Below are 72,089 nucleotides of genomic sequence, written 5' to 3' on the forward strand. Positions count from 1 at the left end.
TCTACAACACCCCGATTCCTCGAAAGAAATAAAATGAGAGAGTCTTATCGGTGAAAACCTTCACAGGCACCGAGAGGCGATGTAAGATGAGGGATATGAAATGAGAGAGTCTTATTGGTGAAAACCTTCACAGGCACCATAAGGCGCCGGGAGATGAGAGAAAAGAGAGAGTCTCATTAGTGAAAACCCCTCGAAGGGCACTATGAGGCGACAAGACAGATCAGCAAAAGCTACCACATTCGAAACGAAATGGACACTCCTTTATCATCCCCAGCAAATCAGACCATCGGGCAAATCGATTGATACAAATAGACTAAGTCGGGAATCTGTGGTGCACGTCATGATCACGGGGACCAGTCGTGTCCTCCAGATAAGTTCTTTTGAGTTTCTTCTCCCACCAAATATTCGTTCAGAACTTTCTCCTTTTTCTATCTTTTATTTCTTTTCCTAAAATTTGTCTTGAAAGGATTTTTCAAAGCTTACTACCAGAAACCGGAGGGGAATTCATCCAATGCAGGATAATACAAATAGTCTTAAAAGCCGATCCCAGGCAATGCAGTGATCGTGCCCGGCAACTTTGGAGGAAGTAAGCTCCTAAAGGGAGTGGTTTCGGGAGTTAAAAGCTGATTCCCACAGCTCGTGCTTAAAGAGAAAGCAGAAAAGGGAACAAATCGAAAACCAGGCCCAGCAGGCTAGAGACCCCCAGCAGGCAATTTTGTCCACTAACCAATTATGGGGACATAGAGCAAGAAAAAGAGAAGAAAGGAAAAATCAGCTGCCGGAAAGGCACCCTCTACCACCACGATGAAAACTAATTAAATCCTTTTGTCTGCTGCAGGAAAACAAAGGATTGATGATGGCAGCAAGATGCAACGCCAGGGAAGTCACCAAAAACCGGGGCAGAAAATTTTCTGCCGATTGTCAAAAATTTTCTCGGAAGAACGGGGAAACAATTTCGAATACATTTAAGTTCTAGGTCGCCCACCAGTATAATGCGGGAATACTTTTAAGTTCTAGGTCGCCCACCAGTATAATGCGGGAATACTTTTAAGTTCTAAGTCGCCCACCAGTATAATGCGGGAATACTTTTAAGTTCTAGGTCGCCCACCAGTATAATGCGGGAATACATTTAAGTTCTAGGTCGCCCACCAGTATAATGCGGGAATACTTTTAAGTTCTAGGTCGCCCACCAATATAATGCGGGAATACATTTAAGTTCTAGGTCGCCCACCAGTATAATGCGGGAATACATTTAAGTTCTAGGTCGCCCACCAGTATAATGCGGGAATACTTTTAAGTTCTAGGTCGCCCACTAGTATAATGCGGGAATACATTTAAGTTCTAGGTCGCCCACCAGTATAATGCGGGAATACATTTAAGTTCTAGGTCACCCACCAGTATAATGCGGGAATACATTTTAAGTTCTAGGTCGCCCACCAGTATAATGCGGGAATACATTTAAGTTCTAGGTCACCCACCAGTATAATGCGGGAATACATTTAAGTTCTAGGTCGCCCACCAGTATAATGCGGGAATACATTTTAAGTTCTAGGTCGCCCACCAGTATAATGCGGGAATACTTTTAAGTTCTAGGTCGCCCACCAGTATAATGCGGGAATACATTTAAGTTCTAGGTCGCCCACCAGTATAATGCGGGAATACATTTAAGTTCTAGGTCGCCCACCAGTATAATGCGGGAATACTTTTAAGTTCTAGGTCGCCCACCAGTATAATGCGGGAATACTTTTAAGTTCTAGGTCGCCCACCAGTATAATGCGGGAATACTTTTAAGTTCTAGGTCGCCCACCAGTATAATGTGGGAATACATTTAAGTTCTAGGTCGCCCACCAGTATAATGCGGGAATACTTTTAAGTTCTAGGTCGCCCACCAGTATAATGCGGGAATACATTTAAGTTCTAGGTCGCCCACCCAGTATAATGCGGGAATACATTTAAGTTCTAGGTCGCCCACCAGTATAATGCGGGAATACTTTTAAGTTCTAGGTCACCCACCAGTATAATGCGGGAATACATTTAAGTTCTAGGTCGCCCACCAGTATAATGCGGGAATACATTTAAGTTCTAGGTCGCCCACCAGTATAATGCGAGAATACATTTAAGTTCTAGGTCGCCCACCAGTAAAATGCGGGAATACATTTAAGTTCTAGGTCGCCCACCAGTATAATGCGGGAATACTTTTTAGCTCTAGATTTTGGAATCAGTAACCCCACCTGAAGACGGAAGGTTACAACGGAGATCCCCAAGCAGGAAACAATAAAATCCCCAGCGCCAAGAAGCAGAAGGCTGCAAAAGCAAGCGCGCATTCAAAAGGAAGAAGGAACGCATCTCAGAAGAAGCAGTTTGGAAACGTTGTAGCATGCCCGATATAACAATTTTGATGAAGAAAGCCATACCACTGAAGAAACCATTGAAAGATTTAAAGAAGAAAGCCATGTTCCCAGCAAATCAAGCAAAGTGATGAAAACTGGCATTCAGAAAAGGCGAAGGACCAGCATCATCTCCCAAGTTCACAAAATAAGGGCATCAGAGGAAAGCGTTAGCCGACAAGAAAGCAAGGCAACAAGAACAAGTTGAAGATGGATGAGATCTCATGATCCATAGTCTAGCTTAGCTTCTTGTTTTTCCTTTTAGAACAATGTAACAAGGAGATCGGTGAGCGGTAGCATCCTACAGCAGCATGCAACAGCGCACAACAGCAGCGAGCACTACAATCACACGGTAGTCCCAGCTACCAAAATTTCCCGAACTACATTGACCTGATTCCTGTTCAGCCCAGGATATGTAGGAAACCTCTGAAGCAAAGGTTCGGTCAAATCTTTTTCAAAAAATGCTTCACACGGAGTACTCAGACGAGCAAAAATTGTTCGCTTTATCTTTGCGCGAAAACCCTTCGTGTCTTCGGGCAAAGAGGGGCAGCTGTAAGCACGTGATTTTTGCTTCACGAACAATCACTCCAAAAGAAATCAAAATAATTGCAAATGGCCTCGTCGTACAAATTTTCAATTTTTGTGTGACATGTGCTGGTGGTCCTTAGTGTTTATATCCATTTTTCATTGAATATTATCAAACAAAAATACAATAAGTATGCCGTGTGTAATCGGGCCGTAATTCGGTTTTTAAAAGGAAATTCACCAAAATATGCAGCTTTTACTCTAGGCTGTGATTTAACCATTTTTAAAATTCTAATATGTGTGTGTTAATTGTTGTAGGTGTCACCCAATATGTGTGTAAGTTTATTTTAATTTTTACATTATTTTAGGAATTTTTGTTTAATTTGTTGAATTAAAAAAAAGGAAAGGAAAATCTGATTGGGCCCCAAAACGAGGCCCAAAACCAAGCATTGATCCAGTCCAAGACGAGCCTGCCCAAGCACGGACTCAAACGACGCCGTATCGGCGTCCCTATTGAAGCCGTTGATCTGATTCAAACGAACGGTCCAGATCAGGCTGTTCAACTCACCTCAACGACGCCGTTTCAGGAAAGTTGATCTGAGCCATCCAACCCCATTGATCCAACGGTCCCTGGCTTCCCTCATGACCCGACCTATTTAGCCGGTTCAACCCAATCCATCACTTAAACCCAAACGACACCGTTTTAATACCAAACGGCTCCGTCTCACCCCTCACCATTAGATCCAAGCCGTTGAGATCATCTGATCCAACGGCTCAGATCTAAACCCCTAGACCATATATAAGCCTTCCCTCACACCCCACGCCCCCTATCTGAACCCCCCTTCACTCATCTCCTTCCCCTAGCTTGAACCCCCAAACCCTAGCAAGCCGCCCTGATATCCCTTTCACCAGAACCCGGCGGCATGAACGCCGATGACCACCCCCTTCACACCCCTGAAGCATTTAACCACCCTGAACACGAATCCACTAACCATGTACCTCGAATCACCTCCTATCGTCTCGAATCTGGATTTGAAGATTCGAGACAAAACTCGATCTATACCAAACCTCACCATCTTTGTATCAGACACTCCCATGACTTCCCTCGTGACCAAACCAAGCTTGGTTTGGTCCGAATCTACCCACAACTTCTAAAAAACCAGATCTGAAAATCCAGACCCTAGAACACATGAACCTGTGGAATCCGGCCAGTCTTGACAGGGGTCTGAGGTCTAATAGACCTTAATCAAGGTGTTCTCGTGTGAGAACACCCTGATTAAAGTTTGTTCGGCCTCAAATGGTCAAAGTTGAGTCAGTTTTGGTTCAGTTTGGTTTAAACATTTTTTCGGTAAGTTTTTCTTTCCCTTTTGTTTTATTCAACTGCTAATTAAGTCGTTAGCATGCCTTGTTGTGATTGTTTGTTATTTTCTGATAGTTTTCTTAATTTCTTCCATCTCTGTCAAAGACCTTTTATTTGGTCGATTGTTTTCTGTGTATGATTTGAATGTATCCTATGATAAGCATGTCCGATTAGGATAGTCGTCGCATGAATAATTTATATAGGTTCCCAGTGATTGACCAAAGTTGTCCGAAGCCCTTTAGGTCCATGTACGTATTGTTTATATGAGCGACTGATTGTTACCTGTTATAATTAGTATAGTCGACTTGATAAATGTCGTCGATTAACTTCCTACGACTGAATGTTCAAATACTCTAATACGTACAACCTCACTTGACTGAATGGACCTGTATTGGGATTTGAATGTTGGAGATTATCTATGAATGCTAGTTTGTAACTGCATTGTAAACAATTAAAAGGACCAGGCTAGGGCAATTCTGAAATGGAACTTTCAGAAGTTCAAAATGTCCTGAGGCTGCAGTGATGCAGGACAGTAATAATCAAGGGCTAACAGGGGTGGTCTGGGGTTTGAAAAGAACAAAAAGGATTAGTTTAAATGAGCTGACAAGTAGGGTACTAATTTGGGATTAAACTAATACCAATGGGGAACAAGACACAAGAGTATGGGGTTTAAAATGAATACTTAAATGAACCAATAACTCTTGATTAAAGAAAAGCCAGGCGTGGGGAACAAAAAGGGCTGGCATCAAAAGATGCTTAAGCATGGGTTTAAAGGGTATGGGCAGTCTGCAAGTAGGAGGATCCAGGCAGCTTAGCTGCACTGGGTCGTTTGGCTTATAAATAGGCCATTTCAGAACTTAAAAGGGGCTGGAAATTTTAGTCTTGAGAGAGGTCTTGTGAGTTTAAAGAAAACTGAAAACATAAGGAAATTTCCAGTAAACACTGTAACCAAACACTGTCTGAAAGCTACATAAGAGTTCATATTGGTCAAGCTGTCTTGGCCAAGTTCTGTTGTTTGCACTGATTGAGCTGCTTGTGATTGTTGAACTGCTGGTGTTGCTGCATTGAACACTCTGTTACTTCTGTTGTTTCATTACTCTTTTCTGGGATTACTTGTTTGGTGCTCGACCATCTGCTGGTTTTCTTTGTTCTGGGAATTGTTGCTGGTTGTCTGTGGACTGTGGAAAACACTTGTGATTGTTGGTTTGTTGCTGTGTTGTTGCTGTGTATCTACTGTTGCTGTGTATCTACTGTTGCTGTGTTTACTGCATACTGCCCAGCTGATCAGTCCTTTCTTCTTTGTCCTCTATACCAGGTACACAACCAATGCACTATCAAATGTAATTGGAACATTGAGCATGAATGCAAAAAGAAAAGACCTGAAGTTGATTTTCATACATAGATTGTTATATTAGATATCATGTACTGTATGATAATTTTCATTCCTGTGTTGACAATAGAAGCAGCCTGTATGCCCAGTGTATATCAATATAGATTAGCTAAATGGTAGTTTACATATGTATGCTGATAGGTGAAAATTTCTCAATGAAATAGGTTGCATCTCAGACTTAGTTTACTTTGTAATATGTGCTGTAATGTATGCCAAGCATGAAAACTGTACATCATTGGCTAAGTTCTTCCTTTTCTGATTAATGGTCTCATATAACTAGTAAACCACCTGTTAAGACAAAGAACACAAAACTTGCAATCTCAACCTCATGAAGGTCGAGCCCAGGTCAAAACAGACCAAGCAGGCCCGCATCGAACAAGCAGTGGCCCAGGTCTGGCCCATCACGCATGGGCTGGATTTGGGCCCGTGATTATTTGTTCGGCTGACTGTGCACGCAGCCTCGTTTCTGATTTTTAAGCATTTCTGAGTGTTGTTATAGATAACTTGCAAGCACGTAATTAATTAGGACTATCTACTGTTTTCAATTAGTAGAGACAAGCGCGACAAGAAACGTAGTTGCTATAGGATATCCTTTTAAAATAAGAACGAGACGAGCCTCGACAAAAATAAATAAAAACGCACGAGTTGCGGGGCCCTCGTTAAATGTATATTATCGAAGCATTCAGTTTCCAGGATGGGTCGTTTAGCAAATCTCACGGCCCTCCCAGAATAATAACGCGATAGTCTCTTTAAGCGCGTACTTAATAATGTTATCTCCTTAAACTCGGGTGCACATTTATGTGACCCAAATCCCAATCTCAACGGAATCGAAATGTGTCTCTAACCACGGGTACATTGATTGTGGCGTGGTCTGAGATGCATTTCCATGACGTTGCAAATTCCTTTCATAAGGAATGAGACGAGCCTCGACAAACAAAAATGTACAAAGTGCGGGGCCCTCTAAATGTATATATATAAAATACTTAGAATTCGGGACATGCCGTTTAAGCGAATTTCATGGCTTTCCCCAAAATAACAACACGCTAGTTGCTTTAAGCGCGCCTTTAATAATTTATTTTCCTTAACTCGGGTGCACATTTATGTGACCCAAATCCAAATCTCAACCGAGTCGAGATATGTCAATAATCACGTGTACATTGATGTAACGTGATTCGAGGTATGTTTTCGCGACGTTGCAATTCCTTGTAAAAATAATAATAATGATAAAAGCGGTTAAAAGATAAAATTGGCACATAAGTTCATATTTGTATAAAATCAGATAATCAAGCCGAATATAACAGTTGAGCGACCGTGCTAGAACCACGGAACTCGGGAATGCCTAACACCTTCTCCCGGGTTAACAGAATTCCTTATCCGGATTTCTGGTACGCAGACTGTAATATGGAGTCATTCATTTCCTCGATTCGGGATCAAAATTGGTGACTTGGGACACCCTAAACCTCCCAAGTGGCGACTCTGAAATAAATAAACAAATCTCGTTTCGATTGTCCTTTAATTGGAAAAAACTCCCGTGGAATTTCAAAAAGGGATGAGATGCCTCTCAATACCATTCTTGAAGTGGATATCTTTGATGTTTGGGGCATCGATTTCATGGGTCCATTTGTTAGCTCTTGTGGGAATACTTACATTCTCGTGGCGGTTGACTATGTCTCAAAATGGGTTGAAGTCGTGGATTTGCCTAACAATGAAGCCTAGAGTGTTGTTGCATTTCTTAAGAAGAGCATTTTCACAAGGTTTGGCACTCATCGTGCGATTATTAGTGATGGGGGATCTCATTTTTTGCAATAAAGCTTTCGACACATTGCTTTCTAAGTACGGCGTCATTCACAAAGTTTCTACCCCTATAACCCTCAAGCAAGTGGTCAAGTGGAAATCTCCAACCAGGAAATCAAAAGCATATTGTCAAAGACGGTCAATGCAAATAGGACCGATTGGTCGAAGAAGTTGGATGACGCTCTATGGGCTTGTAGGACGGCTTTCAAGACTCCTATTGGTATGTCTCCGTATTGGTTGGTGTTTGGGAAAGCTTGCCATCTACCGGTTGAATTAGAGCACAAGGTCATGTGGGCTTTGAGGAAGTTGAATTTGGAATGGGATGTTGCAGCCAATCTTCATGTGGAGCAGCTCAATGAACTTGATGAATTTAGATTCCATGCCTACTCCAGTTGGTCCTTGTATAAGGACAAGATGCAGTACCTTCATAATAAATATGCTCTTGGGAAGGAGTTCAAAGTAGGTGATTTGGTTCTTTTGTTCAACTCCCAGTTACGTCTGTTTCCAGGAAAGCTCAAATCCAAATAGAGTGGACCATTTGAAGTTGTGTTTGTGACCCCTTTTGGTGCTCTTGATTTAAAGAACAAAAATGGTGAAGTTTTCAAAGTTAATGGGCACCAGGTCAAGCATTATATTGGGAAAATTGATGACAGCCACGTGGTAGCACTTCTTCATTTCAAATGATGTGATGGTAACCTGCGTCGTGCCGCGACGTTAAATCAGGCGCTTCTTGGGAGGCAACCCATGTATTTTTCTTCTTGCTTTCTTTGATTTCTTTGAAGTATAGGATTGGTTTTTGGGCTAACTGGTTGTGACATGTTACAAGGTTGTATTGATGCAGTGCAAGACATAGTGGAAAAAAATAATGCACAGGTCTCTGAAGTTGCCAGTGCGACCGTAGTACATTTTGTGCGGACCGCACTAGTGTGGGTAAAATGAAGCCTCTCTGAATTTTGCCACCGAGGCGAGGCCGCATTTTGTGCGGTCTGTGGTGGACCTTTGTGGTAGCAGTCCATTTTGTGCGGACCGCAGAGTGTTGCCTTCTCAAACTTGAACAAAACAGTTCAGTGCGGACTGCGATCCGTTTTGTGCGGTCCGTACTGGTAGGTAAGACTGGGCCCCAGGGATTTTTCTATAAATAGACCTTGAGGGTCTCCTGTTACCCCTTTTCGAAATTTTAACTCTCAGAGCATACTAATACTGTTCATCCCATGCATTTGATCGTAATTACTTGCTTGGCATTAATTAGTTTCAGTTCATCTCATAATCTGGTAACAAAATTTTCCTTTTCCTTGTTTAATTTTGTAATTTTCTTTAATTTTTGTTTTTCTTAGCTTCTATTCTTCTTCCTCCCGTATTTATTTCAATTGTCTAGGCTAGAGTAGTTAAATTTTGAATTCATGAGGACTTTGTTAGTTTAATGAACTGGGAAATGACTTAGGGGCACTCATTAGGTGAAAATTTGAACTTAAAAGCAAAAATCCCATGAACCCTAACTCAGTGCCAAAACTGGGCACTTAGTGCGGATCACGGTCGTTTTTGTGCGGTTCGCAGTGCCTTAGTGCGGTCCGCAGTACCATTTTGTGTGGACCGCACTGATGAACTTTTGGAAAGCAGAACCTTGGGCAGTGCGGCCGCACTACATTTTGTGCGGACCGCACTGGCCCTTGTGCGGACCGCATTGGCCCTTGTGCGGCCGCACTGTCCCTTGTGCGGCCGCACTACCATTTTGTGTGGTCTGCACTGGTTAGATACAGAGGATGGGTAGTCTGAACCCCATTCATGTGCGAACCACACTACCATTTTGTGCGGACTGCACTGGCTCATGTGCAGCCTCACTCCATTTTGTGCGGTCCGCACTGGGGACTTCTACAACTATGTTCCTATGTTCTGCAACACTAAATTTTCACTGCTTCTCTAATGCTGCAACTGATACTAACAATGTCATGTGATTGTGATTGCAGGCAATGGTGAAACAACAAGGGAAAAGCTCTAAACAATCAGGCCGAGGTGAATATTCCCGGGAAGGGAAGCAAAAAATGATAAGACTCATCCCCCAAGTTAGGCAAAGCATCAAGAATATGCGGAAGGCAATAAAAGCTGCTGATAGAGCATGTGATCAGTCGGGGAGTGAGTACGAGCCTTCCCGGGAAATCTCTTCAGATTTTGTACCTGAATATATCCCTGACTAGTCGGAGAGGCGTAGATTGAGAGACACTCCTCCACCATCACCTACTGCCTAAGCACCAACACATGTTTCTTCTGGGTCGTCTAAGGGCTCAGTAGCCGGTAGTGGGGAATACTCCACCTCCCCCACAGCTTCATTATCTGGGGAGGGTACAGGAGGAGGTGAGGAGGATATACAGGGAGATGAGGAAGTAGAAGAAGGGGGTGGGAGGCATTGCTAGAAATAGGAAACCCGAAGCTTGGGAGGATAGTTTTGTAAGTGAGGTAGCATACCATAAGTTTCGGGAGTGGTGGCCGGTGAGAAAATTGATTCCGGAGAGGAGCTTCAAAGATAGAGACCTACTACCCCACAACCCCGATATGCAGAGACAGTTTAGGACTAGAGTGGGCTGGGAGCACTTCATGGATGACTATGTGGACGCCAACGAACACTTGGTCAAGGAGTTTTATTGCAATGTAGCCCACATCAAAAAGGGCTCCAAAGTGACCAAGGTTCGGAATTTAAAAGTGTTGTTTGATGGGAAGTCGATAAATGAATATCTGGTTGTTTGATGGGAAGTCGATAAATGAGGAGGATGATATATTGTACATGACTAAGATGGAGATAGGCGAGGAGGTCCATCCATGGCTAGCACAGTACCTGGCAATCCCAGGTACCGTCCCCGACTGGTTGACTGCTGGAGTCAAAATACTCAGAAGGAGCTTGAACTTTGAAGCAAGGGGATGGGAGACTTTTGTTTGCAGTCGGCTGGACCCCACCACTCATGAAAATATCCTTCCTCTCCACCGGGCTGTGTTGGTTGCTTCTATTATGATGGGGTACCCCATAAATATGGGGAATGTTATGTCTAGAATCATTACAGTTGTGGGCGCGAAGCATGACCGAAACTATCTTTTCCCTAGTTTCTTCACAATGTACTTCCGGGACCTGAATGTGGACAAGAGGCCCTATGACATCAAGGTCAAGGCGCGGGCCCCATTTTCTTGGTATAGTATGCAGGGGGTTGACAATCCCAAAAGCAAGAATTTCAAAGCTGCTGCTACTGCCCCAACTGGCCAGTCTGAAGAGGTGGTAGTGACCCCTGTCGAGCCTCCTTCCACATCAACAGCAACTCCTACTGGTCTATCCACATCAATAGGCCTGAAAATCCCATCTTCGCGGGCCCATCCTATTACTGCCCACCATCTGAGCCAGTAACTTTTGAGTATCAACAACTGGATGTAGACTGCCTCATCCAAGTTGTGCATTTTGACTACCACTGTAGAGGTTTAGTCGGTTCCCCCAGCTCCACAAGTGCCACAGTCGATAGAGGATACGCTCAAGGAGATACTTGATAACCAGAAGAAGATCCTCGATACTCAGGCTATGCTCTCAAAGGTAGTCGATTCACATAACAAGGCTCTAAAGGAGCTTGCTAAGGAGCATAAGAAGCTTCAGAAGACATAGGCCTCCAAGGAGTCTGTGAAGGGGCTGCGGGAAGATGTTGATAGATTGAAGGCAGACCAACTGCCTTTATACTTGTTGCTTGATGACCCAGTGCCAGCAGCTCACCCATAGCCGGAGCAGACATAGAGGCCTCTGAAAAGGAAGTTGATGATTCCTAGAGCCGATGATGCTATCATCCAGTTGGCGGACCCTCCGAAGACTTCCTCCAGTCAGCCACAGGATGTACCAGTTCTTGAGCCCGTCCAGGTCCAGGCCCAGGCCCCAGTAGCAGAAGAGCAGACCATCGGGAACCATTCTGAGGTTCCCGAGCACATAGAGGACCCAGGGACCACCCATGATCCTATGCAGACAGACAGGGCTTAGAGAGTCTTTTATATCCCTTTTCTCTATCTTTTTGGTGCTTATTTAGACTAGTTGGCATTGGGGACAATGCCAGTTTTCATTTGAGGGGGTAGTCCCTACTATTCATTTGATGGATGACTGTATATATATTGATATATTTTTTTGCTTTCTTGATTTTTCATCTTTGGTCTGTATATAATTTGATATTTAGTTACATTTATCGCACTTTTATTTTGCTTTGGGTCTGTATATAAAGTTATATCACATTATACATATTCATCCCCGTCTATTGTATATTCGACAATTCCCCTCTTGTATATATTCATTTTATTTTTTTTGCAAAAAATTTTCGTTTTCAGCTTTTTATTTGTGATTCATAGCTTTTTGTTTTCGAAGTTTGCAATAAGTCTTTGGTTTTCTTAATGCCACGGTTCTTTCCAAAGGTGGAGTTTTGTATGAACCGGGTGGCTCTTCCCAATGATGGATGGCGTGACAACCTTTTTAAGGGTTTGAGTCTGTTTTTCTTTTTGTTTTTAGTTGTTAGTAGTTAGTAGTTAAGGGTGCCTCAAGCAAAGTTTCACTTGGTCCTAACACATTTGCCTTTGATCTCATGGTCAAAAACAAATTGTTGTGTTTAGGATGGTGAAAGTCGTGACCTTGAGACTCCTGTGTTGACCGATAATCATCAAGTGGTTTTTCGGGACCATTGTATGCTCAAATCGTATCTAAGGTCGTTGTGGGCCCCCGACTCTATGTCTTTAGCGATCCCTTAGCTTGTGTGGTGAGTAATTGAATTGCAAATCCAAGTCCCTAGCCATTGGTCTAGAACTTGCCCTGAATATTTGTTGAGGCGAAATCCTAAGTGAATTTGACTTAAGTCATGATTATAGGCTCTCCTTGATCCAAATGATAGTTGAACAATTCCACAGCCTACCAATGATAAGATCCCTAATAAACCCTTTTGATCCTTAGACCTATTTCTTTCAAGAACCATGATATAAGCCTATACCCGTTCTAAAAGATACCCTCTCTTGTCACCCGATCTTTCTTTAGCACATGGCAAAAATATAAGTTTGGGGGGAGAGATGAGGATTGCAACAAAGTGGTAAAAGGGCACAAAATGAAGAAAAGGAAAGGCAATGAAAAAGAAATAAAAGCAAAAAGGCAAAAAGAATGTTCAAAGTGAAAAGGAATAAAAAAGGATTCAAGAAAAACAAAGAATAAAAGGTATGGAAAGTTGAAAGAGGAGAAAAAGGTTTGAAATGCATAAGAAAGAGTGATAGTGTGTCTCTCTAACCCCTTAGAAAGAAGTGAAAATGACTCAAAGAGTCAAGTGAATGGATGCCAAATGATTCAAAAGAAGTGCTTAAGGGAAGATGAAACCTACTTAGACCAAAACATTTCCTACCCTGAACCAAAAGCCTTCACAATGTCTCCACAAAAGTCCTATATGATCTTTAGTTGAATGAAGCTTACATTAGTGGATACTCACATAAGGGGCAAGCATATGGTACTTAAAGCCGGACTTGTGACTTTTCTTGAGAGAGATGAGTGAATTTCCATTAACCTCGTTTTATGTGCCACTATTCTAAAGGTGAGGTTTGCTTAGGGAGAGTTGAGGATGTGTGAGTTTGGGTCCCACAATGACCAAAGTAATTGAAAGAGTTCCTTGATGTGTTGAGTCAACTCTTGATGCTCTTGTGTCGCACTTAATCCATGATGTTTCAAAGGTTAAATGTTGTTAATAACTCATGTGTGTTGAGGGCAATTGTTAGTCCCAATTGATACTAGTTGAGGTTGTTTTAGGACAGCTGAAAATTTCTTGGATTTTCCTTAAGGGGTGGGTCTTATTTTGTTTTCTTGAGGACAAGCAAAAGCTTAAGTTTGGGGGAGTTGATAATTAGGGATTTTGACGTATTTTATACTCCTTCTTGCTTACGCTTTGATTATAAATTCATACAAAATAGTCCACAAAGGCTCATAAGTTGTGCTTGATTGTAGGTTTGATCAACAAAGTGATAAGATGTCAAAGATCAGCTCAAAAGGAGTGAAACTTGCACAAGTACCAAAGCCAAGACAAACTCAGCAAAAACAGGCCTAGTGCGGCCATACTACACTTTGTGCGGTCCGCGCTAGGGAGATTTAGAGAGCTAGTATTTTAGGCATTAAGGAAGTGCGGCCGCAGAAGGTTTTGTGCGGTCCGTACTAAAGGCAATGCGGCCACACTACCATTTTGTGCGGTCCGCAGATCCAAGGTTCAAAGAGGGTGAAGTTGGAGCTTTCAAGCCTGTGCGGTCCATAGACCGCACTAGAAGCCTCCGCGGCTGCAGTCCATTCTGTGCGGTCCACGGAGCCTGAGTTTAGAGAGCCAAGATTTCAAGTTCAAGAGCCTACTGCGACAGCACACCATTTTGTGCAGTCCGCACTAAATCCGCAGGGGCAATTTTGTCCAGATTTTTCAGCTTAGTATAAATAGATCATTTTTCCATTTTTAGGGTATCAGATATTGTAATACAGTAGATGCGCTCGTGAGACGACTCTTCTTAGCCATTTTGGGCATTTTTACTTAGTTTTTATCATTGAATCTTTGTATTTAACTTAGCAATTAATTAATATGTGTTTATATTCATTTATATCTCTATTTTTCTCTTCAACCAAGAGTAGCTAGACACATTAGCTAGAGTTGTGGCTCAACCCTAGTGTGGGTAATTGATGAGTGTTGTGATTTAGGGCTAGATTGACTATGGGTGTTTGTTATTTGGGTCAATTACATGGTTTAATTTATGAATTAGTGGTTGCAAACACTAGTTTGTGCTAAGTTGACTTGGGCTCTTCTTGATAAAGAGAGCCTAAGTCTCCGAAATTGACTCAACAAGGAATTGGAATGGACTCAAGAGATTTGATAGTCCCAATTAAAGGGTTAAACCTCGAGAGAGTAATACCTGACTTGAACCCTAGTTGCTTGGGCAAATATGCATACCCAATTGGTCTTGAGAAAGTCAATTGGGTAAAATCACTCTTTCTACCGAGAGGTGTAGAGTGGGTAGTATCGGCAACAGTTATAATATATTCCCCAATCAGGTTAATCGTGCCTTAGATGCAATTACCCCAATTGACCACCTAGGAGGAAGTCACTACCCTAGTGCCTTTTAAACCATTAGATACAACTTGTAGCATTTTACTCTTAGCTTAATCTAGTTGCAATTATAATTTGTAGTTTGATAATCGTAGAATTATAAAGAAAACCCAAAAATGAATAGAAGTGCAATTTGGGACAATCACACAATCCTAAGCTAAATAGACACTCAATTCCATTCCTAGCTCTCTGTGAAAATCGATCCCGGCACAAAATCAGGTAAAAGCTATTGCGACCCTCACTCGCTACTTATTAGTGGTGCGGAGTTGGCCGCGATCACACGCCGCAGCATGTTTTTTTATTTACGCCTGGATTTGGCTTATTATAGTGCTTGGGCTGAAGGATCTCCTCCGGAGCCTGCACCCCATATAGTGAGCGCAATGGATATTATATTTGGGATAGAGTTCCTTGGGCATGGAGCTTCCCTATATATTTATATTTCGGATGGAGTTCCCTAGGCATGGAGTTGCCATATACCTTTATATTTGGAATGGAGTTCCCTGGGCTGGATTGGCCCTATACAGTATTGAGAGACTGACTGTTAGTTGCTATTTATATTAAGGGATTGATCTTCCCAAGGTTGGACCTACCCCATACAGTACTAAGTGATTGAGTATTCTGAGAGTGAGTACGCGAGGCTTCCAAGATAGTGATTGATTTATTTTTCTTGTATTGGGTTTATCTGTTGAACTTGAAAACATGCGTACATTTTTGTACTGTTATTTCTATATTGGACTGTATCTGTTGAGCTCGTCACCACTTTCAGCCCAAAGGTTAGTCTTGTTACTTATTGAGTACATTGGGTCGGTTGTACTCATACTACACTGTACACTTCGTGTGCAGATCCAGGTACTTCCGGATACGGTGGCTGCTAGATTTCAGAGATTTATCTGTTGGAGACTATCGAGGTAGCTTCTTGGCATCCGCAAACCTTGACTATCTCTTTCCTTTCAGTTATTCGCACTGTTATATATTTCTAAACAATGTTCTTTTATCAGTCAGACTGTGTTATCATTTAGATGCTCATGTACTCCGTGACACCGGATTTTTGGGAATGTATTGTATGGAGACTCAGTATTTGTATCATAAGTTGTGAGATTTTTTCTTAACTTTATTTATTATGTTTCCAACTTAAAAGAATTTTGTGATTTATTGAGGTTGCCAGCTTGTCTAGTATTGAGATAGGCGCCATCACGACGGGTGAGATTTTGGGTCGTAATATATTGGTTCACGTGAACCCATATACATTAACCTAGATACGCCCATGTCTCTAACAAAGGCGACTATATATATATATACCCAGGGTTCGAAGCCGAGACCTCTCGTTAAGGAAGAATGAATACTTATCACTCCATCACAATCCTTATTGGTAAGTTAGTTAAGGTTTTCTCCTGGAAAGTAACACTTCAATTTTCATCCATATAAAGATTGCTTCTTCCACAAAGTTTCCTTGTCTGGTAGACCAACTTAATTTGCAAAGATAGCAGGGATTAGTTTAAAAGAGGAAGTGATGTAACTAGAAGAGAATTATTTAGTAAGAATTTCAACATTGTGTTACTGTCAGCTAAACAACTTATTTGCTTGCTGTATTGGGTTTTCACCCAATACTACATCTAAACTACTAAGATTTTGTATGACTCTAGTTGCCACGTACCTGTGTTCATTCCCATGCAAAAACTAGACATTCACATTATCTCGCATATTGTATACTCCATCAGAAAAGGATAGAACTTGTATATACAGATCGATAATATAATAAAAATTTAAACTGTAAATATTGGATTTTATTTCAACTTGAAAATGAGGATATACTGAGGTTATATTTTCATTTTGGACTGCTCATAATAAAGTCAACCCTATTAACTTTAACAGATATAATATTAATCACGTGGTTAGGTATATAAGAGATAATTTTTCTGGGCAACTTGCTTGTTAAACAAGAACCCTTTTCCCTTGATGTCTGAACCTAACCTATCTGTTTTCCCAATTTTGTGGATAGGCTCGTCCCTTGTCTTGGTGACAGTGTAAAATTATTTGATTATGATAAGGAATAAAACTAGAAAATTCAAATTTGGAAAGTGTAAATTAAAAGAAAATTAAATAATGTTTCACAAAAAAAATAACTAAATAATATTCACAAAGAAAATAAATAATTATGCAATTACCTTCCTTGTTACAAATGGCATTAATTTATTCAATTATTCCTAGTTACCATAATAATTCGACTAAAATTATCTTTTTTAACATTTAAAAATTACATTAAGAAAAACTCAATATCCTCTCCATCCCTTACCTTTACGTCTTGTCATCTCTGCAATATAGAGGACAATGAATAAGGGGACATGGACAATAAAAAGGTTCCTGCCATGCGCATGGTTCGAGGAAGGGTATGACCAGGATTTATTGTACGCAAGAGACTATTTTCACTGTTCGAACTCCTGATCATATGACAGCAACTTTACCGATTAGGCCAAGAGTCCCCTTCTGAGTTTTGAATACCAGATGATTAAAAAATAGAAAAAGAAATTTAATTTGTCTGCTGGTGAAAACTTGAAGAGTTTGCTGCACCAACTTCCTTTCTAACCAAATCCCAGTAGGGGTCAAATAGGGTACAATCTGCTTCGGTTCTTGAGTTAATTTTTCTTTTTCTTTTTTGGTTTTCTCTTTTTCTAATGATAGTAACGGAGTAATAGAAAATAGTGTGTGAATTAGCGAAAGTTTCTTTTTTTTTTTGTCGTAAACTTGATTTTGTTTATTAATTAGGTTTTGATTATCAACACTTATTCTCTGGCTAAGCCACATGATCAGCTAATTAATTACTTATAGATTATAACGTGCCTCATGACTCCGTATTACCTGCAATGTGTACTCACATATATAGTTTTAGTTACATTCATTAATCAACTCCATAACCACTTCAAAACTATTAGAAAAATGATACTTCCTCCGGTCCACTTTAAGTGATTCGAGAGAGGGTGGGTGTGGCTCCCATGAACAACAAGATGCGGGAAGTGAGATTTAGATCGTTCGGGCACGTGCGGAGGAGGAGCCTAAATACCCCGGTTAGAAGGTGTGAACGGTTGGCTATGACAGGTACGAGAAGAGGTAGAGGGCGACCTAAAAAGTATTGGGGCATATGATCAGATAGGACAATGGCGCAACTTCAGATTTCTAAGGACATGGCCCTGGACAGGGAGGTGTGGAGGTCGAGCATTAGGGTTGTAGGTTAATGGGTAGTTGAGCGTTTTTCCTTGTTGTTCCGGCTAGTCTAATAGTGTTTTGTCTAGGACTGCTAGCGTTTTTTGTTCATCACACTATTTTTATTTTTATTTTTATTTTTTATTATTAGCATAATTATTGTCCTTCCACTTATTTGTTGTCTCTTACGATGCTGATACTATTTGTCTGGTTTCTATTGTTGTGACAGATCTTTTGTCTCTGAGCCGAGAGTTTCCCGGAAACAGCCTCTCTACTCCTCCGTGGTAGGGGTAAGGTCTGCGTACACTCTACCCTCCTCAGACCTTACTAGCTGGATTATTACTGGGTTGATGTTGTTGTTGTTGTTTATGTGATGCACAGTATTTCATTTTTTCAGATATCAAAAAGTAATTTAATTTTTCTTTCCAAAGTTGCCTTTGGAGTAAAGAGCCTAGGAGTAGTTTGTTATATTTCCAATGAGCAAATTAAGGTTAATATGGTCAATTTCATTGTTAATTAATGCTAAAAGATGAATTTCTTAATATGTGTAAAAATGGCCAAAAAATCACTTAAAATGGACCGGAGAGAGTAATCCACACCAACTGTCTCTACCTCTTTAATTTGAGTCCCTCGGTGAAAATCCTACTTCTGCCACTGCATATATAAAGTTTATAGCACGAGCTAATTACATTCTATAAACTTGACAGTATAAAATATATTTTACATGTCACTTATAACGTAACTATAGGTAAATTGTTACAATAAACATGATAGCCTAGTACATATAGTAACTTGTTGTAACACGTTAAATTACACTAACAGCGTAAACATTGTTTACAGTTTTGGGGTATACAACTTAAGTCACTTGAATCTAAACAGAAATATGTAGTAGAGGGGTATGAATGACATTTCAATGATTGTATAAACAAATAATAAGCTCCCACGTAAGTCATGTTCCACTGGTTTTAATACAACATAATTAGGACAAAAGCAAAGAGTATTATATATAACAGTAGTCATCATATCAACTTTGAGTAGTTATATTTAGTAGGACTTGTAGAAGGCAACCAAATCATCAGAGGAAAATTAAACTGTAATTAGAAAATGGGAAGGTCTCCTAGCTCTGATGAAAATGGTCTAAAGAAAGGTCCTTGGACTCCTGAAGAAGATCAAAAACTCACCAATTATATCAATAAACATGGCCATGGCAGTTGGAGAGCCCTCCCTAAACTTGCAGGTATTTACACAATTTACAACATGATTTTTTGATTCCAAAATTCTTTCTCATATGATTAAAAAGGGCAGCTCGAGCTGTGGAAACAACATCTTGTAAAAATGTACGGGGTCTCCCGCTCGGTGCACTAAGCTCCCGCGCTATATACGGGTTCTCCCGCTCATATGATTAAAAAGTGCAGCTCGGCGCACAAAGCTCCCGCTATGCACGGGGTTCGGGGAAGGGTCAGACCACAAGGGTCTATTGTACGCAGCCTTATTTTGATTTCTGTAAGAAGCTGTTTTCACGGCTCGAGTTCGTGACCTCCTGATTACATGTGATTAAAAGAAATAATATTCTTTTTGTTTTATGTTGCATTTCCAGGTCTTAATAGATGTGGAAAGAGTTGCAGATTGCGTTGGACTAATTATCTTAGGCCTGATATTAAAAGAGGCAAATTTTCTCAAGAAGAGGAACAAACAATTCTCAATCTCCATGCTGTTCTTGGCAACAAGTAATTATTTCACTTTCTTCTCCTTTTCTTTCTTTCTCAAAATTTGACTTTATATATATAGCTTGAAACTTTGGAAATTTTCTTTTCGGTTTTAACTTACATACACTAACAATATAACTTTTTTATATTATTAATGTATTTTAACCTGTTGCACCAGGTCGCACGTCTTATATATTTATCAAGTATTAATCTAATTTTTATGGGCAATTACCTATAAAAGAAACTTTTAATTAAGTGATTTAATATTGTAGAGTTTCTTTTACGTCAAAGTATAGAAGTTAAACTCTTTCTTTTTATCTTGTTCAAGGTGGTCTGCAATTGCAACTCATCTACCGGGGCGAACTGATAATGAAATCAAGAATTTCTGGAACACATATTTGAAGAAGAAGCTAATTCAGATGGGATATGATCCAATGACTCACAGACCTCGAACCGATATTTTTAACAGCTTACAACATCTTATAGCTTTGGCAAATTTGAAGGAATTGATGGAACATCAGTACTTGCAAAATCTCCTACAACCTCGTAATATCAGTTTCAATACGTCTATCCAAGATATTGAGGCTTACAATCTTTTAAATTCAATTTCTTCATTAAAAGATAGCCAATTCTTAGGCACTAACAACCATTTGGAAAATCACTTAATTTCTACACCTAATTCAAGTCTTCAAGCTATTCAAGATTTAATCCCTTTTTCACATTTGCCTGAATTACAAACCTCTTGTAGTTTCCAAAATTCATTAAACAAAGATAAGGTTCGACCTCAAAATACTGACTTTATTACTGTTCTGAACCATGGAGAAACATTATCACCTACTTCTCCATGGCTTCCTTCCTCTTTATCTTCTTCTCCTCCTCGTCCTTCGCTAACAAATGATTTGACAAGAAAAGAAAATTCATCAGAAGTGGTGATCTCATCTTGCTTATTGGAAGAGAGGAAACTTCCGGACTATCTTTTTCAATCAGATAGCGAGCGGTCACTCAGCAATGAAGGTGCTCCAACTTTTATCTGGCCTGACCTTCTCCTTGAAGACTCTTTTTTCCAAGATATTCCAAAGTTTTAAAATAGTAGTACCTCGAATAACCATGCCAGTTACTTGACTATCGGAGGAGAAACTATTGTTAGAAATGTTCACGTAAAAGCTCCTCTTTCATATGCAAGTATAGTGTATGGTCTAAATTGCTTGGAGTTTTAACTTTCGCAAACTTTTTTTCCATTTTTTGTACTTTACTATTTTGCCGTGCTATTTTTGGTTTTCCTAGACAGGATATACAATTTCCATTAGTATAGTGAGTCAAAGAATCAAAGCACAACCAATAAAACAGTAGTATATAAAAAATAGTCTCTCCGTTCCAATTTATGTGAACCTGGGCACGAAGTTTAAGAAAAAATGAAGACTTTTGGAATGTGTGGTCCTAAACAAGTCAAAAAGGGGCCCCAGAGTATTTGTGTGGTTATAAAAGCTTCTCATTAAGGGTAGAATTGTAAGTTTAAGCTAAATTGTTACTAAATTTAGAAAGGAGTTATTTTTTTTTTGGAACAGACCAAAAAGGAAATAAGTTCTGTACACAAATGTGAATGCATTGCTTCTTGGATATTATAGCTTATGTAATTTTCAATTACTTTTTCCCTCATTTTCTTTTTCTTTTTCTTTTTCGATATTTTTCAAACGAAATGTATTAAATAGTGAGTAATATCAATTGATATTCTTATAATGAAAGTACTGGTTTTGTTTATATACGGAAGGCAAGCCATGAATGATTTCTAAGCATACAAAAAGCTGCTGCATGCTAAAAAGAAGCACGTAAACTTTGAATTGCGCACAGAGTCGTAACCCGAATTTGAAGTTTATTGATTAATTTTGAACTTATTATCGAACTTATAGCTCGTTTAGTTACAAAGATTCGCAATTAAATATTTATATATTTAATGAAGTTATTCATATAAATACAATGTCAAAGTAAAAGCAACTGGATTCGTCCAAAACCCGTAGCTAATAATTGCACACTTTTATACCAACCAAACAAAGAAGTGCAGAATCCAAATTAAAGTAACTTAAGAGTAAGCAGTTTAGCTGTTCCTTTTTTTTTTTTTCTTTACTTGTTGGAAGATTTTGGAAATTCACTTTAATTATTTCTATATTCAAAGGACTACAAGGGAAAACCATAGACAAGAGAAAACAAAATTAAGAAAAAGAAAGAAGAAAACAAATAGATACTCCATAAGCATTCCCCATCAAGAAGATCTTTTATATGTTGGCCTCTCTTCTTTTTTTCATTAGTAGTAGGTTTATGAATTAATATTTTTTCAAAAAACTAAATTTTTTGAAGTATAAAAGGACAATTTTTCTAAAAAACTAGAAATAGAAAACTTCAAAATAGATTTGATCAATTTGAAGCAATGAAAATATTTTTGGTTTCCTATTAGAGGTAAAAATAAAATTACTCTCACTAGGTGTTAATCTGAAAAATATATTGGCTTAACCATGAAAGTTCCTTAAAACATAATAGTCACTTTGATTTTGATGTTTTAGATTTATTTTCCTAATTAAAAGTGTTAAAGAAAAATAATACAAGTAGAAAATAATACTCTAGCCGATATTCTCAATCAGATAAAAAGACTTGATCCTTTATAAACTATATTGTTTATAGAATAATATTTATAGTAAATAGATTAAATGAAGTAAATATATATATATATGTGTGTGTGTGTGTATATGTGTATATATATGTGTGTGTATGTATAAATATATCTATTAGAAGAAGTCGATTACGCCAAATACTATTAATAACTTTGCATCTACGAAAGTTAAGAAAATACCCTTCAAATAAATATATTTAAAAAATAATTAAGGTCTTTCATCAAGGTTTGACTTTAGGCCTAGCCGTCCCTAGTATTAACAGAGACTCCATGATAATTAGCATATTCTTTCTGGTCCCTTCAGTGTTTGGAATTTTATCGTCAACTAGAAAAAAGTAGAGGGAGCAGGAAGGAAGGGGGGGGGGTAGAGTTGACTATATTATTAAAGTCAAAAAGGATGATGTAAAACTACTCTCAATTATAAAAGGAGGGTCCAGAGTGGTTAGGAAATAACTTGGAATTCATTCATTTTTTATTTTTTTAATGTCTTTATCAAATGATTTGGGATGGATAGATACAACATAATTCATGATTCAGACTTCTATGAAAAGACTGAACAGAAACACATGTGAAAATTACCTTTGGTGCCCAGTTATTTTCTCAGTGAGTAGGTGGACTTCACTTTCTTTTCTACCAAGAGATTGACTATCCCAATCAAGCGAAAATTAACATAATGTTTATATTTTTCTACTGCATAAAGTTCTAGAACTAGGAAGATTATTAAAATGAGTCCAATTGTTTGAGTTAGTGTGTACAAGTGATCTAAGATTATATTTTTCGACAAATAAAAGTAGTATCATCATTTGATTAAAGTCAAGATCTTGGTCTTTCTTGTCAAAAATAAATTTTAAGGAATTGATTGGAAATTAAAAAACAAAAAAATTGAGTGATTTTACTAGAGATAACAAAATATTATCCTATTAGGTTTGCAGTAGAATGTGAGTGACCATCCATTGTTACTGCCAAGGCATGAAATTAACGTTAATGACTTAATTCTCGCTCACCATCAGAACTAAAGCTCTCTAGATCTCCCTTTCAATATGAACTCTGATTTACAATATCTAGGGTGTTCGTCGGTCGATATGGTATGGTAATTAAATATTTGGGTTAATATTTTCGGTATTCGATATTCGGTTTTTTATATTTTTATACTAATACTATACCTAATTCCCTTTCGGTTTCGGTGTCAGTTTCGATTTATTTGGTCCAATAACTTTGATTTGTTCGGCTTAAATATTAATGATAGCATTAATCTCGCAAAGTCACTATCTCGACTCCCGAAGTGAAAATAGCACGGGCTAGCCAGTTTTCGCACTGATAATTGAAAAATAGCCAGTGTTTGCAAAGTCATTAAAAAATAGCCACTATTTTGCTGCAACACGAAAAGTTTCAACATAATATACTGGAGATTGGAGCACCTGTGTATGAACTTCCAGCATATTATGCTAGACCAGTATATTATGCTGGAACTCCAGTATATTGTGCTGGAATATTTTTCGTATTTTGAACAATATTTTTCAGATTTATCTTTACATGAAAAATGGCTAAATTTCAATTACTTTTGAAACGATGGCCATTTTTCAATTATCACTTGTAAATTTGGCTAGAATTTCACCCACTCTCGAAACAACAAAGTGAAAAAACATTCCCACACCCATAGAACTAAAAATGATGATTGATATATGTAGAGAAAACCTCTATTAATTGGTCATTCAATTATTAAACAATCCACACTTAAAAAAGAGAAGAGCAAAAGGAACCCTAAAGACGTTAATCTTCTTATAATCTAATTATTTTACCTTTTTTGTTATTGTTAATTTTTTTATGGATAATTATATGTTGTTATCTTTAAAAGTAGCAGGCAAATGTACTTTAATCTCAGCTTCTCTGAATGTTTAATTCAAACGTAATCGTAAATATGCAAAAGTTGAAATAAGATTATCATTGCTTACATGAGAAATGATTAAATATCTCACACTATTTTATTACCATTATCCACAATTTATTAACAACTAAACAAAGATAAAAAATATTATAACTATAGGTATTTGGTAGAATTCCTTCCAAATATACAAATCCAAACAAAATCAAAATTTACGGAAACTTAAATTTTCACAAGAATAGGCTTTGAAATTGAGAAAAATTCAAAAAGAGAGAAACAATTATATTCCGTTGCCGGGAATTGAACCCGGGTCTCTCGGGTGAGAGCCGAGTATCCTAACCGACTAGACTACAACGGATTGATGGTAGACTTGTACTACATTGATTTATAAATAATAAAATTTCTAAAATGATGTTTTGGTGTGTGGCAATAACATTTTTTGTATCTCACAATATTATAACATTAATGGGATTACTGTGGAAATCTCTTTACATTGATTAGGTATAGGAATTTCATTTTATACTATTGATATTACAAGAAATTCTGATTTATTCCCTTTACCCCTCCAAGAAATAATGTAGTTGATCTAGTGAAGTTAATGATTCATTTAGCGTTAGAGACCCATTTCTTTTAATCATGGAAATTTTGTTAAAATTTTCTACATTTCAAAAATCAATAAATAAGTATTTAAGATATAATTTTGATCGCAATTTTCACGATGTTGCAAAAGCGCTTCTCGTTATCTCAAGACAAGGTATTTATTTACCCATAAAAAAATATAGTTAAATTTGTATATGTGGTTTATAGATACGTGGATTAAGATGAACTGAGTAGTAAAATTAAAAATAATTATTTCGAGGAAGAATAAGCATGTATTTCAGATAAATTCCACCGGAATCAAGCCAACAGAGAAGCTTCCACGGAATCCTTCTTTTATATAACTATGGAAATGAGAAAAAATAGAGATAGCTTTGCTAATTCTTCTTGATCGTGTCCCTACAAGGAATACAAATGCGGCTATTTGTAGTTAAATTTTAAGAGATAAGATTCTCAAATCTTGCCCTCTTAAGGATGAATAAAACCTCTCTTGATCGTTGAACAATGTTGGAAATAAATACTAACATTTTCTGTAACAGCTACCCCTTTAATGTTATTTCGTTCCGCCAGTATTTTGCTTTCAAATTTACTCCTCCAATCTTTGTGTCTCGAAATTCACATAGTACCGTCATATGTTTGCATGCGATATTAGTTAATTGTTGATTCATTTCTATCCTATCACCATTGTCACATGTCTGCTCGAGAGATGCCCACCGGTAAACTCTATTTTTTACCCAATACAGGTATAAAATAATATGTCCATAAGTTTGCGTATCATTTTGTTTGACTGAAAATTCATGACATTATCATTTATCGATTCAAATAAAATTCTAAATGCACTTCAACAATTTGCTTATCAGGTATATATTTTATATATTTTAAGTTATGTGCACTGATAGTGTATATGTAACTTCTATAATCATGCTAAGTATCCTTACGGCAACAGGCAATTTTCATAAAATTTAATAATATTTTGAAAAATAAAATAATAACTTGCTATGAATAAATTTATCAAATTACACTAGTATAGTGTAAGAATTATTTACATTTTCTTCAATTTTTCTTTCCTTTTGAATAGTTTTGACGAATGAAAAGCATAGGACGTGACCGATTGTGGTGGAATGATAAGTGCCTGTGCATTTTTAATCAAAAGTTTCAAGTTCGAGCACTTTAAACCCAAATGATTTCTCGACACGAGTTTGGATTAGCCGAGTCCCAAAGCGAGGTATCGAACACCTGATTTGCTAATTTACTAATAAAACAATATATAAAGCTTTGAATTTCATGTATAAAGAGTCATGTAATAAGAATACATTTGTCCTCATCCCTCAAATTCTTGATCCTAGAAAACGGAAAACACATAAAGAAAAATATTGTTATTAAGTAGAAATTTAAAATATTTACCGGCACACTTAGGTACTTTTGTTGAAGAAGAAAACAAATGAGCTTCTTTTTTTTTCTGAAAAATTCTCAGGGAATAAACTTGCGGTCACTATCCTTCGAGTGCAGACAGAGTAACCAACTCACCATGCAATAGCTCGCAAACCACACAAGAAATATATATCACACTAAACACGCTCGGCCGGTGCGACGAACGCTGGTTTGGTATGTTTGGTGTGGAGTATAAAGAACAAGGTTAGAGGAGTAAAAGTAAACATACCAAGCCAAGAATAGAAGAGGAGATAGAGCCAAACTAAACTAAGCGTGGTTGGGGGACTTGCTAATGCAACTAATTTAGTGTGAAACAAAAAGATACTTAATATAGGCAGAACTATTGTTTAACCAGATTCAAAAGCATCCACAAAACAGTAAGCGGTCAGCTTTCAAACTAAATTGCATTGGAAACATAGAAGCAAAATAAATACTACTCCCTAAACTATCTTAGTGGGCGTTTGGACATAAGAATGGTAAAATTCCGAAAAAAAGTGGGGAAAAAATTTCAAGTGAAAATGGTGTGAGCACGTGATTTTTGCTTCACACGACAATCGCTCCAAAAAGAAATAAAAACAAATATAATTGGCCCTGCTGTACAATTTCGGATTTCTGTGCGGCACTTTGTTGATTTATTTATGACTTTGGCCCATTTTTATTTATTTACTTTATTAAAATAAAATTCAAAAAATATATGTGTCCTGCATAATTCAAACCGTAATCCGGTCGTTAAATAGAAAATCGTGATTAGGCATTTTCGTCCGTGATTTTATTTGGTTTGACCTTACCTGTTTTGAAATATTTTAGTATGTGTGCAAATAATTGTATTTGAGTGTGTATTTAATTTTAATTTGATTTTTGGCTTAGTTTTGTTTTAAAATAAATAAGAAAAAGAAATAAAAAAAAAAAAGGAAAGACCCCTTCCGGACTTGGGCCAATTTGTTAAAATTGGCCCAACAAACTCAGCCCAAACGGACAGCCCAAGCCACCAGTCCAAACAGCCCACCCCCAGGCCATGAAACGACGTAGTTTAACACCAAAACTACGTCGTTTCGATGCCAACCCATCACAACCGTTTAAACCAAGCCGATCCAACGGTCCAAGATCAATCCCCATAACCCATCAACAAACCCGACCCGTTTACACCCGGACCAAACCCAAACCCTCAACACTTGAAACGACACCGTTTCACTTAAGACCATCAGATCCAAACCGTAGATCTAGATTGATCTAACGGTTGAGATCAACCCACCCACTAACTATATAAGCCCAAATCCTTACCCTACCCCCCCTATCCAATACCCCAGCCTCATCGTCTTCACCCAAACCCCCGAACCCTAGAGCCGCCCCTGCACACCTTCACCAAAAACCCGGCGGCCTGAACGCCGATGACCTCCACTTGAACACCATGGAACCTCCTCACCACCCTGAACATAGACCTGTTAGCCGTTTGGTTCGAATCACCCCCCAGGTCCTCGAATCTTCATTTGAAGATTCGAGTCAAACTCGATCTACACGGTTTTACCCCAGCTTCACACCAGATACTCCCCAGACCCCCCTCGTGACCGAACCATACTTGGTTTGGTCCGAATCTGACCAGGGAAGCCTGAATCCCGGATCTGAGTTTTGGAAATTTTTGTATTTCTTCGTCACTGGTTTATACCGGTTCAACCGAAGAGGTTAAGGTCTAATGGACTTTAATCAAAGTGTTTCTCATCTGAGAAACACTTCGATTAAAATCCATTCAGCCTTAAGGAAGGTCTGTCCAAATCCGAGTCAAGGTTTTGATCTTTCAAAGATTTGAGGTGAGTCTTGTTTTCTTTTCCTTATTTTTTTTAGTCCGTGTGATTGGTCTTTAAAAGTTTGTTCATATTTGTTTTAAACTTCTGTTTGTCCACTTTGCCTGAACTTCTTTTTGTTTGAATGAGTCTTTCTATTTGCCCTGATAATGTGTATGTTAAGTGGTGTGCAATTAGCTGATTCTCTACATTGAACTGATCAAATGGCTTCCCGAGCACCATTTTGTTTATCCAGTACAATTCAAATCATATGTCGATACTGTTTAAATGTCTGATTTTTTGGCTCCGATTGTGTATGTTAATGCTAATATAGTCGAGTCGACATATGTCGTCAATTAGTTTCAGCTATCCGAACAAAGTTAAATCAATTTGCTTCTGATGAACATTTGCTTGAAACAATTAAGAACCAAGTCCAGTTACTTATAGCTGTTAATATGATTTCAGAAACCTAAGGCTTGGTCTGTTAATTGAAATCTGAGTTGATGGCATGTGCACTTGTGCACAGCATGTGCATTGTGCACAGCCTGTTTCTTTCATAAAAGGGGCTTTTAATTTTAAAATGTGTTGACAGCATATGCTGTCAGATAGATTCTACTGCCCATACCTTGCTTTAAGTTTAAAAAGTATTAAACCTTTTAAAAGCTAAATCTGCCAGGGAATGTTGATGGAGGTTAATACTTAAATAACTAATGGGAATCTGAAATAAAAATGCACATGGGAGGGGCATGGTGATATTCTGAAAACAGGCTGTTAAAAGGCATAGTTCTGAGGTTTATAAGGGGAGACCATCTGAGGTCAGAGAGGGCATAGATAGAAGGGAGAATCAGAACTGAAAAAGAAAAATACACACACTGTGAGAAGTTTTGAAAAAGAGAGCTGTAAAAAAAAAATACACACACTGTGAGGAGTGTTGAAAGAGAAAGCTTGAAAGACATACAAAGAGATACAGAAATTATACAATCTACAATCAGAAATTGTTTCTTCCTATTTGTTATTTGGGTTTTCAGTTGTTTAACTCGTTGAAATCAATTCTGATTGTTTGAAGTTCCAGCTGTGTCTATTTAGTCAAGTGTTTTCCATTGGTTCACTATTGGTTTGGTCTGCTTGGAGTTCTTGATTCTATTCCACTGGGTTGTGCTCTCGTTTGGCTATTTCTTTCTATTGGCCATAGTTGCATTTCTGCACTTGAGCCTTTTCTGCTGTTCGTTTTGTTTTGCTGCTGCCCTGTCCTGCTGCTATTGCTAGTCCTGTTTCTTTTGCTGCTGATTTCAACATCTTCTTCTTTTTCTCCTTTGCACATTCAGCATTTTCAGGTACACATTTCAAGCCCATATTGATGTAATTGAAACAGTTTGAAAGCATGAAATGAAAAAGGTTGAAGAAGTTCAAAATCATTTGTTGTAATATTCATGGCATATTAAGGGGCCTGTGTAGTTGTTAGTTCCCAGTTCAATAGTACGAAAATGTATGTTAACTAATACACTTCTGAGCTTGGTCCTTCATGTTTTAGTTTGTAGCTATTTGTTAATACAAGGTATGGATACTCCAAACTTATACTATGTTGACTTGTTTTATTTTAGTCTTTGCTGGGTCTCGTTAGGCAGTACATAATATCATATTCAAATCCCATTAGTAACAACGCCTAGTAGTTAATTCCTTTATTTCAGCCCCAATAAGTCTAGTAAAATTCAATTCAAGAAACGTTTGGACACAAGTATAATATTGGGTCAATCTCGAATGTAATTTCTTTGTCCAATTAAAGTATGTTTCATAAGTTATGGCATCCCTCCGCTTTGTAAATAATCAATCAGAAATTGATAAGAATCCGGATTAGACAAAAGCATATAGTTAATTTAGCATTTTCCTTCTCTTTTAGTTTTTTAGGGACAAATGTATTAAAATGTAGCCACTTTAGGATATCCTTTTCTAAAATAGAGATGAGCCTCGCCAAATAAAGATGCAAAATTGCGGGGCTCTCAATAAATAACCATGATAATTATTTAGAATTCAAGACAGGTCATTTAATAAATTTCATGGCCTTCTACAAAGATAATAGCGCGTTAGACTCTGTTGGCGCGGTTTAATTAAATCACATTCTTAAATTCGGGTGCACATTGATGTGACCCAAATCCAAATCTCAATGAAGTCCAAATGTGTCGACAATCACGGGTGCATTGATTGTGACGTGGTTCGAGACGCATTTTCACGACGTTGCAATTCTGTAAAATAAATGATAATAATAAAAGCGATTGAAACTTAATAAAAGCACATAGGTCACAACATGTATTTAAATCGGATATTTAGCCATTATAACAATTTAAGCGACCGTGCTAGAACCACGGGATTCGAGGGTGCCTAACACCTTCCCTCGGGTCAACAGAATTCCTTACTTAGAATTTCTGGTTCGCAGACTTCATTTGGAAAAGTCGAAAATTTCCTCGATTTGGGATTCAAGATAAACCGGTGACTTGGGACACCAAAAACCAAACCTTTCCCAAGTGGCGACTCTGAATTAAATAAATAATCCCATTTCGAATATTGTCACTTAAATTGGAAAAACTCCACCCGCGCATTTAACCCTTCGGGGCAGGCGCGCAAAAAGGAGGTGTGACAGCTCTGGCGACTCTGCTGGGGAAAGCGGACCCAGAACCACTGGTTCAGGGTTCAAGAATTCGAGCTTAGAATAATTGTTATATTTGGCTTTATTATCTGATCTTTATTACATGTTTTTGCATAATGTGCTAAATGCTGTCTTTTACCGCTTTGATATTATCTGAACTGTATATAAACTGTGCCGAAACCCTTCTCTTCTTACCTCCGGGGAGAAGCTCGCTGGTCGAGACTCCCTATTCTGTTAATGTCAATACCTAAAATAAGAAAGAGGACGGACAAGTTACAAAGCCGGACGATCTCGCGGGTCCCCGGTACGTAGCCCCTCCTCGACTCGAGTTGGTCCGCTCGGGTACACAGTCTAGAACAAATACCAAGGTTTAAACCTAGTATAACGAAACTTCATGCCGGATCCCTAGTAGGAACGTTTATTTGCATCATGTTGCATTTGACTTAGGGGGCTCAACACAGGGGTTGGGTCCGTCTAGGACAGGCAACCTGAATTGAAAAGACCACCCTGCTGCATCCTATTTGTTTTGTGCATTTATTTGCTTCGGTTCCGCATGCTGACCGGTTTCTAAAAAAAGAGGAAAATAGCAACGTGGGGAGATAATTACTTATTTTGGAAAAATAAAACCAATGTTCAAGTATTGTCAAAACCTCACCGGAATTGTTCTAAAGAAAAAAGGAAAAAAGAATAAAAACAAAATTTGTCTTCTTAGTTTGAATTATTAAAAAAAAAGGGGGTATATATAAAAAAAAAATTCTTTCACTTTCAAAATCAAAAAAAAGAAATGGTATTTATTTTAAAAGTAAAAAAAAATGGAAAACTCATAATTCAAAAAAAAAAATTTCTTTCTTTTGTAATACCCTTTTTATAAATTCAGACTGATAGTCCAAATATTGCAAAAATTATTTTTTCTTTAGTCTTTATCTTTCTTCAAAAAATAATAAAAAATACTTATTTCTGATTTTTAGGTTTATTTAATTTTCTCTATTCACGGTATGCCCCGAACTACGCCGGTTTGATTCTCACCGGATGTGAGATACGTAGGCAACCCTCGTCGGGTTCAACCCCCATTTTGCTAAAATAGCCAAAATCAAAAAAAATATGTTTCAAATTTTTAAAGAGTCATAAATAAGTCAGGTGATGCTGTTTTGACATGAATAGCCAAATGTTCCCGAAAGGGACGCCGGAAGGCTGACTTTGCATAAACAGCCACCTTTGGGTCTTGTTTAGCATTTTTTTTTTAAAAAAAAAAAAAAAAAAACCCGCACAGCCTTAAAATCTTTGTCTCTGAAGTGTTTAAAGGCCGTGGGCAAAGCTTTATCCTCTCTAAAAAATATATATATATTTTTTTTGAGTCAGTCAATTTTGTTAAAATCACCTTAATAAATGTGCAGGATGAGCACGGTGCAAAATGAACATTTTTCAATAATGACCAAAATCCCTGTCAAGTTACGGCTATGGTGGAAAGATCTAGGTGTTGAAGGACAAAATGAGGTTAAGAAATATTTGAAAGGTCTTGTGGGTCTGTTGGAAGTCCAGCCTCGGGGAGATATCATAAGAGCTTTGGCTACCTATTGGGACCCGGCGCACAATGTTTTCCATTTCTCTGATTTTGAGCTCACCCCAACTTTGGAAGAAATGGCCGGATACATCGGGAATACTGAACTTCCGCTGAGGGAAAAATACTTGGTCGCCCCAAGAGTCGTCACAGTACATCGGTTCCTGGATTCATTGAAAATACCTAGAACAGTCCACAACCCGGATCTAGCAGCCGGATTCTGTACTCCATGCTTCATATATGATAGATACGGTCACGAGGGGGGATTCAATAATCCAATCAACAAACTGTGCAGCAAAGGAGTTCGTCAGAAGTGGGACGAGCACAGACGGGTGGCGTTCATGATAACGTTTCTGGGACTTCTGGTATTTCCCAGGAAAGATGGAAACATTGATTTGAAGATATCGGGGGTCGTCAGCACTTTACTCACGCAAAGTGACAGTACTCTCGCGCCTATGGTGGTATCCGACATCTTTCGAGCTCTCACAGCTTGTAAAGCTGGGGGAAATTTCTTCGAAGGTTGTAACTTGCTCCTGCAGATATGGATGACCGAGCACCTTTGCCATCATTCCGAGATTTTGAGCCGTGGTTCCCCGGATAAGACCCGCATAGAAGAATCTTACGCAAGAGCCAAAGAGATCAGTTTGCCCGAAGGAGTCCTGGCTTGGACCTCGTTCTTTCAAGCTCTTACTGCCAGCCAAATACAATGGAAGTTGGGATGGTTGCCCGTTGATGAGGTCTTATATATGTCAGCGACTAAAACTCATTTCTTGCTAATGGGGCTTAAGAGCATTCAACCTTACGCACCCGGCCGAGTTTTAAGACAGTTCGGAAAATGCCAGACAGTACCTCATGAGGAAGATCTAAGCACTCAAGCAATCGAGATAAGTCCTAACGGACAGTTCCCAGAAGCAAAGATTCGCCAAATCTGGAATGAGGGTCAATATTTGAAATCAGATACTTGCGTGCGGGATCAAGCCAAAGGAGAAACGGCGCCAGGTTACCTTGCATGGTACAGAAGGGAACTCGAGCATGAAAGGCCAGCTAAGAGACCCCACATCCGGAATTTTACCGAATCATCACAAAAGCAGTGGGATTGGTTAGCAAAAGAAAGAGGCTATTGCACCGAAATCAGCGGGTTAAAGCAACAAGTGGAAAAATTGAAATATGAACACAACGTGCAAGTTGCTACCGATCTGGGAGAACGGAACAGGTTGATTCAAGAAAATGAAATGCTCAGAGCCCAGATCAAACAGATAAGGTTGGATGCAGATAGACAACCAAGGCGTCGATCGGACGAGCAGCTGATAAAAGGGCTAAAAGGTGAAATCAGGGAATGGCGAGATGGTTTGGAGAAATCTGAAAACATCATAGCAGAGCTCAAAGCACAGTGGGATACAAGAACGGATAAGCATCGCAGGTACCTGAATCGATTGGAAAGCGACCATGAGAAGACTGTTGCTAAGATAAAGAGAGAGATGGCTGCACTTGAGATCAAAACAGCTAATCAGGCCAAGGATTTCCAAATTGAGAGCAGATACTGGTATGACTCAATAGCCCAGATGAAGTTGGAAGTACGACGACTGAAGCATCAGCATGTACAAGATGCTCAAGTTTTCAAGATATGCAGCGATCAGACAAAACGCCTGCTCGTAGAGAAGAAGCAAACCAGAGATAGGATCAAGGCCATTGCCCATGCCATCACCAGACGATGCCTACGATGTGAGAACATGTCCAGCGCTACCGTCCTCTCGGCAGTAATGGGTTATGTCAAGCAGACTATGCACGAGCTAGAGCAACTTGAGAGGGATCTCACGCCTAGGACCGCGGCGAGGCCGAACGACGCCCCGCGGAAACCAATTTTTAAAACCATAATGCATTCATAGGTCAAATCTGTATCTTAGCATCTTCTGCCTGTTTTTTTTCATCAGGGTGATTTTTAGTCTATTTTTGAGTCTAGGTTTATTTCCAAAGTTTGCTTTTTCTTTTGCAAATGTAGTTTGTAATAGACTGCTTCAATAATAAAGAGTTTGCTTCTTTCACGCTCATTCGTGTTTTCGAACTACGTAATGATCTGATTCACGTGAGTATCGTGATACGTAGGCAATCCTCATCGGATCCGATCGCATTTTATTTTGCTAAAAAAAATATAAAAGAAAAATAAATAAATAAAAATAAAAAAGGAAAAAAAAAGGGGGGGAAATAAGAGGAAAATACCGGAATGACGCGTGCTCTCGTAGCAGACATATAGTAATCCACTTAACTGTATAGGTGCATCATGCCCAACGTGAGATTAACTATCTGTTATTTGCTGCAAATTAACCGTGCGCTTGTCATTGAGCATGTTTCCAGGGTTTTTGAAAAGACGGTTGGTTTGGTGAAAGTCTGGCCTCGCACTCATACTTCACGAGGTCAAGGAGAGGTGTTCAACTACCTATTGTTAGGACCAGAAACAGTACTCACACCTACTTCACCAGGTCAAAAGGAAGTGTGGAAATGTCTTCGGAAATTCCATTGCAAACAGTCCCCGTCTCTGAGGAGAGCTCAATCTCAGCCGTCCTCACGCCTGAATCCGCAACTGCAGAAGAAAATAGAATCCTACGGCTCCGCATGTTGGAAATGCTGGATGATTGGAACAATGGGAAAGAGCCGCCAAGTGTCGTCCCCGGATTCCCTGAATTATTCTCCAGGTCAGGTGGGACTTCTAATGTCCCCATAAATTACCCTGCTACCCCATTTGGGTACCCAGCCAACTCCGTTTTCTCCGCCGGATCACCTTCTGAGCCTCATCCCCGAATGTCGGCCACCGATGCAAGCATGAATATCTTTACTGCATCGCCTTGCCCAGCTACGGCACAGCCTGCCACATACAAGCCAAGCTTTGACTCATCCTCTTTTACATTCCAAGCACCATCGTTCTCAATGGAACCAACCAGGTTCGCTACCAACAATAATCCTCTACCGCCTCAGTGCGAACTCGCACCGGGACAGGATCAGAACCCCAGGATTGCAGAACAAAATGAGATTGCTAAGAGAATGAGAAGCCTTGAACAAAGTTTGAAGAATATGCAAGGTTTGAGCGGGCAAAAGAGCGTCTCTTACACCGACCTGTGCATGTTCCCTCACGTGCACCTGCCGACGGGTTTCAAGACCCCCAAGTTCGAGAAATACGATGGGCACGGTGACCCCATTGCACATCTTAAGAAATACTGCAACCAATTGCGGGGAGCCGGCGGAAAGGAAGAACTGCTAATGGCGTATTTTGGGGAAAGCTTAGTAGGGATAGCTTCGGAATGGTATATGGATCAGGAAATGTCCCGATGGCATATATGGGATGATCTCGCCAGAGATTTTGTAAAGCAATTCCAGTATAACATCGACATTGCGCCAGACCGAAACTCTCTGTCGAATCTGAAGAAGAAGCCTTCGGAAAGCTTTAGAGAGTATGCTATTAAGTGGCGTGAACAGGCGTCGAGAGTGAAGCCTCCCATGGATGAAGTGGAAATGGTCACTACCTTTCTCCAGGCTCAAGAGTCTGACTATTTCCAAAACATGATGTCAGCCATGGGTAAGCCATTCGCGGAAGCAATCAAGATAGGAGAGATGGTAGAGAATGGGCTGAAAACGGGTCGGATATTGAGTCAAGCAGCCATAAGGGCAACCTCCCAGGCCGTCCAAAGCGGGTCTGGAGGGACGACAAGGGGGAAGAAGAAGGAAGAAACGGCTATGGCAGCCTCTGAAGCAAGGGAGTATCGTCATCCCAGGCCCCATTTTTCGGAAAGGGCCCCACAACACTACTACCCCCACTCAAATGTGGCATATGCTCATCAACCTTATATGGTCATGAATGCCCAGCCTTATAACCATTCACCACAACAAGCCAACCGAGGCCCAGTTCCACCTCCCAGAAATCAGCTTCCTTACCGCAACCACTATAACCCACAACCCCCGCAGAATAACTACCGCCCCCAGGAGCCACCTCGACGGCGGACTTTTACGCCCATCGGTGAACAATACTCCACATTGTTCCCTAAGCTAGTCCAGTTGGGTTTCTTGCAACCAATTCCCCAAACGAGGCAAAACCCGACATCTCCTTCTTACAAAGCCGGAGTCAGATGCGCCTATCATTCAGGGGCCGAAGGACATGATACAAACGACTGCTGGTCATTGAAAAGAGTGGTCGAAAACTTGATAGAGCAGGGGAAGATAGTGCTAAGGGACGAAGAGATCCCAAATGTAACTAACAATCCATTGCCCGCTCACAATAATGGGCCGCTGATCGGCATGATTTGTGAAGACAAAGAGTTCGACCCTGCCTTGAAAGCCATAATTGCCATTGTCGACACAGCGAGGAGGCCTGAAACAGACCAGAAATCAGAAAGGGGGGAGGAGGCCAAGGCTGCAGAAAGCAAGCCCGAAAAGAAGGTGGAGAAGAAAGTAGTACCAGCAAAGGGTGGAGTTCTTTACATACCACGAGGTCAAGCCAAGAAGACGCAGAACTTCGGGATCAAAAAGGCAAAACCTATGTACGTGCCAAAAGGGGCCTATGTGGTCCGGGGGACGATTCAACCACCTCGGCTGAATGAGCCAGTGGTTATCGGACGCGTGCCACAAAAGCCAATGACCAACCCGTCCACAGTGCCGTGGAATTATCAAAAGACTTTGGTAACGTATAAAGGTAAGGAGGTCAGGGAAGAACTTCCAGAAAATACTTTCGTTGGAGGGTACTCAAATACCCAAGAACTGAACAACGCCACACAAAGGCGCTTCCCTCCAAAGGAGCCTGTGAGTGTTGAAGAAGCGGAAGTGTTCTTCAAGCAGATGAAGATGCCGGATTACGAAGTGATAGACCAGCTGCGCAAGCACCCTGAGCAAGTGTCCATGCTGTCACTATTAATGAGGTCAACCGAGCATCAAAAGATCCTGTTGAAAACCCTGAATGAAGCATACGTACCGGTCGAAACCTCGGTAGAACAACTGGAGCGGATGACAGAAAGATTCTTCGCCGTCAACCAAATCTCCTTCAGCAAGAACGATCTACCCCCGGAAGGAGCAGCACACAACAAGGCATTGCATTTAACAGTCAAATGTGAGGACTACTATGTCAAGCGGGTGATGCTGGATGGGGGATCAGGTGTTGACATCTGCCCGCTCTCCACGCTGCAAAGAATGGAAATTGAGACCGGAAGAATCCGACCCAACAACGTCTGCGTGAGAGCTTTCGATGGTATCAAGAGAGACACCATGGGAGAAATAGACCTGTTGCTGGTCATAGGACCAGTCGAATCTCGAGTCACTTTCCAAGTGATAGACATGGACACATCATACAATTTCCTCCTTGGCAGGCCTTGGATCCATGCGGCAGGAGCCGTGCCTTCTACTCTTCACCAGATGGTGAAGTTCGAGTATGAAGACCAAGAGATCGTGGTCCATGGAGAAGATGAACATGCCATTTATCGGGACCCATCTATCCCGTATCTTGAACCAAGAGAAGGGAGTGAGCATACGGTCTATCAAGCTTTCGAGGTGGTATTGGCAGAGCAGCACGAAGAGGGAGTACCTTGCCCCCAGCCTTTCTTGTCTAACGCTTCGGTTATGGTGGCCAAAGAGATGATCCGACACGGATTTAGGCCAGGGAAGGGGCTTGGACGAAATCTTCAGGGAACGACGGAACCCATTACTTTACCAGTCATCAAGAAACCTTTTGGACTAGGTTTCAAACCTACTCCAGCAGACGAAAAATGGGCAAAGAAAAGGAGAAATGAGGGCTGGAAGTTGCCTCAACCACTGCCGGATTTACATGCGACTTTTGTCAGGCCAGGGTACACTGAAGAAGAAGAAGATGAGGTCTTCACAGTTGAGGAAATCGAGGAAATATGTGGGGCAATGAGGGAAATGCTCTACGAGGTCCACATGGTTCAACCAGGCGAAGGCACGAGCACTGCTGAGATGATATACATGGGGCCAAACGCCAAGCTCCAAAACTGGGAGATCACGCCATTCCCAACTAGACGGAAGTCCGGGTAGACCTGTCCTGCCACCTTTCCTGTATCACAAGTTATCTCCGGGACATAACTTGAACGTTTTCTTCTTTTCATTTGTTATTCCGAATTCCTAGTTGTAAACGTTGTTGTCTTCCAATTTTCAAAAGAAAATAATAAAAAAAAATCATCATTGCTTTCCTATTCTTTCTTTCGTTCTGATTTTATTACTTTTCCTCTTATCTTCCTTTTCAGTCCTAATAATGCGGCTTTAAATATGACATGCTTGCGGACTTCACGCCCAGGTCACAATGAGCTATTTAACTGCGAATTAATGAATCCAGAACCAGAATATGATGCGGAAGAGGCTTTTAGGGAGATAAACCGAGAGTTGGAATATTTCGAGAATAAACCTAAGCCGAATCTGAATGACACTGAACCGGTAAATTTAGGAACCCCGGAAGAAATCCGGGAGACCAAGATAAGCATTCACACGGACAAGAAAACGCGAGAGGCGATAATTCAACTTCTTCTTGAATTTAAAGACGTGTTTGCTTGGTCATATGATGACATGCCGGGACTAGGTGTCGATCTAGTGGTTCACAAATTGCCGATTCATCCTGATTGTCCTCCGGTTCAACAAAAGCAACGAAAGTTCAAAACCGAGGTCAGTGACAAAATTAAAGAGGAGATCACCAAGCAACTGAAAACAGGAGTGATCCGGGTAGTCCAATATACAACATGGTTGGCGAATGTGGTTCCAGTACCGAAAAAGGACGGGAAAACTCGAGTATGTGTAGATTACCGAGATCTGAACAGAGCAAGTCCTAAAGATAATTTCCCGCTGCCCAACATCCACATCCTCGTTGACAATTGCGCCAAGCACGAGATACAGTCTTTCGTAGATTGTTACGCTGGGTATCATCAGGTATTGATGGATGAAGAGGATGCCGAGAAAACTGCCTTCACCACGCCTTGGGGCACCTACTGTTATCGGGTCATGCCGTTTGGTTTAAAGAATGCTGGGGCTACTTACATGAGGGCCATGACCGCCATTTTCCATGACATGATGCATCAGGAAATAGAGGTGTACGTGGACGATGTAATAGTCAAGTCCAGGACACAGGATAATCACATCCAAGACTTGAGGAAATTCTTCGAGAGGCTAAGGAAGTATGACTTGAAGCTAAATCCAGCCAAATGCGCTTTCGGAGTTCCGTCGGGTAAACTTTTGGGTTTCATCGTAAGCAGGAGAGGTATCGAGCTAGATCCGACTAAGATAAAATCTATCAGAGATCTACCCCCCCCCAAGAACGAAGAAAGACGTGATGAGTCTTTTGGGCAGGCTGAACTACATCAGTCGGTTTATTGCCCAGCTGACGAGCACGTGTGAACCCATATTCAAGTTGTTAAGAAAAGATGCGGCGATTAAATGGACAACGGAGTGTCAAGAAGCCTTTGACAAAATCAAAGAGTACCTTTCGAATCCCCCAGTCTTGGTCCCTCCCGAACCAGGGAGGCCACTTTTCTTGTATCTGACAGTCTTGGAGAACTCCTTTGGCTGCGTCCTGGGGCAACACGATGTGACCGGGAAAAGGGAACAGGCGATCTACTACCTGAGCAAGAAATTCACCAGCTACGAGGCCAAATACACTCTGTTGGAGAAGACATGCTGCGCTCTCACATGGGTTGCTCAAAAGCTGAGGCATTATCTCCAAGCCCACACTACATTCCTCATAAGCAGGTTGGATCCCTTGAAATATATATTTCAGAAACCAATGCCTACTGGGAGACTGGCTAAATGGCAAATCTTGCTTACGGAGTTCGACATAGTTTATATCACTCGCACGGCAATGAAAGCCCAGGCGTTAGCAGATCATTTGGCCGAAAACCCGGTCGATGAGGAATACCAGCCATTGGATACCTATTTTCCAGATGAAGAGGTAAACACCGTAGAAGCGATCTCGGAGGAAGCTCATGTTTGGAAGATGTTCTTTGACGGAGCCGTGAATGCCAAGGGTATAGGGATCGGGGCAATTTTGATCTCACCTGCCGGTCAGCATTATCCCGCCACAGCTAGACTTCGTTTCTTCTGCACAAATAATACAGCTGAATATGAAGCCTGCATTATGGGCATACATATGGCAATCGATCAGGATGTCAAAGACTTACTGATTATGGGAGACTCTGACCTGATCATCCGGCAAGTTCAAGGCGAATGGGAAACTCGGGATGTCAAACTTATCCCATACCGACAACATGTGGAGGACCTCAGCAAGCGCTTTAACTCAATAGAATTCAGGTATATTCCGAGGTTTCACAATGAACTGGCAGATGCACTTGCTACTCTGGCTTCTATGCTACCCTACCCGGGCAACGCCCACGTCGATCCTTTGGAAATCCAAATCAAGGAAAGACACGGTTACTGCAGTGTAATCGAGGCGGGATCAAATACGCAGCCTTGGTACCATGACATCAAGAAATTCTTGAAGACACAAGAATACCCCGAGCATGCAACTGGAGATCAAAAGAGGACCATTAGGCGACATGCAAGTGGTTTCTTTTTGAGCAGTGAATTGTTATATAAGAGGACTCCGGACCTCAATCTCTTAAGATGTGTCGATATCGAGGAAGCGAGAAAGATCATGCACGAAGTACACGCAGGTGTGTGTGGACCTCACATGAACGGGTATGTCTTAGCGAAGAAGATCCTTAGAGCAGGTTATTACTGGATGACCATGGAAAAGGATTGCTTTAGCTTTGTCCGGAAGTGTCATCAGTGTCAGGTGCACGGTAATTTGATTCATGCACCTCCCACAGAACTGCATCCCATGTCCGCACCTTGGCCATTTGTCGCTTGGGGCATGGACGTCATTGGACCAATTGAACCAAAGGCTTCGAATGGACACAGGTTTATACTGGTTGCCATCGATTACTTCACAAAGTGGGTAGAGGCTGTCACTCTCAAGTCGGTCACCAAGAAAGCTGTAGTGGATTTTGTACACTCAAATCTTATCTGTCGCTTCGGTATTCCTGCGACTATCATTACAGATAATGCAGCAAACTTGAACAGTCACTTGATGGGAGATGTGTGCGAGCAATTCAAGATAACACACAGGAATTCCACTCCTTATCGGCCAAAAGCCAATGGTGCTGTAGAAGCTGCAAATAAAAACATCAAGAAGATTTTGAGGAAAACAATACAAAGTTCCCGACAGTGGCATGAGCAGTTACCTTTTGCGTTATTGGGGTATCGCACTACGGTGCGCACATCGGTGGGAGCGACTCCTTATCTTTTGGTTTATGGAACCGAGGCCGTAATACCGGCAGAGGTAGAGATTCCTTCACTTCGAATCATTGTCGAAGCAGAAATCGAGGACAGCGAGTGGGTTAAGACTCGACTGGAGCAATTGACGTTGATTGATGAAAAGCGGATGGCCGCAGTTTGTCATGGACAGTTATACCAGCGAAGGATGGCCCGCGCCTACAACAAGAAAGTCCGCCCCCGGAATTTCGAAGTAGGACAATTGGTACTGAGGCGTATTCTGCCGCATCATGAAGAAGCAAAAGGAAAGTTTGCCCCAAATTGGAAAGGCCCATACATCGTAAGGAAAATATTGCCAAGAGGAGCATTGTATTTAGGTGATATCGAAGGAAATGACCCTGACACAGCGGTGAATGCAGATGCAGTCAAGAGGTACTACGTCTAGATCATACTCCAAGTGGTCCTGACACGTTGAAAAGGGCGAAGGTGTTTATTCCCCACTACTCCCCAAACACTACCCAATTCTCGCTACCACCTTTTGAGCCGTTAAAAAAAAAAAAAAAAAAAACATTGATTGAGGCCTGAACTACGTTTGACTTGATTCCGAAAGGATACGTAGGCAGCCTCTCCCTGAGGTTCAGTCACACCACCAACAAAATCCCAGCGGCCCTGAAATTGAAAACCGGGGCATGTCAGGACACTTGAGAAGTTTAGTATCAGCTACCTCTCTTTACCAAGTACAAGCCTTCAAATCAATTACCAAAGATAGTGGGAAAACAATAAGCATCACAAATGGAAACCGGCACACCCTGAGTTGAGAGAAATAAAATGAGAGAGTCTCGGCGGTGAAAACCTTCGGGCACCACGAGGCGACGGGAGAAGAGAAACCAAAATGAGAGAGCTTGTTTAGTGAAGAACTCGCAAAGAGTGCTATCAAGCGATGACAGGAAGAGAAATGAGAGAGGTCAGCCAGTGAAAACCCGCAAAGGGCGCTGTCGGCCGAAAAGGAATGACGCCACTCCAAGAAGGTCTCGGCGAAGTTCCACCGGTTTTGGAATCACAGATCTGTTCTGGTTCAGGAAAACGCAAGTTCATGGAAGGTCGGATGTCCAGTCCAAAGAGCATGTCATGTCATTTAAAGCCAGCGTTATCTTCCTCAGATAAGTCTTTCTCGCCCCGAAAAGGGTATTCCTTTTTCTGATTTATTTTCCCCTGCTTTGTTTCTTTTCGAATCCCTTTTGCATTTTAACCCCGAGTTCAGGACACACCGGAAAGGGTAGGTGGCATGGTTTGTTTGCACGGAATCCCGTCTCATGAAGGAAAGCACCTCATCTCGTTGATATGATTACCCAAGCATGATGAATCATGACGTTTGATGGTGTTCCGGAGTAAAGGAAAAGAGAGAAATCTTGAAATCTTCCCCAGCAAGTCCACCTTCGGACAAATCCCCACAGAGTCTCCCCCTGTATAAATCCCAACAGAGTCTTGTACAATCTCCCACAGAATCTCCCCAAATTAAAAAAAAAGAGAAAAAGAAAAATGGCATCTCCCCAGCACATCCCAGCGAGTTCTTTTGTAGACATCCCCAACAAGCTTGCCCCAACGAATCCTGGAAATCCCACTTTGAAATAAATCCCCAGCATGCCCATTGTACAAAAATCCACACAAAGAATCCACTTTGTAAATATTCCCCACAGAGCTTCCCTTTGTACAAATCCCCACAAAATACCTCCAGTAAAATCCCCGTTGAGAACCTCCAAGAAAAACGGAACACACAAAAAAAAAAGAAAAAAAAGAGAGCCTTACGAGGCAAATCATCCCAGAATCTGGAAATACAAGCCTGAGCGGTCTAAAGGGTTTCGGCATATGAATCAAATCAATGGCGGGACTTCACAACAGAAATGAAGACGCAACAAAGCAACCGGGAACGATCGAGGTCACCAAACCGACCGTCATTTCCGAACTAACAATTTTCCTTTGTTTGAAAAGTTGAAACAGGTTTAATCCAAGACAACCGTGCAAGGAGCAGGTGTCGCCCAAAGAAGAAGGTACATGGGTACAAGAAATATTTTGGCAATAAGGAATTCACTCGAAAGGTAAGTTTCCACGAAACTCCCTTGTTATCTTTTCCTTTCAGCCAGCATTAGAGTTTTAAACTCTAAACTGAGCTTTTCCATGCAATCAGCATTAGGGTTTTAAACCCTGAACTGAATTTTCCTTTAGTCAGCATTAGGGTTTTAAACCCTAAACTGAACTTTTTCCTTTTAGCCAGCATTAGAGTTTTAAACTCTAAACTGAGCTTTTCCATGCAATCAGCATTAGGGTTTTAAACCCTAAACTGAATTTTCCTTTTAGTCAGCATTAGGGTTTTAAACCCTAAACTGAACTTTTTCCTTTTAGCCAGCATTAGAGTTTTAAACTCTAAACTGAGCTTTTCCATGCAATCAGCATTAGGGTTTTAAACCCTAAACTGAATTTTCCTTTAGTCAGCATTAGGGTTTTAAACCCTAAACTGAACTTTTTCCTTTCAGCCAGCATTAGAGTTTTAAACTCTAAACTGAGCTTTTCCATGCAATCAGCATTAGGGTTTTAAACCCTAAACTGAATTTTCCTTTTAGTCAGCATTAGGGTTTTAAACCCTAAACTGAACTTTTTCCTTTCAGCCAGCATTAGAGTTTTAAACTCTAAACTGAGCTTTTTCATGCAATCAGCATTAGGGTTTTAAACCCTAAACTGAATTTTCCTTTTAGTCAGCATTAGGGTTTTAAACCCTAAACTGAACTTTTTCCTTTCAGCCAGCATTAGAGTTTTAAACTCTAAACTGAGCTTTTTCATGCAATCAGCATTAGGGTTTTAAACCCTAAACTGAATTTTCCTTTTAGTCAGCATTAGGGTTTTAAACCCTAAACTGAACTTTTTCCTTTCAGCCAGCATTAGAGTTTTAAACTCTAAACTGAGCTTTTCCATGCAATCAGCATTAGGGTTTTAAACCCTAAACTGAATTTTCCTTTAGTCAGCATTAGGGTTTTAAACCCTAAACTGAACTTTTTCCTTTCAGCCAGCATTAGAGTTTTAAACTCTAAACTGAGCTTTTCCATGCAATCAGCATTAGGGTTTTAAACCCTAAACTGAATTTTCCTTTAGTCAGCATTAGGGTTTTAAACCCTAAACTGAACTTTTTCCTTTCAGCCAGCATTAGAGTTTTAAACTCTAAACTGAGCTTTTCCATGCAATCAGCATTAGGGTTTTAAACCCTAAACTGAATTTTCCTTTAGTCAGCATTAGGGTTTTAAACCCTAAACTGAACTTTTTCCTTTCAGCCAGCATTAGAGTTTTAAACTCTAAACTGAGCTTTTCCATGCAATCAGCATTAGGGTTTTAAACCCTAAACTGAATTTTCCTTTAGTCAGCATTAGGGTTTTAAACCCTAAACTGAACTTTTTCCTTTTAGCCAGCATTAGAGTTTTAAACTCTAAACTGAGATTTTCCATGCAATCAGCATTAGGGTTTTAAACCCTAAACTGAACTTTTTCCTTTTAGCCAGCATTAGAGTTTTAAACTCTAAACTGAGCTTTTCCATGCAATCAGCATTAGGGTTTTAAACCCTAAACTGAACTTTTTCCTTTTAGCCAGCATTAGAGTTTTAAACTCTAAACTGAGCTTTTCCATGCAATCAGCATTAGGGTTTTAAACCCTAAACTGAATTTTCCTTTTAGTCAGCATTAGGGTTTTAAACCCTAAACTGAACTTTTTCCTTTCAGCCAGCATTAGAGTTTTAAACTCTAAACTGAGCTTTTCCATGCAATCAGCATTAGGGTTTTAAACCCTAAACTGAATTTTCCTTTAGTCAGCATTAGGGTTTTAAACCCTAAACTGAACTTTTTCCTTTCAGCCAGCATTAGAGTTTTAAACTCTAAACTGAGATTTTCCATGCAATCAGCATTAGGGTTTTAAACCCTAAACTGAACTTTTTCCTTTTAGCCAGCATTAGAGTTTTAAACTCTAAACTGAGCTTTTCCATGCAATCAGCATTAGGGTTTTAAACCCTAAACTGAACTTTTTCCTTTTAGCCAGCATTAGAGTTTTAAACTCTAAACTGAGCTTTTCCATGCAATCAGCATTAGGGTTTTAAACCCTAAACTGAACTTTTTCCTTTTAGCCAGCATTAGAGTTTTAAACTCTAAACTGAGCTTTTCCATGCAATCAGCATTAGGGTTTTAAACCCTAAACTGAATTTTCCTTTTAGTCAGCATTAGGGTTTTAAACCCTAAACTGAACTTTTCCCTTTCAGCCAGCATTAGAGTTCTAAACTCTAAACGGAGCTTTTCCAGCCAATCAGCATTAGGGTTTTAAACCCTAAACTGAATTCTTCCTTTGTTCGGCGTTAGGGTTTTAAACCCTACACTGAACCTTTCCCCAGCTAGTCGATATTAGGGCTCCAACCCTGAACTGAGCACGCATATCCTCTTTCATCAATTTTATGAACTACCTAGTGAATAATTAACGAAATTTTCCTAGTGAAACTGGGGCAGAAAATTTCGTTCGTTTGTTTTCTCCCGCAGGATCTGACCTCGAGCCACATGAATCGAAATGACCCACGAGATGAATCCCAGTTCGGAATCAAAGAAGAAAAAGACAAAAAAAGAGATATCCCGAGATATCAGAGTAAAGGGAAAGCAAATCGACTCCAACATTTGACTAAGGTCCTGACCTCTGCCGGTCACATTTTATTCGGTATCCCGGAGATTAAAAAACAAGTCGCCGCAACTCGCAAGCATCAAGATTCAGATCAGAGTCTACAAGCAGAATCAGCTAAGACCCAAGATCAAGTCGTAAAAGAATCATAGATAGGAATCTTGTAACTAGCAGTTGACATGCATAAAAGTAGTTAGTTCAGTTTCCAATTTTCGCTTGGTTGTAATAAGGCGGTCAGTGACGTAGCAGTGACAACAGCAGCAGCAGTAGCGGCAAGCATTGCAGTCCCATGGTAGCCCCAGCTACCAAAACTTCTCGAACTACATTGACCTGATTCCTGTTTAGCCCAGGATATGTAGGAAATCTTTGAAGCAAGATTCGGTCAGATCTTTCAAAAATGCTTCATACGGAGTGGTCTATAGGCAAAAATCGCTCATACACGCTCACTTGATCTTTGCACGAAAACCCTTCGTGTTTCCGAACAAAGAGGGGCAGCTGTGAGCACGTGATTTTTGCTTCACACGACAATCGCTCCAAAAAGAAATAAAAACAAATATAATTGGCCCTGCTGTACAATTTCGGATTTCTGTGCGGCACTTTGTTGATTTATTTATGACTTTGGCCCATTTTTATTTATTTACTTTATTAAAATAAAATTCAAAAAATATATGTGTCCTGCATAATTCAAACCGTAATCCGGTCGTTAAATAGAAAATCGTGATTAGGCATTTTCGTCCGTGATTTTATTTGGTTTGACCTTACCTGTTTTGAAATATTTTAGTATGTGTGCAAATAATTGTATTTGAGTGTGTATTTAATTTTAATTTGATTTTTGGCTTAGTTTTGTTTTAAAATAAATAAGAAAAAGAAATAAAAAAAAAGAAAGAAAAGACCCCTTCCGGACTTGGGCCAATTTGTTAAAATTGGCCCAACAAACTCAGCCCAAACGGACAGCCCAAGCCACCAGTCCAAACAGCCCACCCCCCAGGCCATGAAACGACGTAGCTTAACACCAAAACTACGTCGTTTCGATGCCAACCCATCACAACCGTTTAAACCAAGCCGATCCAACGGTCCAAGATCAATCCCCATAACCCATCAACAAACCCGACCCGTTTACACCCGGACCAAACCCAAACCCTCAACACTTGAAACGACACCGTTTCACTTAAGACCATCAGATCCAAACCGTAGATCTAGATTGATCTAACGGTTGAGATCAACCCACCCACTAACTATATAAGCCCAAATCCTTACCCTACCCCCCTATCCAATACCCCAGCCTCATCGTCTTCACCCAAACCCCCGAACCCTAGAGCCGCCCCTGCACACCTTCACCAAAAACCCGGCGGCCTGAACGCCGATGACCTCCACTTGAACACCATGGAACCTCCTCACCACCCTGAACATAGACCTGTTAGCCGTTTGGTTCGAATCACCCCCCAGGTCCTCGAATCTTCATTTGAAGATTCGAGTCAAACTCGATCTACACGGTTTTACCCCAGCTTCACACCAGATACTCCCCAGACCCCCCTCGTGACCGAACCATACTTGGTTTGGTCCGAATCTGACCAGGGAAGCCTGAATCCCGGATCTGAGTTTTGGAAATTTTTGTATTTCTTCGTCACTGGTTTATACCGGTTCAACCGAAGAGGTTAAGGTCTAATGGACTTTAATCAAAGTGTTTCTCATCTGAGAAACACTTCGATTAAAATCCATTCAGCCTTAAGGAAGGTCTGTCCAAATCCGAGTCAAGGTTTTGATCTTTCAAAGATTTGAGGTGAGTCTTGTTTTCTTTTCCTTATTTTTTTAGTCCGTGTGATTGGTCTTTAAAAGTTTGTTCATATTTGTTTTAAACTTCTGTTTGTCCACTTTGCCTGAACTTCTTTTTGTTTGAATGAGTCTTTCTATTTGCCCTGATAATGTGTATGTTAAGTGGTGTGCAATTAGCTGATTCTCTACATTGAACTGATCAAATGGCTTCCCGAGCACCATTTTGTTTATCCAGTACAATTCAAATCATATGTCGATACTGTTTAAATGTCTGATTTTTTGGCTCCGATTGTGTATGTTAATGCTAATATAGTCGAGTCGACATATGTCGTCAATTAGTTTCAGCTATCCGAACAAAGTTAAATCAATTTGCTTCTGATGAACATTTGCTTGAAACAATTAAGAACCAAGTCCAGTTACTTATAGCTGTTAATATGATTTCAGAAACCTAAGGCTTGGTCTGTTAATTGAAATCTGAGTTGATGGCATGTGCACTTGTGCACAGCATGTGCATTGTGCACAGCCTGTTTCTTTCATAAAAGGGGCTTTTAATTTTAAAATGTGTTGACAGCATATGCTGTCAGATAGATTCTACTGCCCATACCTTGCTTTAAGTTTAAAAAGTATTAAACCTTTTAAAAGCTAAATCTGCCAGGGAATGTTGATGGAGGTTAATACTTAAATAACTAATGGGAATCTGAAATAAAAATGCACATGGGAGGGGCATGGTGATATTCTGAAAACAGGCTGTTAAAAGGCATAGTTCTGAGGTTTATAAGGGGAGACCATCTGAGGTCAGAGAGGGCATAGATAGAAGGGAGAATCAGAACTGAAAAAGAAAAATACACACACTGTGAGAAGTTTTGAAAAAGAGAGCTGTAAAAAAAAAATACACACACTGTGAGGAGTGTTGAAAGAGAAAGCTTGAAAGACATACAAAGAGATACAGAAATTATACAATCTACAATCAGAAATTGTTTCTTCCTATTTGTTATTTGGGTTTTCAGTTGTTTAACTCGTTGAAATCAATTCTGATTGTTTGAAGTTCCAGCTGTGTCTATTTAGTCAAGTGTTTTCCATTGGTTCACTATTGGTTTGGTCTGCTTGGAGTTCTTGATTCTATTCCACTGGGTTGTGCTCTCGTTTGGCTATTTCTTTCTATTGGCCATAGTTGCATTTCTGCACTTGAGCCTTTTCTGCTGTTCGTTTTGTTTTGCTGCTGCCCTGTCCTGCTGCTATTGCTAGTCCTGTTTCTTTTGCTGCTGATTTCAACATCTTCTTCTTTTTCTCCTTTGCACATTCAGCATTTTCAGGTACACATTTCAAGCCCATATTGATGTAATTGAAACAGTTTGAAAGCATGAAATGAAAAAGGTTGAAGAAGTTCAAAATCATTTGTTGTAATATTCATGGCATATTAAGGGGCCTGTGTAGTTGTTAGTTCCCAGTTCAATAGTACGAAAATGTATGTTAACTAATACACTTCTGAGCTTGGTCCTTCATGTTTTAGTTTGTAGCTATTTGTTAATACAAGGTATGGATACTCCAAACTTATACTATGTTGACTTGTTTTATTTTAGTCTTTGCTGGGTCTCGTTAGGCAGTACATAATATCATATTCAAATCCCATTAGTAACAACGCCTAGTAGTTAATTCCTTTATTTCAGCCCCAATAAGTCTAGTAAAATTCAATTCAAGAAACGTTTGGACACAAGTATAATATTGGGTCAATCTCGAATGTAATTTCTTTGTCCAATTAAAGTATGTTTCATAAGTTATGGCATCCCTCCGCTTTGTAAATAATCAATCAGAAATTGATAAGAATCCGGATTAGACAAAAGCATATAGTTAATTTAGCATTTTCCTTCTCTTTTAGTTTTTTAGGGACAAATGTATTAAAATGTAGCCACTTTAGGATATCCTTTTCTAAAATAGAGATGAGCCTCGCCAAATAAAGATGCAAAATTGCGGGGCTCTCAATAAATAACCATGATAATTATTTAGAATTCAAGACAGGTCATTTAATAAATTTCATGGCCTTCTACAAAGATAATAGCGCGTTAGACTCTGTTGGCGCGGTTTAATTAAATCACATTCTTAAATTCGGGTGCACATTGATGTGACCCAAATCCAAATCTCAATGAAGTCCAAATGTGTCGACAATCACGGGTGCATTGATTGTGACGTGGTTCGAGACGCATTTTCACGACGTTGCAATTCTGTAAAATAAATGATAATAATAAAAGCGATTGAAACTTAATAAAAGCACATAGGTCACAACATGTATTTAAATCGGATATTTAGCCATTATAACAATTTAAGCGACCGTGCTAGAACCACGGGATTCGAGGGTGCCTAACACCTTCCCTCGGGTCAACAGAATTCCTTACTTAGAATTTCTGGTTCGCAGACTTCATTTGGAAAAGTCGAAAATTTCCTCGATTTGGGATTCAAGATAAACCGGTGACTTGGGACACCAAAAACCAAACCTTTCCCAAGTGGCGACTCTGAATTAAATAAATAATCCCATTTCGAATATTGTCACTTAAATTGGAAAAACTCCACCCGCGCATTTAACCCTTCGGGGCGGGCGCGCAAAAAGGAGGTGTGACAAATGGTACTGGAAAATTTGAGTTGTGTTTGGATATGAATATAATTTTGGGTTGTTTTTTAATTTTTGTGAGTGACCTAAGTGAAAATTTTGACAAACAGCCTTTTGGAGTTTTTCAAATTTTCGGAAAATTCCAAAATTCATCTTCAAATGAAAATTAAAAAATTTATGGCCAAATATTGATTTCAAAAAAAAAAGTGAAAAACTTTTCATGGCCAAACAAGCTCTTAATCTTTGGATAAACATTTGAGACTAAAGCATAATCTAAAAATAACACCACAAAATCTTTTCTCCCATTTAGACAATTTAAGCTTGAAAATTGAAATACTCAGCCCCAAAAGAGGATTGCTAATGTAAACAGAATGGTTCTCATCATACCAATTACCATTCAAGAAATAAATGAATCCATTACATGAAACAATTAATTTCATGTTTTCTTAAATATATAATTACTAAATTTGGTTCGCTTTGTTTTGAATTAATTCGGTTTCGTTTTATCCTTTTGAGCTAATTAAGTTCATTTTACAAGATTTTCGTACATAAATAAATATAGGGTAACCGAACAAAAATATTAGAACGTTATTTGAAATCAAGGAAATAAAACATTAGATGGATAAAAAGGAAAAATTACTAAAATCATATTCAACTAAAAAAATTGAGATCTCAAAAAAAAAAATAACAGAAGTAAATCAAAATTTTATAATTTAGATAAATAATAAAAGTTAGATTGACTTGCACTTAAATGAAGTTAGTAGGGGACATTTTGACAGGGGGCGCCATTCCTTATTTATATATACTTTTATGCGTGAAAATATTATTAATACATATATCTAATTCTATCCGAGCGATCGGGTGGCGGACCACCTCTCTCCATTATATACCGCCTCCAGGTGTAAATGTAATTGGTGGGAGACAGGCTATACACCTACATGATGTTATAGAATGGTCACAATAACTTTTAGCAACTATATTTATACCAACTTGAAGTTTAACACAAAGATCGTGACATTCTTCATCTTTCACACAAATTCCCCAGGGGTGCTCTATATATAAGCTGGTTTTCACACTGTTCTGCCTCTGCATCTGTTAAAAAGAAAAAAAGAAATGTCAAAACTTTATATTTACTATTTTCTCATTTACAGAAAAAATGAACTTTAAAAAAAAGATTAAATACCCACCTAGTGATGCAAAAGTGAAAATCATAAAAGTCAAGAGGATAACGTTTCGTGATGTAGTCATTTTTGCTTTTGGTCTCAAATGCATTAAAAACAATATAAATGAAGCGGGATTGAAGAGCAGTAATTCTGAATGTTTTATAGCAGTTGTTTCATGTGTTTTCTCCAAAGAACCAGTTACTTGTAAAGTTAAATTCTAAGTATTAAATTCTTTTAATTAATCTTCAGTTTCTTTTTTATTTAATGTGACGCAAGTTTTCAGTTTTTGAACAATAAAGATATGGTATTAATTAAAAAAGGTCCTCAAGGATTTTCCTTTATAACCATCTTAGAGTTAAAATTTATATTGAGTTTAATATTTGTGCAATAAACACTGTAAAATATATTTAAATATTAAGGTATTGGTTGATATCGTAGAATTATTAACCGGTAAATAGCTTAACATAACAAGTAAATTCACTTTAGTAATATAAAAGATTATTGTAACCTCCTTTCCCCTCTGCAAAACAGTAAAAAGTAAGACTACGTTAATGGAAATAAATAGAAAAAGTCCGACCTGCCGGATTCGAACCAGCGACCTAAGGATTTCAGTAACAATACTACAGTCCTCCGCTCTACCAACTGAGCTAAGGTCGGTTTGTCGAAATCATCCATTCATGCCAGTATTTGAAGATTGTCAATAGCCAATTGTTCACTTTGTCTATAGAACGTGAATCCCAGGATTAAAATTTTGGTTTTTCACAATACTCATTGACTTTTTTCTTGGACGAAATACATGTTTGAGTTTGCCTATATGCAGCAATTCAGAAAGAAGCCTTAGAGCAACGGTAAAATTGTTTTTGTATAACCTACAGGTCATAGGTTCGTTTCGCAGAACTAATAATTGATGCTCGTATCAGAGTAGACTGCCTACATCACACCCCTTGGGAAGTAGACCTTACGTGAACGTATGATACTTCGTGCACCGGTGAGCCTTTATATATAGCAATTCTTGCTTTTGAAGAAGCCCAAAAATGTCATTGATGGAATGGGATGCAATAAACGATATTGCAAGGTTTGAGGTGTGTCAATGGAGATCATGATTTATATTGTGATACCTTTGCCTTTGATTAGTATCCATCATATACGTCCAGTGCCAGATTCCATGGAGGATAAAATTAAACAGATATTTCAAAACATCCACTAACTTCCACATAGGACCACTACAGCAGTTACAAGTACAGTTTTGTCTTGAACGTCGGTAGATGGACAGGGACGGATCTAAAATTTAAACGATATACACTTAAATAAACAAATGAAAGCTGAAGTATAATCTGCATAATTTCTATTTTATCCGACAAATAAACCTGACTTATTTGAACAAGTGAAAATGGAATTTTTGAATTATAGGTAGATTTGCCAAACTAGTTGGCATTTGCTTTAGATTTCCCAAATACTGAGTTTGCATTTGAGTTTCTGAAAAGGTGTTTATTTAAACTTTTTTTTTTGCTAAAAAGAAATTAAAATGTAGATTAATTTTTTTTAAGCGCCTAACACGGCCGAGTATCCACCGTCAAACTGTGTAAATTGGTCACAGTATAACTGGTAACCAAAACAGACTTTATATTTATTGTAACATACAACCAAAATGCAAACCAAAATTGGTAACAGCAAGTATGGACACTAGTGAAATCTGAAGAGACATTACACCAACTACGTTTCTTTTTTGCTTGTCCTCGTTGTACTTCTTTTGCTTTTCTGTAAGCATCCAGTATTCAAAACTTATTAACCCGATTTATTGATATCTGTATTTATTGAGATTGCCTAATTATGCAAAGCGGTTAGTTAGTTGTATTTATTGAGGTTCATTTCCCACTTTTCCTTTCTCCTTCTTCTCGAATGTTCTCTCTCGCTTCGACCTCCATTGCTGTTCAAGCTGAGCTTGAGCCAGCTTTTACTTTGAGCAATTAACATGGTATCAGAGCCTAGTCGTTACGATATATCATCTCTCGATTATCCATTTCTCCTTTGTGTTCGTCGATTTTGACTTTTCCCCTAATTCGATCGATTTCTAAGAGTGGTTTCGTTTTTGCCCTAATTGATTGTCTGAAAAGGGGCTTTTTCTCCCAAAGTGTGATACTCACACAATTAATTTCAATTACTCATGGTTGTTGATGATTTGAGCGATGTGGCTGGCACAGATGTGAACATCGGAGTTATAGGAAATTCCGGAATCGATCCAGGTGATCCCTTGTATTAACATCCGTCGGATAATCCCGGTGTCATGCTTTTTTCCGTTCCTTTCAGTAGAGTTGGTTATCGTTCATGAAGGTGTAGTGTGTTGTGAGACCTGTCAGTGAAAAACAAGCTAGGGTGTATAACTCACCCACATTTCGTCAATGGGAGCGATGTGATGACATGGTGACTTTATGGATTCTTAATTTCCTGTCCAAGAAAATCCCAGACAATGTTGAATATGCAAATGATGCCATGGAGCTATGGATTGAGCTAGAAGATCGGTATGACAGACAAATGGAGCCTGGTTGTACCAAATCCAAAAGGAAATAAACGATACATCTCAACGATACAACTCAGGGAACTCTTGATGTTACCAATTACTACACCAAATTGAAGAAGCTTTGGGAAGAATTGAGCACCCTGAGTAATAAGTCTCAATGCAGCTGCAATTGTACTTGTGGCGCGAAGGAAGGTTTCTACAAAGCTGAGCAGGACAGACGACTAATACAATTCCTCATCGGATTGACTGAAACCTAAACTGTGATTCGAGGAAGCATCCTCATGATGAACCTATTACCAAACTTAGCTCAAGCCTCTTCTCTCCTCATACAAGATGAAAAGCAGAGGGAAATCAAACCACATACTCAGCTGTTTATCGAATCAACTTCTATGAATGTTGCTAGTTCTAGGTCCAACACTTATAGGACCAACTATTCGCCTAACAACAACAACTATGGTAGACAAGGAAAGGGGAAGACATATATGTGATTACTGTAGGAAGCCAGGGCACACTAAGGATAGGTGTTTCAAACTACATGGATACCCTGAGAGTTTTGGATATATTCACAATCAAAATCAAAACCCAAATCAAAACTTCAACCAGAATCAAGGATTCAATCGGAACCAGAATTACAACAAAGGAAAGAGAATAGTGGCAAATGTACATGGGAAGTAGTCATCTGATATGTTATCCAACAAGGGAGAAGAACAAAATTATTTGAATGAAGACTAGATCATCAGCTTGTCAAAGGAGCAATATGGACAAATTAAAAAATCTGCTACAACACTTTCAAGCTGGGAATGGAGGAGAGAATGCAAGTGCTACCAAACCTATCAATGGGGCTTTGAAATTTGCAGGTATAATAGTCTGTACTTCCTTTATAGATTTTGATAAATTGTCATGTCAATGTCTCAAAAACAAGACTGATTCTTGGATATTAGACTCATGGACTTCAAATCACATGACCTTCAATAAGTCCCTATTAACCAATATTGTAACACTGCCCTATCCACTCATAGTTGTCTTACCAAATGGATATAAAGTTAGAGAAATAGAAATTGGCAGTGTAACACTTGTGCCTGATATTACTTTACATAAAGTAATGTTTGTACCTTCCTTCAAATACAACCTAATTTCCATTCATGGTCTGGCCAGTTTTAACCCCAGAAGCATAGTAGCCTTCACTGACAATCTTTGTATTCTGCAGGCCCCTTCAATGAAGAGGCCTTTGGAGATTCGTAAGGCTTGTGATGGGTTGTACGTTCTTTGCCCAAAAGGTCTGAGAAACAACTACTTAGGTTTTGCTGTTAACAACTCATTTTCTTGCCTTTGTAATAAGGCTCATTGCACACACAACTCACACTATCATATTGATTCATCTGTACATAGTTCATTATCCACAAATAAGTGTGTATCTCATCCACCTGTAAATGGTCCATGTTTGACTAATAGAAATCCTATTCTGAATATTTGTGTATCACCTGATCATGATGTAAATGTTCTGTGGCATAATAGACTTGGGCATGTACCCTTTGTCAAAATGAGAGGGATTTCCTCTATACCCATTTTCTTTCCTTCAAAGCAACCCTTTCTTTGTTCCATTTGTCCAATAGCCAGGCAGGGAAGACTACTATTTCCCCAGAAAATAAGCTTTTTCACAAAAATCTTCCAACTACTACACATAGACATCTGGGGACCTTATTATATGGCAACATAGGATAACTACAAGTACTTCCTTAAACTGGTGGATGATTACAGTAGGTCCACTTGGACTAACCTTCTCACATGCAAAAAAAATGCCTTACAAGTCATAAAAATATTTATTTCTATGGTTAAAACCCAGCTTAATACAAAAGTTAAAACAATCAGATCAGGCAATGGCTTGGAGTTCACCAGTATAGAGGCAAGTATGTTTTTCCAATCCAAAGACATCATTCACTAAAAGACATGCCCTTATAGCCCTCAACAGATTGGGATAGTAGAAAGAAAACATAAATATCTCTTGGAAACTGCCAGGGCACTCCTATTCCAATCAAATTTACCTGTAAAATACTGGAGTGAGTACATCTTGTGTGCAACCTACATCATAAACATATTACCCTCTTCCCACCATTATCCTAAATCCCCATTTAAATTACTTCAAAAGAGAAAACCAACATACTCTCACATGAGAAGTTTTGGATGCCTGTGTTATCCTTCTGTACCAAAAGTACATTAACACAAATTTGAACCTAGAACATCCCCATACATATTCATTGGTTATCCCTATGTTGTCAAAGGGTACAAGGTCTTAAGTCTTCCCACTAAGAAGATATCTATTTCTAGGGATGTTGTTTTTATTGAGAATGTTTTTCCTTTTGCTATATCACTTGAAAACACTTCATTTCCTTTTATTCTTAATCCTGTTCCATTCATTGATTATATTCAAAAGTGCACTAAACTTGCTTATGATAGTGATAATGGCACCGGTGTTACACATGGCCAATCCCAATACCTTGAGTCCAACACTAGTTCACCCACTATGAATTCCTCTAGTCCTTTACCACAACCTGAAACACCTCAATCTTCAAGCAATACTTCATCAATAGCCTATCAGTCTGTTAACACACTTGTTGACTTAAGAAAATCACAAAGACCACATAGGACACCTATATATTTACAACTTTGCTCAACTACACTCACTCCCTAAGCTAAGATCATCACCATCTGTTGCTCATAGCAACTTTGTTGTACCTTTCTCCCTTAATGCTTTATTCTCTAACAATCATCATATAACCTCTGATGTCTTAAATCCTGAAAGTCAAAGTCTTGTGAGAGACATCTGTAGTGACAGTGAATCCTCATCATATGAGGAGGCAGCTATGAATCCTGCTTGGCAAACAGCTATGGACAAAGAGTTTGAGGCATTACATACCAACCACACTTGGGACTTGTTCCCCTACCTGTTGGAAAGAAAGTCATAGGATGTAAGTAGGTGTATAAAATAAAATATAAAGTAGAGGATAGTGTAAAAAGACTCAAAGCTAGATTGGTTGTAAAGGGATATACCCAACAAGTTGGAATTAACTACATAGAAACATTCTCCTCTGTAGTTAAGATAACAACTGTGAGGTCCCTAATAATCACTGTTGTCAAGAAAGGGTGGTACATATCACAATTGGATGTAAATAATGTATTTCTACATGGGGATCTAAATGAGGAAGTGTACATGGAGGTACCATAGGGACTAGTAGTAAACAACTCAGGAGTGGTTTGCAAACTCAACAAATCTCTTTATGGCATGAAACAGGCAAGCAGGTAGTGATATGCTAAACTAACTGAGGCTTTATGCTCAAGGGGTTATGCACATTTAATGTATGACTATTCTTTATTTTACAAGAAAACTAAGCACTTATCTATTTATATAGCAGTATATGTCGATGACATTATAGTTACAGAATTGTTGAGACTAAAGAGTTAAAAATATTCTTAAACAACATCTTCAAAATAAAGGATCTGGGGAGGCTACATTACTTTTTGGGACTGGAGGTTCTCTACAAAGATGATAGTGTAATAATATTCTAGAGAAAGTTCACTCTTGACCTGTTGAAAGAATACCAGTGCATGGATCACAACAACTTCAATTCTTCAATGGACCCTAATATGAAGCTTAAAGCTAAGGAAGGAGAAACATTAACAAACCCCACTTGATATAGAAAATTGATAGGAAAGTTCAATTTTCTCACCAACACCAGACTAGATATAGGTAACAATGTGCAACACTTAAGCCAATTCATGGATGACCCCAGAGAACCTCATCTAAAAGCAACCTTTCATCTGCTTAGATACTTGAAGGGGGATCCCACCTTGGGCATATTCTTGGCTAAGGATCAAGATTACACAATTAGAGCCTATTGTGATTCTGATTGGGCAGCATGCCCAAATTTCCAGAAATTCTGTTAGTGGTTACCTTGTGTTAATGGCCAGCAGTCCAGTTAGTTAGAAGTCCAAGAAGCTAGACACTATCTCCCTGTCCTCTGCAGAAGTATAATACAGAGCCTTAAGGAAGGTAGTAGGAGAACTAGTGTGGCTTAGTAGATTGTTTGAAGAACTCACAACACCTTTTCCCAAGCCCATTGTAGTATTTTGTGACAGTCTTCTATGCACATAGCCAGAAATCCTGTATTCCATGAGAGAACCAAACATATAGAAGTTGATTGTCATTTTATGAGAAGCAAGCTACATGAGGAATTGATTTCACTACACCATGTGGGGACTACAGACCAGCTTGCAGATGCTCTAACTAAGGCCTTGACATGAGTCAAATATTCAACAGCTTTGCACAAGTTGGCAGTGTTTTCCACATCACCAACTTGGGGGGGGGGAGAGGGGTATTGAGATTGCCTAATTATGTAAAGTGACTAGTTAGTTGTAAAGCGGTTAGTTAGATGCAAAGTGGCTAGGCCAGACATTCAGTTAATTAGATAGGATACAACGTATATATATATTCATTACAGGTATCAATAATATGTGTGGTTCATTTCCCACTTTTCCTTTATCCTTCTTCTCGAATGTTCGCTCTCTCAGTTCAACCTCCATTGCTATTCAAGCTGAGCTTGAGCCAACTTTTACTTTGAGCAATTACCAGTATCTGTATCACATAAGATCATTAAATAAAAAAGTCTTTCCTACCAAATATTTTTCCATTTTAGAGTACGAACAGTAGACTTTTAACCAAAAGTGAAGAGATCTTAGTCATATATCATATCCTTGGTGGTACACAATTTTTTTCTAAAGAGATGATTATTACACAAATTAAATAATACATTTCTCTTATGCTTGTCCTTCTCTTCCGCATCCGTGATACTTGTTTTCTAATTTTATTTACCATTCAAAATTCAAAATTTATTGATTCGATTAATTTACATTAGCATCTGAATTAAAGAAGGAAGAATTTCTTATTATAAATTTCTTTTTTCAGGGTGCAAATCCAAAAACTTAAGGAATATCATCTATCCATCACATCACTTAGTAGTACGCTATTTTTTCTCTACTACAATGCCTAAAATCTTTTGCTACTTACCTTACATTTGACTTTTATGACCTTGCCTTGTCTTTTCCATGCACACACAAAAGTCAGGGTGTCTCTTGGTAATTCAAATATGAGGTCACTTCCAGTGACTTTTTCTTCAAGACTGATAAAGAAGGTCATGAAAATCCCAAGAGGATAAAAAAGGACTGTCCAACAAAGGAAAAAAGAATCATCGAAAAGGGAAAGAAATATCAGAATTAATCCAACTTGTGGCTTGATACACAGTTGGAATTATTGTGCTCATATATAAATATATAAAAATCCTTGTACCGGACAAAATTCAAAGAAAAGAAAGAAAAAGATTTTCCTACTATATATTCAAAACTTACCTCAAGACTACATTTATAACAACACCTTACACACACAATCAGCATTTAATATCATGAAACATGTACACCATAGTAAATGCTTCCGAACTGCCTCATTTAGTGTCTTGTCTCCTGAAACCCACCCACCCCCCAAAAAAATATTATAAGTAGAAAAAATAACAAAAAATTAATTTCTAAATACAGGAATTTTTTTCAACATATTCCACATGTTAATTGTAACTCTTAGTCCTAAAATTATAATAGTTAGACAATTAAGGATTATATGGGAATTCATGGAGTCAGATCAAGTTGTCTCCGTGTAAGCGACGACTGGGAATTCATGGAGTCACAATTAAGGATTATAGAAGTGACCAGCACATCTGCATTTCCATCCAAGTGGCTTGTAATTGGAGTACCTGCTATTGGTCCCAGAAGGTGAAAGCGACGACTCTGCAGTATTGTAGTATTGGGTTCGAACCAGATCATGACCACGACCTGGTTCAACTCGGTTGTGGCTCGGTAGAGTTGGAACCTGAACTGCCATGCATGGGTGGCATTGGTTACACTTGTTGTAACAACTTGGTGGCATTGATCCCAGTCTTGTTTTCTCTTCAACCAAAACATCCTATAAAAAAAAGAAAGCCAAAATTCAAAGTATATATGTTAATAATTCAAAAAATCTACTATTTTCAGCTTGCACCACTTATAGTATATCAGTCCTTTATTCCATTTTATGTGATATAGTTCAAAGTATGAGGGTTAAAATATTTAATTTTAGTGTCAACTTGAATATAGATTTTTTAAAATTTTCGGAAATTTTTTACATAATTGGACAGTACATATATAAAAGTGAGATAAATCGTAGTAATGTTATTAATTCAAAAAATCTAGAAAATATTAAAGAAATATCCGCTCAAAAGAATCTTTTTAACTCTCCAAAAAATAAAATTATCACATTAACTGAAACAGATGGAGTAATAAATATATAATTGATGACAATCATCCTAAATTAGTTGATTCTAAAATTTGAATTCACCACTTTAAATTTGCTTAGCATAGAACTTCATAAGCATCCATGTATCATAAAAATAAAAAATATAAAACTACTATAATTATACATAGAAATACAAGCATGGTTGTGTGTGTGGGGGGGGGGGAGGGGAGGGGGGTTAATTGGGGTTAGAACAAGAAGAAATTAATTAAGAGTCTTACCTGAGTAGAGTCTAGGGTTCCATGCTTAGGACTTAAAGAATAGTAGGAAGGAGAGAGAAGCAGGAGAACTGCAATAACTATGTATTTGAATGTGAAAATTAATGAGGAAATAAGTGAAGTCATTCTCATAGCTGCAATGGTAGCATTTTTCTTTATATATAACTTCACATGCAGCAAAAAGAAAAAAGAAAAAAAAATTAAGAAAAAATATGAAAACTCAATTTGCCTATGGAGGAAAAAGAATGAGGAGGGAGAGAGCAATGAAGAATTATGTTGATAGTTTTTACTCAACTTTTGAGAAAGGGGAAGAAACCAAATTAAGAGGTGGAAGAGGTGCAGGAATGAGGGCTATATCACTGGTTTTATTTTTGTTTTAGCACAGAGGAAAAGAACAGAAGAGTGAAAAGAACAAGACAGGGAAAAGGAGAGACAATAATAGGGAGATTTGGTGGCAGAAAAAAAGGGGAAGAATGAAGCTTTTAGACCACCTATTTTTCTTCTCTAGTTAGTGGTTTTTTACTTGGGTTTAAACGAGAGAAGTTATAATTTGAAGTTTATAGATTCTGAATTTGCAATCTAATTCATAATTTGTTAGTTATTAGGTTTGCAATTAATTAAGTATTTATATATATTTAATGAATTTCTTAATACAAATCTAAAGTTTAAATAAAAGCTATTGGATTCGTCCGAACTCGTAGATAACACTCTCCATCCGTCCTTGGTTTAAATTATGGGTGTTAAGGGACCGAGTCGGGCTAGAGGAAAAGGTGACATACCGTCTCTGTACCGCTCCGATTACAGATTACAATTTACCGGTTCCGAGCTTAGCCAATGCTAAATAGAAACGGAACGGTTCTGGGCCTAATGGGTTGGGCCGGGCCAGCCTTAGTTAATTTTTGTTAATTGTATTTTATATAACGATCGTAATTTATATTAAGATAAAGTAAAAATATAAAACACTAAAAATACACTTATACAAAGAATGTTTGAATAATTTTAAAGGCTTTTAAAAGCCTTATATTTGAATATTTCAGTACGAATTTAAGAGAACACAATGAACATGAAAAAAAATATAACTTATAATTTGTAAGTTCTTTTTTTAATATTTACACTTACAAATAAAGTTTATGTTTTACAACAATTAAATTAAAGAATAAAAAGGATAAATTCAAATTTGAATTATTAAATATAATCTTCAAGCTTCAAAGGTTTTGTATTGCCCTAGTAAGTTCTTCATAATCAATATGAATTTCTTGGCCATTTTCTAGAATGTTGAATTCAGATGGGTTACCATTTGTTAATATATTTCCATGTTCCTTGTCTTCTGGTTTATCAACATCTTCACGTACTTGATTTCTTCACTCCGATCTAATTCAATCTCTGAAACATACCAAAATTTCCATAGCATTACTTCCCAATGAGTGATGGGTGTCTCCTAGCTGCTGTCTTGCTTGACTAAATGTTCTCCCCTGATGCAACAGTTGAAATTGACACATTTAGCACGTCCTGAGCCATTGCCGAAAGAACAGAAAATTGCTTTCATATACATGCCACCATGCCAACGGTGAAAATTCTTCTGTGCGAGGTTCTGTTTGCTTTTGCAAGTAGAATTGAAGTTCATCAATGTTTCTGCTACTAGTTTAAGTGAAAAAAAAAATATAGACCAAATATTAAAACCATCAATGTCTTCATCTTCATCCATAGTAGCAGATATTGAAGTACAAGTAGTACAATGAGAAGTGGGTTAAAGAATGAGAGAATAACAATTGAGAATTTGGGTTTGAGAATCGAGAGATGAGTACAGAAAAAAGAAGGGCAAAGGTCTATTTATAGTTTTTCAAAGGGTTAAATTAGTAAATAATAAACGTGTTATTTTAAAAATAAAAAAAATGACTATTTTTGCAATTGAGGTCATTGGACAACCGTCAAAATACCAACTTAAATATTTTTACTTTACTTTATCATGCTATATAAATTTTAATTATAATTAATTTTTACCGTACCGCATTAATAGCTTTTTTATGACACTTGTTACAATTACTTAAAATTCATCACCAATGTGATCCACTTAAGTTAACATACAATATAGAGTACTAACATAAATCTTTATATGTGTGTATGCGAGTACGATAAACTCACCCTATCAAATATTTACACCAAGCAAATGAAAGAAAAATATATGTCATGCAAATAGACTTTTACGCCTTAATCATAAGTAAATGGTTTTATTTTCAATGTTATTTATGAAACTAATTGCCTGCTCGAAATTACTTTATCGTGACAGAAAATTTTAAAAAAAATAAATAATAACTTTTATGCATTGATTGTGTAAAGTTTTTTACATTACCATTTCAAAGTAACTTTATAATTTTTAAAACCAAATAAAAAATTGGATTAATATAGAAGACAGACAGGTACACTTTCATTTTCGGGTTTGCAGAATCAGAAGAGAAAAATTGATAGTGAGTTTGACTATGATTTGATTGAACAGATCAGAAGGAGAAAAAGAGATCGTTGGATACGAACTGTGAATTCTGCGTAGTACGTACCTTCTGATTAATATGTATTTCCTCAGCTGTAGCCATGGCACAGTCCTTTTGCGAGGCATAGAGTCTATAATACATTCTTTACTTAAATATGAAAGGTCTATTATGTACCTACTCCTTCCACTTCATTTCATGTGTCACTATTTATCTTGGCACGGTACTCAAAATACTAATTGACCCTTTTATGATATGTGTGCGGGTAAAATCGGGGTAAAGTCTACCCCGATCCCCCGATAAGAGAATGAAGGGGAAGCACATAACCGGGAGGTTGCAATCGAGTTCAAAGGCCTTTCGTAACATGACCCCGAAACAGTGAACGCTATTTCCGGCATCAGACTTGGTAAAGCGACACACCCCGAACTGAGTATGACTTCTAGACCTCGAGAAACGCGGTGAATGGTTATGCACGACTTATAAGGACCACAATACTCGCCACGACCGGGTATTACGCTGCGAATCTCGCTCGATGTCGATTATTGATCAACAATTACCGGGATAAGAGGATTTTTCACCTTATTTAGATTTATACTAGGACTAAAACTCTCCTACTATATAAAGGAAAAATTTATCTTTAGTCTAGAGAAATAACACACATTCCAAGACAATTAAAGTTTATTTTTATACTCTAAGCTACTTTTAAGAATTTTTGCTCAGTTGTATCGTTCTTCATTCATAACTGGGTCCAAATCGAGGGTCCAATCGAAGTTGGGGCTGTTGTTCAATCTAAGATTAGGCTTGGCCATGACATTGCGATTGGTTTGATCGTTTATTTCGTCTTTAATTCATTTATCTGCTATTCTTAATTATTTGTGTTGAATTAAATCACGTATCCTTTAAACCACATACAAATTTATGTGTTACCTAATTTTGGGGTAAACAATTTAGCACCTACCGCGGGGTTAAGGATAATAGCGATGATTTGATACGAATCCCCATAACATACCCTATTTTATGCTTGTTCTTTGAAATCTTAACTGTAGGTCAACCCAAAAATGTCTAACTCTCAGACTTCTCATTTGAATGTTGACGCTGAGTCTGGCCATCACGGCGAAAATGATAATTTGGTGCCTAGCAATAACGTGCTTCCTGTCGAACCCAATGGTGGCTACCGACCGTATCGATGCTTACTCACAGGTGGCCATCAATGTCAACGTGCCAACTGATTCCGAAAATAGTGTTCGCGGGGAACTCCGACCGACAGCTCGAAAAGTGCCTGAAGGCGAAGGTGATGGGGTGAGCCTACGACTGATTTTCGAGATGCTACAGGTTCAATAAGTGGCAATAGCACAACTGGAGAGTCAAAACCACTCCCCCAATAGGGTGGAACCCAAACAATCCCGGGAAAGTGCCCAAAGGGACGAACAAATTACTGAGAGATTGGGTGAAGCCGAGCCCGGGGTGAGTCCTGAGGTAATGAAGGTGCTCGAAGCGTTGATGAAACAGGTGGAGTTAGGTGAGAAATGGATTGAGGCTAATGACAAGAAGGTGGAAACATACAATTCCAAGGTCGATTAGATCCCGGGGGCACCCCCGATATTGAAGGGGCTGGATTCCAAGAAATTTATCCAGAAGCCTTTTCATCCGAGTGCGGCACCAAAGCCAATCCCAAAGAGGTTTCGCACGAATTTCTCAGGGCTCTTCTCTATGAAGAGTGCCTCCTCGTTCTTTGTCTATTCCCATTCGATGGAGAAAGAACTTTTTTCGGGTGGTCGGTTACGCTTGCTTAGGCCAAGTGGCCCCGACCATTGCAGTCCGACCCTACCTAGAAGGATCCCAATTTGATGTGTAAGTATTACAACACTTATGGTCACATGACCGAGGATTGTCAACATTTAAGAGAAGAAGTTGACCAGTTATTCAACAACGGGCACCTCCGAGAATTCCTGAGTGAGCGAGCCAAAAACTACTTTAGGAACAGGGACTCCAACAAACAAGTCGAATTAGAGGAACCTCAACACGTGATCAATATGATTGTCACACCTCCTTTTTGCGCGCCCGCCCCCGAAGGGTTAATGCGCGAGGGGAGTTTTTCCAATTTAAGTGACAATATTCGAAAATGGGATCATTTATTTAATTCAGAGTCGCCACTTGGGAAAGGTTTAGCTTTTGGTGTCCCAAGTCACCGGTTTATCTTGAATCCCAAATCGAGGAAATTTTCGACTTTTCCAAATGAAGTCTGCGAACCAGAAATTCTAAGTAAGGAATTCTGTTGACTCGAGGGAAGGTGTTAGGCACCCTCGAATCCCGTGGTTCTAGCACGGTCGCTTAAATTGTTATAATGGCTAAATATCTGATTTAAATACATGTTATGACTTACGTGCTTTTATTAAGTTTAAACCGCTTTTATTATTATCATTTATTTTTATAGAATTGCAACGTCGTGAAAATGCATCTCGAACCACGTCACAATCAATGCACCCGTAGTTGTTAACACATTTCGACTCCGTTGAGATTTGAATTTGGGTCACATAAATGCGCACCCGAATTTAAGAATGTAATTTAATTAAGTCGCGCCTAAAAAGTCTAACGCGTTATTATCTTTGGGGAAGGCAGTGGAATTCACTAAACAGTCCATCCCAAATTCTAAGTATTTATTATGACCAATTATTGAGGGCCCCGCAATTTGCCTTTTTATTCGGCGAGGCTCGTCTCATTATTTTAGAAGGGTACCCTACAATGACTACGTCTTTACTACATTTATCTTTAAAGAAAAGGATGATGCCGAATTTTGCTGGTTTGGACAAATACGGACTGAATCCTTATTATGTTTGCCGAACCTAAACTTGTTTGATTACCTGATTGATTGTTCATGAGGTGAGGGTTACCGCATGCTTTGTCTTCAACAAGTGAATATGCTTATTAATTCGCTAAGTGAGATTGCAAACAAACTAACAATATATATTGAGTTATGTTTAACGACCTCCAAGTTCTATTCTTAACACTCTAAACTATTTGAAATTGATAAAAAAAATCGGCTGTTTTATTATGAAAATTACTACTAATTGAACTCAAAAAGGATTACTAGTTTTTCTCAACAATCATCAAAAGAATCTATACCGAAACCCAGTATCGAACCTGCATTGGAACGAATAAACTGACAGGAGAACTGGCATTCATAGCCAGACTCTTAATGTGACTGTATGGGAGTTTGTTCGGGATACATTTATTCCGGACCCAGTACCACAGTTTTGTCAATTCAGTGGTCTAGGCGAAATGCATACAAGTGCTACCATGACTCTATGCTATACAGTCATACTAAATCAAACAAGTGTTATACTGAACTGAATGTATACTAAATCAAAACATGCTGTCTATGTCATACTATCATTACTGTTGAGCCATGCTATCTAACAGTTCATCTTAAACAGAATGTATGCTAGTTTATACAGAATATTTGCAGTTCGCAGTAAAAATACAGGCCCAACTAACATTCGAACTATCTTTTTACACCAATGCTATAACATAAACTGGTATTCATTTCTTTATTTCTGCTTCAACTTCAAACTTTCAACAATACAAGGTTCAAAGATTGTGTACCTGGGAATATTTGCAATTGAAGAAAGGGGCAATTAGTAGAGTAACAATGAACAAATGCAGCAGCAGTAACAACACCAACAGTAGCAGCAGGGCAGTATAGCAACAGCAACAAGAAACAGTAGAGTAGCAACTACAACTCTCAAACAATTGGAGTGAGATCAACCTCAACTAAACTAAACTTTCGAGTAGAACAAACAATAAACAAGCAGACTCAGTTTTTGTGAGAACTCAATATTGCACAGAATAGGTCCGGATTTAGTTGAAGTCAGAAACAAAAGGAAAGGAAGCAATTTCTGGTTTTGTTTGTCTGAGTTATCAGACAGATTCTTTTCCAGTTTTCTGGATTCAAAAACTTGAACTTCAAGATATTCCCTCTTAGTATCTCTCCCTATCTCTGTGTGCTCTATCTGTGTGTCTCTAATTAGTGTGTATTCCAACTCTCTTTTTCAAAGAATTCCTCACAGTCTATCTGTTTTTCTCCTCTCTTCCTCTGATTCTGTCCCCTTTTTATCTCCCAGGTCCTCCTCCTTTATAAGCCTCAACACCATCTCTTTTTAACAGCCTGTTTTTCAAAATGTCACCGTACCCCTCCCATGTGTCTTTTTTCTTTTCAGATCCCAATTAGTTATTTAAGTATATAACTCCCATCAACATTCCCTGGCAGACTTACTTTTAAAGGGTTTAATACTTTTTAAACTTAAAGCAGGGTATGGGCAGTAGAATATGTTGACAGCATATGCTGTCAAACCATTTTTTTAAAATTAAACAAAGGACCTTTATGCAGGCCACAGGCTGTGCACAAAGCACATGAGATGCACCAATGCACATGCTGTGCACGAGTGCACATGCCTTCCAATTCAGAATCTAAGCACAAACAATCCAACAGCTATAAGTGAACTAAACTGGCTCTTAATTGATTCAGGCAAATGTTCAATAGAAGCAAATCGATTTAACTTTGTTCAGACAGTTGAAACTAATTGACGACACATGTCGACTCGACTATATTAGCATTAACATACACAAACGTAGCCAAATCAGACATTCAAAAGCATGGGACACATGACTCGACTTATACTGATTAAGCAGGATTATACTTTGAGGAATCAGTAAGTCAGTACAAATTTGGGATACAACCAATACACATGTCTTATCAGAATAGGAGGGGAGGGATTCAGACAAACACAGAGGTTTAAGCATAGTGGACAAACAAAATTTGATAAAATCAAAACAAATATGAACAGACTTTTAAAAACAAATCACACGGAATAAAACAAAAATAAAGAAAAGAAAACAAGACTCACCTCAAATCTTTTTAAGGAACAAAATCAGAAAAATCCACTGGTGTTTGAACAGACCTTCTTTAAGGTTGAATGGACTTTTAAACGAAGTGTTTCTCGGATGAGAAACACCTCGATTAAGGTCCATTAGACCTTAATCTCCTCGGTTTGAACAAAGCACGGAACATGCACAGGGAAAACTAGAGTTCAAAACTTAGATCTGGGATTCGTGTTTCCCTGGTTAGATTCGGACCAAACCAAGTATGGTTTGGTCACGAGGAGGGTCTGGGGAGTGTCTGGTATGAAACTGGGGTTGGTTGGGTTAGATCGAGTTTTGACTCGAATCTTCAAATGAAGATTCGAGGACCTGGGGGGTGATTCGAACCATGGGGTTGGTAGATTTGGGTTCAGGATGGCATGGGGGTTCTATGGTGTTCAGGGCTAGGCCACCGGCGTTCATGCCGCCGGGTTCCTGGTGAAGGGGAGATAGGGGCGGCTCTAGGGTTCCGGGGTTCTTTGTGAGGATGATGAAGGGCAGGGGTATTTGGACAAGGGGGTGGGGTATGAGGGGCAGCTTATATATGGAGTGAGTGGATGGACCTCAGCCGTTGGATGAGGCATGACGAAGGGCCAAGATCCTTCCACTTGAGGGAAACGGTGTCGTTTCGAGTGTTAGGGGCAGGGTTGGTTCGGGTAACGGGTCGGGCAAATGGGGTTACGGGTGAGAGATTCGGACCGTTGGATCGGCTTGGTTTGGATGGTTGGGATGGATTGGCCTTGAAACGACGTAGTTTTGGCGTTAAACTACGTCGTTTTGATGCCTGGGGAGTGGGCTGTGTGGACCGGTGGATTGGGCCATCCATTTGGGCTTCAGTTTTCAAATGTTTTGTAACCCAAATTCATTTTAAAACAAATTTTCCCCTTTTCTTGTTTATTTCTAATTTCCTAAATACACACCCTAATTAAATAAACTAGACCATTAATTAACCACTTAACATATTTATTTCAAGCATATAAAATGTTAAAAGAAGGCAAAATTAAACACGGCAACAAATCAGGACAAAAGAAAAAATGCGTATTTTTGTAATTTTCCATCTAACAAACGGGTCATGGTTTAAATTACGCATGACACATACATTTTTAATTCTTTTGGAGCGATTGTCGCGTAAAACAAAAATCACGTGCTCACAGCTGCCCCTCTTTGTTCGGAAACACGAAGAGTTTTCGTGCAAAGATAAAGTGAGCGTGTATGAGCGATTTTTGCCTATGGACTACTCCGTATGAAGCATGTTTTTTTTGAAAGATCTGACCGAATCTTGCTTCAAAGATTTCCTACATATCCTGGGCTAAACAGGAATCAGGTCAATGTAGTTTGAGAAGTTTTGGTAGCTGGGACTACCATGGGATTGCAATGCTTGCTGCTACTGCTGTTGCTGTTGTCACTGCTACGTCACTGACCGCCTTATTACAACCAAACGAAAATTAGAAACTGCACTAACTACTTATATGTATGTCAATTGCTAGTTACAAGATTCCTATCTATGATTCTTTTACGACTTGATCTTGGGTCTTAGCTGATTCTGCTTGTAGACTCTGATCTGAATCTTGATGCTTGCGAGTTGCGGCGACTTGTGTAACCTCTGGGATACTGAGTGAGACGCGATTGGCAAGGTTCAGGCCTTTAATTAAACGTTGGAGTCAATCCGCTCTCCATTCACTCTGATATCTCGGAATGTCTTTTTTTGTCTTTTTCTTCTTTGATTCTGAGTTGAGACTCATCTCGTAGGTCATTTCGATCCGTGTGGCTCGAGGTTAGACTTGCGGGAAAAAACAAACAAACGAACGAAATTTCTGCCCCAGTTTCACTAGGAAAATTTCGTTAATTATTCACCAGGAAATTCATAAAATTGATGAAAGAGGATATGCATGCTCAGTTTAGGGTTGGAGCCCTAACACCGGCTAGCTGGGGAGAGGTTCGGTTTGGGGTTTAAAACCCTAATGCCGAACAAAGGAAGAATTCAGTTTAGGGTTCAAAACCCTAATGCTGGCTGGAAGAAAAAGTTCAGTTTAGGGTTTAAAACCCTAATGCTGACTAAAAGGAAAATTCAGTTTAGGGTTTAAAACCCTAACGCTGACTAAAAGGAAAATTCAGTTTAGGGTTTAAAACCCTAACGCTGACTAAAAGGAAAATTCAGTTTAGGGTTTAAAACCCTAACGCTGACTAAAAGGAAAATTCAGTTTAGGGTTTAAAACCCTAATGCTGACTAAAAGGAAAATTCAGTTTAAGGTTTAAAACCCTAATGCTGATTGCATGGAAAAAGCTCAGTTTAGAGTTTAAAACTCTAATGCTGGCTGAAAGGAAAATTCAGTTTAGGGTTTAAAACCCTAATGCTGATTGCATGGAAAAGCTCAGTTTAAAGTTTAAAACTCTAATGGCTGGCTGAAAGGAAAATTCAGTTTAGGGTTTAAAACCCTAATGCTGATTGCATGGAAAAGCTCAGTTTAGAGTTTAAAACTCTAATGTTGGCTGAAAGGAAAATTCAGTTTAGGGTTTAAAACCCTAATGCTGATTGCATGGAAAAGCTCAGTTTAAAGTTTAAAACTCTAATGCTGGCTGAAAGGAAAATTCAGTTTAGGGTTTAAAACCCTAATGCTGATTGCATGGAAAAGCTCAGTTTAGAGTTTAAAACTCTAATGCTGGCTGAAAGGAAAATTCAGTTTAGGGTTTAAAACCCTAATGCTGATTGCATGGAAAAGCTCAGTTTAGAGTTTAAAACTCTAATGCTGGCTGAAAGGAAAATTCAGTTTAGGGTTTAAAACCCTAATGCTGATTGCATGGAAAAGCTCAGTTTAGAGTTTAAAACTCTAATGCTGGCTGAAAAGAAAATTCAGTTTAGGGTTTAAAACCCTAATGCTGATTGCATGGAAAAGCTCAGTTTAGAGTTTAAAACTCTAATGCTGGCTGAAAGGAAAATTCAGTTTAGGGTTTAAAACCCTAATGCTGATTGCATGGAAAAACTCAGTTTAGAGTTTAAAACTCTAATGCTGGCTGAAAGGAAAATTCAGTTTAGGGTTTAAAACCCTAATGCTGATTGCATGGAAAAGCTCAGTTTAGAGTTTAAAACTCTAATGCTGGCTGAAAGGAAAATTCAGTTTAGGGTTTAAAACCCTAATGCTGATTGCATGAAAAAGCTCAGTTTAGAGTTTAAAACTCTAATGCTGGCTGAAAGGAAAATTCAGTTTAGGGTTTAAAACCCTAATGTTGATTGCATGGAAAAGCTCAGTTTAGAGTTTAAAACTCTAATGCTGGCTGAAAGGAAAATTCAGTTTAGGGTTTAAAACCCTAATGCTGATTGCATGGAAAAACTCAGTTTAGAGTTTAAAACTCTAATGCTGGCTGAAAGGAAAATTCAGTTTAGGGTTTAAAACCCTAATGCTGATTGCATGGAAAAGCTCAGTTTAGAGTTTAAAACTCTAATGCTGGCTGAAAGAAAAATTCAGTTTAGGGTTTAAAACCCTAATGCTGATTGCATGGAAAAGCTCAGTTTAGAGTTTAAAACTCTAATGCTGGCTGAAAGGAAAATTCAGTTTAGGGTTTAAAACCCTAATACTGATTGCATGGAAAAGCTCAGTTTAGAGTTTTAAACTCTAATGCTGGCTGAAAGGAAAATTCAGTTTAGGGTTTACAACCCTAATGCTGATTGCATGGAAAAACTCAGTTTAGAGTTTAAAACTCTAATGCTGGCTGAAAGGAAAATTCAGTTTAGGGTTTAAAACCCTAATGCTGATTGCATGGAAAAACTCAGTTTAGAGTTTAAAACTCTAATGCTGGCTGAAAGGAAAATTCAGTTTAGGGTTTAAAACCCTAATGCTGATTGCATGGAAAAGCTCAGTTTAGAGTTTAAAACTCTAATGCTGGCTGAAAGGAAAATTCAGTTTAGGGTTTAAAACCCTAATGCTGATTGCATGGAAAAACTCAGTTTAGAGTTTAAAACTCTAATGCTGGCTGAAAGGAAAATTCAGTTTAGGGTTTAAAACCCTAATGCTGATTGCATGGAAAAACTCAGTTTAGAGTTTAAAACTCTAATGCTGGCTGAAAGGAAAATTCAGTTTAGGGTTT

The 72,089-nt window shown here is 38.9% G+C and overlaps 2 protein-coding genes and 2 non-coding genes across 14 annotated transcripts; 1 reads left to right on the top strand and 3 right to left on the bottom strand.

Moving 5' to 3' along the window:
- The first annotated feature begins 18,828 nt into the window (after positions 1–18,828).
- Positions 18,829–21,067, top strand: LOC104224413 (transcription factor MYB92-like). Its single transcript, XM_009776050.2, has 3 exons — positions 18,829–19,003; positions 19,364–19,493; positions 19,801–21,067. The coding sequence occupies exons 1-3, from the start codon at positions 18,871–18,873 to the stop codon at positions 20,555–20,557; spliced, it is 1,020 nt and encodes a 339-aa protein (XP_009774352.1). The 5' UTR covers positions 18,829–18,870; the 3' UTR covers positions 20,558–21,067.
- A 3,234-nt stretch (positions 21,068–24,301) lies between these two features.
- On the bottom strand, positions 24,302–24,374 carry TRNAE-CUC (transfer RNA glutamic acid (anticodon CUC)). The gene has a single exon. It is a non-coding gene; the product is annotated as a tRNA-Glu (tRNA).
- Positions 24,375–52,071: 27,697 nt separating this feature from the next.
- Positions 52,072–52,157, bottom strand: TRNAY-GUA (transfer RNA tyrosine (anticodon GUA)). Its single transcript is given in 2 exon segments — positions 52,072–52,107; positions 52,121–52,157. It is a non-coding gene; the product is annotated as a tRNA-Tyr (tRNA).
- Positions 52,158–56,419: 4,262 nt separating this feature from the next.
- Positions 56,420–61,081, bottom strand: LOC104224414 (EPIDERMAL PATTERNING FACTOR-like protein 1). 11 transcript variants are annotated; one of them, XR_011400023.1, is made up of 5 exons: positions 60,610–61,077; positions 59,814–60,022; positions 58,114–58,177; positions 57,968–58,034; positions 57,418–57,880 (listed from the first exon to the last, which is right to left on the bottom strand). XR_011400023.1 is itself a non-coding variant. In XM_009776053.2 (4 exons), the coding sequence occupies exons 1-3, from the start codon at positions 60,736–60,738 to the stop codon at positions 57,997–57,999; spliced, it is 519 nt and encodes a 172-aa protein (XP_009774355.1). In that variant the 5' UTR covers positions 60,739–61,080; the 3' UTR covers positions 56,422–56,960; positions 57,968–57,996. The 11 variants fall into 11 exon arrangements, 7 of the variants coding, with proteins under 7 accessions (XP_009774355.1, XP_009774353.1, XP_009774354.1 ...); XM_009776053.2 differs by lacking the exon at positions 57,418–57,880 and adding an exon at positions 56,422–56,960 and having other exon boundaries at positions 57,968–58,177; positions 60,610–61,080; XR_011400024.1 differs by adding an exon at positions 59,081–59,235 and having other exon boundaries at positions 57,415–58,177.
- Between the last annotated feature and the right edge of the window lie 11,008 nt (positions 61,082–72,089).

This window comes from Nicotiana sylvestris, chromosome 5 (assembly GCF_000393655.2).
Source record: "Nicotiana sylvestris chromosome 5, ASM39365v2, whole genome shotgun sequence".
NCBI classification, from domain to species: Eukaryota; Viridiplantae; Streptophyta; class Magnoliopsida; order Solanales; family Solanaceae; genus Nicotiana; species Nicotiana sylvestris.

What these genes read in the sequence shown, in the direction of transcription:
- LOC104224413 (XM_009776050.2), top strand. Translation starts at nt 18,871, where the DNA reads ATGGGAAGGTCTCCTAGCTCTGATGAAAATGGTCTAAAGAAAGGTCCT. An exon ending in AGCCCTCCCTAAACTTGCAG is followed by an intron (nt 19,004 to 19,363) that starts GTATTTACACAA and finishes TTGCATTTCCAG; the next exon opens with GTCTTAATAGATGTGGAAAG. An exon ending in CATGCTGTTCTTGGCAACAA is followed by an intron (nt 19,494 to 19,800) that starts GTAATTATTTCA and finishes ATCTTGTTCAAG; the next exon opens with GTGGTCTGCAATTGCAACTC.
- LOC104224414 (XM_009776053.2), bottom strand. Translation starts at nt 60,738, where the DNA reads ATGAGAATGACTTCACTTATTTCCTCATTAATTTTCACATTCAAATAC. An exon ending in GAACCCTAGACTCTACTCAG is followed by an intron (nt 60,023 to 60,609) that starts GTAAGACTCTTA and finishes TTTTTTTTATAG; the next exon opens with GATGTTTTGGTTGAAGAGAA. An exon ending in CCTTCTGGGACCAATAGCAG is followed by an intron (nt 58,178 to 59,813) that starts GTACTCCAATTA and finishes CATGGAATACAG; the next exon opens with GATTTCTGGCTATGTGCATA.